This window comes from Entelurus aequoreus, linkage group LG04, assembly GCF_033978785.1.
Source record: "Entelurus aequoreus isolate RoL-2023_Sb linkage group LG04, RoL_Eaeq_v1.1, whole genome shotgun sequence".
NCBI lineage: Eukaryota > Metazoa > Chordata > Actinopteri > Syngnathiformes > Syngnathidae > Entelurus > Entelurus aequoreus.
Genome location: NC_084734.1, coordinates 33,670,280 through 33,742,368, shown reverse-complemented (window position 1 = coordinate 33,742,368; position 72,089 = coordinate 33,670,280). Strand labels below are relative to the sequence as shown.

Below are 72,089 nucleotides of genomic sequence, written 5' to 3'. Positions count from 1 at the left end.
TCTGAAGCTGAGGATCTGCACCAGGACCGAGGGCACCAGCACAAAGAACAGGGTCATGCCCGACCACAGGAAGTCTTGGCTGCGGTAGTAGTGCGCGGAGAGCCACACGTCGCTCCCCACGTCCCAGAAGAAGACCAGAAGGGCCAGGACGATCCACAGGCAGTCCAGCCAGAGGCGCTGCTCCTCCTGCGGTGGCCGCGCCGCGTCCCTCCGCCTGGAGCGCAGGTAGTGCAGGCAGGCGCTCCGGCAGCCCCAGTAGCACGACGAGGTGTTGCAGCAGTGGCAGATGTGGAAGGAGCTGCTGTTGTCGCGGCCCTCTTCCCCGGTGCCCACCACCTCGTCCAGGTTGCGCAGCTGGGCGAAGCCGGTGACGACCCCTCGGCCGTCGGACTTGGCCGCCATCATCTCCGCGGACGTTGCCCCCTCCGCCCGGCGACCACTCGTGACGACACTTCCCGGACACCTGCGCTGGCCATCTACGCGCGCGGTGGCTGCGCGTCGCCGCTGCTCACCCCGGGCTCGGAGGGCGCGCCGCCGCCGCAGAAGCAGCCGCAAGCCCCGCGGACGCAGCGCATCTTCCCGGCGTCCCTCGGTCCCTCGGTCATCTAATCTGCTGACTTTAAACACTTTCAATCCATCCAGCTGTAATCGAACAATCTATTTTAGGATTTTGTTGTTGTTATTTAGCATGTGCGTTAATCTCATCCCCGCCGCTTCGACCCTCCCCGTATCCCTCCTCCTCCTGCAGCTGCAAGCCTGCACCGCGTCCCTCCACTGGCCCTCACCGACGTAATTCATCCCTACCTCTGCCCCCTCCCATCCTAGCTCATTTACGAACACACACACACACACACACACACACACACACACACACACACACACACACACACACACACACACACATTCTTGTATTTGTTACCTCCTTGAGACCTCCGAAAAAAGCCTACCTCTTCAGTATGGAAGTTGAATTGTCTCACATCAACTTATATATATATATCAATATGATATTAATACATATGCATATATTAATAAATATACAAATACAAATACAAATGTGATATACAAATAAATGAATAATTTGTATAAATAATATTTGTAAATATATTTTTGAGATTTGAAAATATATACAAATAAAATGTATAAATATAAAAATGTGACATACAAATAAATCAAGAATTTGTATAAATAAACGTGTATTTGTAAATATATTTTTGAGATTTTAATATAAATATGTTTGATTTTGTATTTGTATTGAATTTGCATATGTGGATCGCTTTTTTGCTTTTGTGTCAATGAGACATTCCTCCCACAAACCAGATGCACAAATAAATGCGATTTACACACTCCCCTGGACAACCAGCAGAGGGCACTGCATAACAATCGGAATTTCACTTGGCAAAATTATGACAAAGGTCATAATTTTACTCAAAAAATGTCACTGTTTTACAAGAACAACAAAAAAATTGGCAATATTGTGATACAAGTCAGAAGTTTATATGACAAATGTCACCATTTTGCATTAAAAAGTAACAATTTTACATTAAAAAGTAATAATTTTACGAGAAAATATTGCAATATTACAGAAGCAGAAAGAATATGAGAAATTGTTCCCAATTTTATAAGAAAACAATCAACACATTGTGAGGAAAAGACTGCTTTTAGTTTTTTGTTTTTTTTATATATTTTTTTTTTGTAATTGGTTTTTAATCTTCATTATTTACTTCAAGTTATTACAGTATGTCTCTAGATACATATTTATTTTATTTGTTTTATTAATTTTGGCCAAAGGGGACACTTGTTATTTCATATGTTAACCAGAGGGGGAGCACTTTTAAAACCGACACACAGTCTATTTGAAAAATCCCTCCTTTTTGAGACCACCCTAATTTTGATAGATTTCACCACCAGGGGTGCAAATGAGACACTCTCTATTATATGGTTTTCCGTATTGGGACCATGATTTCGGTCCTAACTTGTTCACCGGTCCTCATACGGTAGGTACTTTTCCTTGTTGGTGTCTCAAGAAGGGTAGAAATACAAGAACACAGGCGCACACACACACACACACACACACACACACACACACACACACACACACACACACACACACACACACACACACACACACACACACACACACACACTCGCTCTCAACTTGGTTGCCATCTAGTGTCTCGTTTCATGTCCGATGCAGCATTCAGAGCAGGTTTTGGACACTTTATCCCCCAAGAGTTACAAAAAAGCACATACTTACACTTTTAGGGGTACTCATTTTCACTTTGGAGTGGTATTGTAAATATAGTGTGTCAACACAAAAGGCACATAAGTTACCATGTCGTCCAATATGATAATAGTGTATCTTAAATCGATATAGTTATTACATGAATCCCTCATTGTTGCTGTTATTGGTTTGGGACCTGAAGATGGTAAATAAATGTCCACAAAGTATAGGAATTATTCATTATAAATCGAATATTTTCATAGAATCGTAAACAACATGTTTATAAACTACAAAACCCAAAACCAGTGAAGTTGGCACGTTGTGTATATGGTAAATAAAAACAGAATACAACGATTTGCAAATCCTTTTCAAGCTATATTCGATTGAATAGACTGCAAAGACAAGGTACTTAACGTTCAAACTGGAAAACTTGTTTCAAAAAAGCTGGCACAAGTGGCAAAAATGACTGAGAAAGTTGAGGAATGCTCATCAAACACTTCATTTTGAAAATCCCACAGGTGAACAGGCTAAATGGGAACAGGTGGGGGCCATGATTGGGTATAAAAGCAGCTTCCATGAAATGCTCAGTCATTCACAAACAAGGATGGGGCGAGGGTCACCACTTGGTGAACAAATGTGTGAGCAAATTGTTTAAGAACAATATTTCTCAACGAGTTATTGCAAGGAATTTAGGAATTTCACCATCTACGGTCCGCTATATCATCAAAAGGTTCAGAGAATCTGGAGAAATCATTGCATGTAAACGACCTTGGATCCCTCAAGCGGTACTGCATCAAAAAGCGACATCAGTGTGTAAAGGATTTTACCACAAGGGTTCAAGAACACTTCAGAAAACCACTGTCAGTAACTACAGTTGGTCGCTACATCTGTAAGTGCAAGTTAAAACTTTACTATGCAAAGCCAAAGCCATTTATAAACAACACCCAGAAATGCTTCGCTGGGCCCGAGCTCATCTAAGATGGACTGATGCAAAGTGTAAAAGTGTTTTGTGGTCTGACGAATCCATATTTCAATATTTTTTTCCGAAACTGTGGACGTCGTGTCCTTTGGCACAAAGAGGAAAAGAACCTTCTGGACTGTTCTAGGCTCAAAGTTCAAAAGCCAGCATCTGTGATGGTATGGGGGTGTATTAGTGCCCAAGACATGGGTAAATTACACATCTGTGAAGGCACCATTAATGCTGAAAGGTACATACAGGTTTTGGAGCAACATATGTTGCCATCCAAGCAACGTTATCATGGACGCCCCTGCTTATTTCAGCAAGACAATGCCAAGCCACGTGTTACAACAGCGTGGCTTCATAGTAAAAAAGTATGGGTACTAGACTGGCCTGCCTGTAGTCCAGACCTGTCTCCCATGGAAAATGTGTGGCGCATTATGAAGCCTAAAATACCACAACGGAGACCCCCGGACTGTTGAACAACGTAAGCTGTACATCAAGCAAGAATGGGAAAGATTTCCACTTGAAAAACTTCAAAAATTGGTCTTCTCAGTTCCCAAACGTTTACTGAGTGTTGTTAAAAGGAAAGGCCATGTAACACAGTGGTAAAAATGCCCATGTGCCAACTTTTTTGCAATGTGTTGCTGCCATTAAATTCTAAGTTAGTTATTATTTGCACAAAAAAAAAGTTCTTCTCAGTTCGAACATTAAATATATTGTCTTTGCAGTCTATTCAACTGAATATAAGTTGAAAAGGATTTGCAAATATTTGTATTCTGTTTTTATTTACGAATTACACAAAGTGCCAACTTCACTGGTTTTGGGTTTTGTAAATCTAAATGCAGTTTTTCACATTATGAGAACACTATAGAAATTAAATCGCATGCACACAAAGTCACCATAACACTCTTTTAATACAATATAGTAATTCTGCTTGAGGCTGAGCCAATCAGTGGCCACAATACTGAAAAGCATGCCAAATCATGTGACAATTTTTTTAAAAATAAATCAGCAATAGATTGAAGTCCCAAACATTGAAGTGCGATGTAATGAGGGACGACCGTATAGTGAGAGTATCGAACAACAGTGGAAAACTGTTTTGTATAGTACAATAGACATGACTGGTGCTGGGACCTTTGGCCCACTGCTTACTTACAGATCATAATGTAAATGTATAGGGTTCTTGTTCTGATAATTGAAACTCATTGCAGAATGTCTTAAGATTAGTCAAACGTGGCACCTCCATTTAAGAGAGCTCCAACTTAAGAGCATTTTGAGATAAGATGTCACGGCGCAAGCGAATGCCGCTGCGCTTTCCTCAATAAGCCCACCGGCGCTCATCTCCTGCAATCAACGCACCTGTTGCTAATGAGAGGACCTGCCTTCATAAGCCTGCACAACTTGCTATCCCGTGCCAGTACGTAGCTACCTGTCCTGTACAGCAGTGGTCCCCAACCACCGGGCCGCGCAAGAAATAATTATTTTTTTTTGCTGTACAGTAAGCCGATCTACTCTATGCAAACCTGCTCTCTCTGTGTTTTCTCCCCCGCCGTGTTTATCTCGTTATCTCCTTGTCGTTCCAACAGCAGACCTCCGTTCCCGCGTGACGAGATGTGTGTCTCATCTCCCCTTGTTCCCTCAGCTTCCCTGACTACCTCTTTGATCTCAACCTCCCGCCTGGACAAGGACCTTTGACGCCTCGCTATATAGCCGAACAGAGGGGCTACCCCAAATAGTCCACTTAAAGGATTCGGTTCCATCTTTTCGCCAATTCCTAAAGACAAAGTATTAGACATTTGTCCAATAACTGTACATGGATGGACAAAGCCAAAACATATGTATAAAGTTAGCTGGAGACTGTTGACCCCGATCACATACTACCGATATTCCATCATACATCTTATCCAGCCAGACCTTGGTATAATACAGGCCTGGGCAATTATTTTGACTCGGGGGCAAAATTTAGAGAAAAAAATGTGTCTAGGGGCCGGTATATCTATTTTTAGGAACACTAATACAAAACCTCACAATAATGTCTGATTGAATGCTAAAAACTTTATGACAGACCGCCTTAAAAAACGGAACGAAATTTAACATTTTTTTACTGAATGAGACACCCAGAATGTAAATGAAAATAAAAAATGTGGGATTTACAATATTAACTATGAACGATAAAACACTGAATATTGACAACATATGAACATCACACCCCCTCTTGATCGACATATTTTACAATCAAGCGAAACGCAACAAAGATGCAACAAACACAGCGAAATATGAACGCAAACGATAAAAAAACAACACCTACAATCTAATATATCTGATATATCACTAAGCTTTAGAACTTTGTTGTAAAAATCGCCTTCCGTGTCTGTCCCTGACACCCGCATTTCAGGCTGGTTGCTCTGGAAACACTTTGTGGAAACAAACCACGGCCACACTGCTTGGTGCCTCGTCTAAGCTGCTGTGACTTAGATTACCATAGTAACTAATTAGATTACCATAGTAACTAGTATATCATGCAAAAGCGCAGATTTCAACCATTTAAATACTTTGTATAGTTCAAGACTTACGGTAATTTGAAAACATCATTGCACATCATAATGGCAGCTACAGTTTCCATCTTAAAGATCTAAAAACATTATTTGGGAATGTCCGGCGGGCCAGATTGAAAAACTTAACCCTCGGGCCTTAATTTGCCCAGGTCTGCTAAAATAGGTACGATGTATTAGCTTGCATTGAATAAAGCTGTGTCTACCACAAATATAGAAGACTTATGAACTCTACTTAAGATCTCTGTCCAGCTCTCCTCAGATAGGGTCACTTCTAAGTCACCCTCCCAAAGTTACTTACGGTAACTAAATGCAGAGACTCAGGGAGTAAAAGAACATTTTGGTTTTAAATACGTGTAACTGATCCTTTTCAAGTCGGAAGTGGTGTCAAAAAAGCATCTAAAACTGTCAGTCGGTAAGTTTGAAAACTGGGAAAAGTATTACGAACAAAACCGCGGACCTAGATATCTAGAAAAGTGTTGAAAGGGAGTTTAAATGTATTACAAAGTTGCTGGAAGGAGGCAAAAGGTTGTCATTGTATAAATCTAAATAGTACACTGAATAGTATTTTGCCAAGTTAGGGAGATTCAGAAAAAGATGTTAAAAAAAGGTGTCATCGTCATAGTTGGGAGCATAAACATTTACGAGGGCTTCTGGGGTGTTGGAAATCTGGCCAGTGACGATAACATACCTCCCATTGGGATCAGAAATACCATTTGAGTGAACGAAACAAACAGATTTATGTAGCAAAATTGCAACTCCCCTCGATTTGCCCAAAAATTAAAAGTGGTAAGTCTGTCATATCCATCTTCTCGTCAGTCTCAGGTGATCAGAAGGTTTAAGATGAGTCTCCTGCAAGAAGATTACTTGGGCGCCCAGATGACAGGGATTATGTAATATTTTACTTTGTTTAATAGGATTATTAAGCCCTTTGCAATTAAAAATGGTAAACCCGATGCCACACCCGCCGGACATCGCTGTTAGATTAGGCTGGGTCATGGCAAAATGATACAAACATCAAATATACAGTATACGACAATGTAAGGCTGTGGTAAAACTACAAAAAAATTAAGGTTGACTGATGCAAAGAAAAGAAAAACAAAACAGTGGCCCCCCATCCCAAAGCCCAAAAACAACAATCGCGCGCGCCTCTTCTACACTGACAAACAACACAGTATGCGCCAAAATGTGACATCCAGTAAGCAAATAAAGTGCACTAAGGTATATGTTTGAGTAAGATGAAAAGAGGCCGTATAATTACAGCTTACGACCAAAACCTAGAAGAAGACCGGTATACAACCGGTAAATTAGTCAATAAAATAATACAAAAAATTCTTAGCAGTCATTTTGACCGAACTCAGGAACTATCATCTGAATAAGGTAGGACATAAACGATAAGAAAGGCAAGATATCTCACGCTACAGGTATTTGTAGACCTCTAGCTCCAAAATGTCGGCGGTCAGCGAGCATGCTAACATGCCTCCAAGATCGAATCTGGGGCAACTCCCATTTTAATGTTTTTAACCACAAAGTCCACTGCCTTTGTAGGATCATCAAATCTGTGCTCCAGGCCGTTGGATAAACTTCATGTTGGGAGATTAATAGATTTTCTTTTTAAAGAGCATGTCACATGTCAAAATTGTGTTGTTTTGGGGGGAAGCACCAAATAAATTGATTTAAATTCAGAGGGCAGAGTTGATTAGAGATACAAGTGTTTTGATTTAAGAGCTCTGTCATAGAACCGATTAAGCATGTAAGTTAAGGTATAGTTGTACTGCATTACATATGATAATAAATGAACCCAGCTCGCTCAAATATCGTTATGTTAAAAATCTTAATAGTTCTTGTTACAAAAAAATCTGACGATCACTTGAGAACTTCTTGATGCAGGCATATATGACGAACAACAGTTTTACCCCCGAAACTTTAAATATGTTGGATCAGATATGTTTTAAATCAATAGGGTACTTGTTAGGATATTGAAAAATAATTGCAGAAAGTTTAGTGGACAACAACGTAATATAATTTGAGCTTTGACCTCAGTTAGCTCAGTTGAAAAGAGTAATGACTTGACAAGAGACACTACAGTCTGGCCCTTCAACCTTGTTTCCTCAATTGGCTCGTTTAACAATAAAACATATTATATATGATATTTAACCCCCAAAACATCAAATAATTGGGAAATTATTGAGAAAAAACAATAAAATACTTGTTATTGCATTGATGTTCAGCGATAACGGTAAAAAGTTTGAAGATTACTCTAGGACTGCTAAACCTTCATAAGGGACTAGAGGTCAGACCTTTGACCCCATGACCCCTTCAAACATCCTGTAAGTAAAATCTACAGGTTTTTTATTATAATTACGGATGACAATCGCATCAAACTGGACAAACCCACCACATTAATTATCATTTGGTACTTGTTATCACGAAACAGTGGAAAGCCTCGACAACGGACATGAGACTAGCACTCTGACCTTTGACCCCCTGCTTTTTGCAGACGTCTTGGATGCAGTGCCATTAAAATACAAAAAAGTTGTTGTTAGAATAATGGGCAATGATCGCGCTAAGTTTGACAATCACTTGAACTTCAAAGCCTTGATGATGATGGATATGTGTCTAGCAGAGTGACCTTTGACCCCAGCTAACACACATATTGTGGGTAAATAATGTGGAAATATGGGTGAATAGTAAAATGAAACAAAGACAAAAAATTGACAATTGTATGATCTATTTTGGTCCTAAATGCATTCAATGTGTCTTCCTCTCTCTGCTCATCATGTCTTTGTTTGTTCTTTAAACACAATTAAAAACCACCAGAACTCACAGAAAAGTGAAGGCAAGCAACAGGTGCGCCTGAAAACTAGCTGCAAGCCTTTCAAATGTTCTGGAATCAACGTCAAAAACAGAGGTGCCCAAACTTTTTGACTCGGGGGCCGCATAGGGTTAAAAAAATTTGGCCGGGGGCCAGGCTGTGTATATATATATATATATATCCATCCATCCATCCATTTTCTACCGCTTATTCCCTTCGGGGTCGCGGGGGGCGTCCGGGTACTCCGGCTTCCTCCCACCTCCAAAAGACATGCACCTGGGGATAGTTTGATTGGCAACACTAAATTGACCCTAGTGTGTAAATGTGAGTGTGAATGTTGTCCGTCTATCTGTGTTGGCCCTGCGATGAGGTGGCGACTTGTCCAGGGTTTACCCCGCCTTCCGCCCGATTGTAGCTGAGATAGGCTCCAGCGCCCCCCGCGACCCCGAAGGGAATAAGCGGTAGAAAATGGATGGATATATATATATATATATATATATATATATATATATATATATATATATATATATATATATATATATATATATATATATATATATATATATATATATATATATATAAATAAATGATAAATGGGTTATACTTGTATAGCGCTTTTCTACCTTCAAGGTACTCAAAGCGCTTTGACAGTATTTCCACATTCACCCATTCACACACACATTCACACACTGATGGCGGGAGCTGCCATGCAAGGCGCTAACCAGCAGCCATCAGGAGCAAGGGTGAAGTGTCTTGCCCAAGGACACAACGGACGTGACTAGGATGGTAGAAGGTGGGGATATATATACATATATATATATATATATATATATATATATATATATATATATATACATATATATATATATATATATATATATATATATATATATATATATATATATATATATATATATATATATATATATATATATATATATATATATATATATATATATATATGTATATATACCAATCAATCAATCAATCAATGTTTATTTATATAGCCCTAAATCACAAGTGTCTCAAAGGGCTGCACAAGCCACAACGACATCATCGGTATACATATATACATTGTCTTTATAATCCGTTTTGTCATTTAACATCAATTAACATTGATGTTCATCAACATTTAACATTGTCACATTATCGATGGGAAAATTCATTTTTAAACAATATGATTTGCCTGAGCGGCTAGGAGACACCAAGAGTAACAAGCGGTAGAAAATGGATTAGAAAGGAAAGATAAAAATTTTTTACAAATAAAATAAAATAGAAAATAAAAAAAATAAAAAAACTTTTTTTTTAACTTGGGACTTCCTGTGGGCCGGATTTTGGATGCTTGGGGGCCGGATCCGGCCCGCGGGCCGTAGTTTGGTGACCCCTGGTCAAAAACGTTGGATGTTGCATGTTGCAACATCTTATAGTGAAGGTTTTGGACAATTTGCTTTAAAAGTATTTTTTCAGAGAAAATCACCATGGCAAAGCATCTTTAGCGTCCAGGGAAGAGGTGGCTTTCACTGTCAATCAAGCTCAGGAATCCTCAATGATGTGAGGGGGGACACATTATTGTGAAGCCCAGACAGGCTGCAGGGGTGCAACACACACACACACTGACCAGAATGATGCATGCATCAAGGATCCAGGTGGGCCTCCTTCTATCTGGCTGCCCTTTTTCTTTAACCTTCATTTTTGTCCCCTTCCCGCTTTCTTTCTCACTGATCTCGGTTTTTTATAGATTTTCCTTAGCTATGCAGTTATGCTCAAGAGTAACATCTCTCTCTCTCTCTCTCCTCTCTCTCCCTTCTCTTCTTCAACTTCAACAGCAATAACAACCAAGAATTTTTCTGGTCAGTACCACAACACAGCGGACTCTGATGCTCTTTTTGGTTCCAGTGGACTACACATCATCCAACTTAATGTGAACAGCCTCTCTGGAGCCAAACTCGACCAAATCAGAGAAATGTTCCTCAACACGAAGGTAAAAATGTTGTGTTTCTCTGAAACCAAATTTGATCAAAGTATTTCTGACTCAGAGATAGAAATAGAAAACTTTTCGGTTATCAGAAAGGATCGGAATAAACACGGTCGGGGCGTTTGTATGTATATTCACCAAGATATAAAATACATAACTCGCACTGATCTTAACCACAATGACCTGGAATCTGTGTGGGCGGAAATTAAATTTAAAAACGCTAAGCCGGTACTAATAGGGACTGTTTATAGACCCCCTAATCAGAGTGATTCCTATGGGGCTTTGGAAGAATGCTTGGCAGGGACAGACAACGTGGAGAAAATTATAACTGGGGATCTGAACACAGATATTCAACGCAAAGATGCGCCTGTCTTCAGATTCTTCAGAAAGTTTTGTAATCTGCACGGTCTTTCCCAGCTAATAGCGCTACCTACAAGGGTGTGTGATTCCACCCAATCAACCATAGATCTCATTCTCACTTCAGATCGGCCTAAAATAAAAAATAGTGGGGTCATGATCTGTGGTCTTAGCGACCACTATCTAACCTTCTGCACCCGCAAAAGAGCTAAACCCAAAACCAATGGCCACATAACAGCCCAATCCAGATCCCTCAAAAAATACTCCAATGACAATTTCAATTTAAAATTAGATGAGTGGGACTGGTCCCCTGCGCTCGCGAGCAACCTGGTCGATGTTGCTTGGGATCGCTTCAAAACGGCGTTCCTAAAGATACTAAATGACATGGCTCCCGTGAAAACAGTCAGGATCAAAGCCCGCTTGGAACCATGGATGAATCCGGACCTATTAGCTGCCATTAAAGACAGAGACAGAAAATACTCTGAATACCAAAAATGTAAAACAGAAGTAGATAAACAACCCAATAACATCAACCTCAAATTACTCCGTTCAACTCTCAAAAAGCAATGCAATAAATTAAGAAATAAGTCAACCAACCTGACTAAATCCTTAAAAAAAAATTACATTAACTACAAAATAGAGGAAAACACAAATAAGCCACGTGAGCTCTGGAAAATTCTCAACAACCAGCTTCCTGGTTGCAACCAGAAACTTAAAACAAGACTCACCAACATCAGCATCAAGGAGGGTGACTCCCTCATTACAGACAAAATGGAGGTAGCTAGCAGACTTAACATCTTTTTCACCAGCATAGCCGCAACTCTTGTCAACAAGCTGTCCCACCACTCTGGTCGCTTTGGTGTAGAACACATTAAAGCCTTCTACAGAAAGCTAGGAGTATCAAACGATGATTTCAAATTAGAAATGGTCACAGCTGATGAGGTGTTTAAAAAATTGAGCGCGCTCCACCCTAACAAGGCCACCGGCCTTGATAATATTCCCTCCAGATTCCTCAGGGACTCTGCCTCCATCATTGCCCCGATCATCACGCACATAATAAACCTATCAATTACACAAGGCCAAGTACCAAAAGATTTCAAGATAGCAAGAGTAACTCCCCTCTTTAAAAAAGGAAGCAAATTGGAACCTGGCAACTACCGACCTGTTTCTATTCTCAGCTCCATTTCGAAAGTAATGGAGAAAATAGTTTATGAACAGGTCGATAGTTACCTTGCCACTAATAAACTCATGTACAAATTCCAATCCGGCTTCAGAACTAACCACTCCACTGACACATGTCTTCTCTATCTGACCGACCACATCAAACATGAGGTGGACGCGGGCAAATACTGTGGCATGGTCATGCTGGACCTTCAGAAGGCCTTCGACACCGTTAACCACGCTATACTGTTGGATAAGCTCAGAGCAATCGGATTTAACAAAATCTCATGGAGCTGGATGCAATCTTACTTGGAGGGGAGGGAGCAGGTGGTAGAGGTGAACGGCACCGTGTCCCCCCCCCCCCCCCCCTTCTCGGTGAGCTGTGGAGTCCCCCAAGGCAGTATATTGGGACCTTTACTGTTCCTAATATACATACATGACATGTCATCGGCATGCGACTGTGAATTGTTTTTGTTTGCGGATGACTCTGCCCTGCTGGTATCCGGCAAGGACAAGTCACAGGTGGAGAAAATCCTCAGTGCTGAGCTGTGTAGAACTTGCACCTGGCTCGCTGACAACAAGCTATCCATACACTTGGGTAAAACAGAATCCATCCTGTTTGGGACCCACATCAACCTTAAGAAAGTCAATGACTTCACCATAAAAGTGGGTGACATTGTTATCACCAGGAAAGATGAGGTCACCTACCTAGGTTCCATTCTAGAGGCTAACCTTTCCTGTGATAAAATGGCAACCAAGGTAATCAGAAAGGTTAACCAACGAACGAGATTTCTCTACAGAATCTCCTCTCTGGTCAACAAAAGCACCTTGAGGATTCTGGCGGGAACTCTCGTTCAACCCTTTTTCGATTACGCATGCACCTCCTGGTACCCTAGCACCTCCAAAACCCTCAAATCTAGACTCCAAACATCTCAGAACAAGCTAGTCAGGTTACTTCTAGACCTCCACCCCAGATCCCACCTCACTCCTACCCACTTCTCTAAAGTGGGCTGGCTCAAGGTGGAGGACAGAGTTAAACAACTTGCACTGAGCCTAGTCTATAAAATCCACTACACCTCCCTGATACCGAAGTACATGTCAAACTACTTCCTTAACGTAAATGACCGCCATAACCACAACACCAGGGGGAGCTCCACTAACCATGTTAAACCCAGATTCCGAACTAACAAATGTCTTAACTCATTCTCTTTCTATGCCACATCAATGTGGAATGCGCTCCCAACAGGTATAAAAGAAAGGGCATCTCTATCCTCCTTCAAAACCGCATTAAAAGTTCACCTCCAGGCAGCTACAACCCTAAACTAACACCCTCCCCGGATTGCTAATAATCAAATGTAAACAATCAAATGCAGATACTTTTTCTTATGCCTTCTGATCTCTCTCTCTCTCGCTCTCTTTCTCTCTCTCTCTCTCTCTATATGTCCACCACTTGCTGTCTATATCCTACCCCCCACCCCCTCCACACCCCTGATTGTAAATAATGTAAATAATTCAATGTGATTATCTTGTGTGATGACTGTATTATGATGATAGTATATATGATAGTATATATCTGTATCATGAATCAATTTAAGCGGACCCCGACTTAAACAAGTTGAAGAACTTATTCGGGTGTTACCATTTAGTGGTCAATTGTACGGAATATGTACTTCACTGTGCAACCTACTAATAAAAGTCTCAATCAATCAATCACGGCTCTGAGTAACAGAGTAGCAATGCTACCACGTAGTGTACATGTTTGGTATCACCATGGCGAGATTTTTAATAAAATGTATTTAAAAATAAACAAATATATTAATTGTACGTAAATGGAAACCCCTACAAGCCGACGTTGATTTTTTTTTTTTTTAAATTTGAACAAATGTAGATTGTATTATTGACACAAACTTGAGTTCCGCATCTTCAGTTCCTCCTAACATAGTTTTCCAGTCGGTGTATTTTTGAAGACGCACTTGGCTCGTTCGAGCAAACAAACAAAACCGGCCAGGTAATGAATTGCACTATGAATGGCTGAATCATTAAAATGAGCGTTTAGGCACACTGTAGACATTTAATTTATTTACATTCAAACGAGAGATAATTCGTTCTACTTGTTATACCGTTCCGTCATTGCTCGCTCACTCGCTAGATAGTAGTTAGCCACCAGACTTCCTGTATTTAGCCACCGCTGGTTAACATCGCCAGTTTAATTATTTTAACGGTCATTTATGGGTTTTATGCCTCCTGGAACACCTTTTGAATCAAAATAGCGTGTTTGGATAAGCGTGACTACCACAATTAACACTGTTTCTGTAAGGATTTGTGGTGAGTGTGCTTTACTGTACCCTGCCAGGTGTCATTATGGAGTTTGCGGAGCTGATCAAGACGCCCAGAGTGGATGGCGTGGTCCTTCATAGGCCTTTTATGCCCACCGTGGAGGGCACTTTATGCCTGACGGGACATCACCTCATTCTGTCCTCCAGGCAGGACAATGCAGAGGAGCTGTGGTTACTTCATGCCAATATTGACTCCATAGAGAAAAGGTAGATATTTATTTGATTATCCCTAGTTAACTACACATAGGGGTCAAAATATGAGAAACAACTCTGAGCACACACTTGTAATAGTCCAGGTGTGTCAAACTAATTTTAGATCGGGGGCCACATGGAGAAAAATCTACTCTCCAAGTGGGCCGGACTGGTAAAATCACAGCACAATAACTTAAAAATAAAGACAACTTCAGATTGTTTTCTTTGTTTAAAAATAGAACAAGCACATTATGAAAATGTACAAATCATAATGGTTTTTTTTACACTTAAATGTTGCGGCTAATATGGCTTATACTTGTATAGCGCTTTTCTACCTTCGAGGTACTCAAAGCGCTTTGACACTATTTCCACATTCACCCATTCACACACACTAATGACGGGAGCTGCCATGCAAGGCGCTAACCACAACTATCAGTAGCAAGGGTGAAGTGTCTTGCTCAAGGACACAACGGACGTGACTCTAGGTTGGTAGAAAAGTACCAATGATTGTCACACACACACTACGTGTGGTGAAGTTATTCTCTGCATTTGACCCATCACCCTTGATCACCCCCTGGGAGGTGAGGGGAGCAGTGGGCAGCAGGTGTGGGCGCTGCCCGGGAATCATTTTTGGTGATTTAACCCCCAATTCCAACCCTTAATGCTGAGTGGGAGGGAGGTAATGGGTCCCATTTTTATAGTCTTTGGTATGACTCGGCTAGGGTGTGAACTCACAACCTACCGATATCAGGGCGGACACTCTAACCACTAAGCCACTGAGTAGGAGAAGAACCTGGGGATTGAACCAGGAACCCTCAGGTTGCTGGCACGGCCACTATCCCAACTGCGCCACGCCGTCCCCAGTATTTAGTTTATTAGTATTAGTATTAGTAATAGTATTCTATCTTTATTTGTCGTTATTTTTATTTTCTGAATAAATGATGTGATAATGTTCATCAGTCAACTCATTGGTGTTAATTTTCAATCTATCAAGATAAAAAAATGATATCAAAATCAAATTACAGTATGTTATTTATGTAGTTTGATCATTTTCCTCGACTGATGTACTAACATCATGTGGTTTATTTTGTACGTATGTAGCATCATCTACAAAAATACAAAGAATTGCTATTGCAACATCCAGTGGACACATTTAAAACAGCTGTTTCTTTCATTCAAAAATTTCAGGTTAATTTTTATACTTAGCAAACTCATCCTGCGGGTCGAATAAAACCTGTTTGCGGGCCTAGTCCGGCCCTCGGGCCATACGTTTGACACCCTTGTAATAGTCCATGGACCCGGACCGATATGGACAGCATGAGAGGAAACCACACTTTAGGGCTACAAACTGTATGATCATTTCAATATGGGATAACCGTTCCAGAAGAGCAGCTTATTGTATGTATTTTGCATGTTAATCTAATTTTAAAGTGCAGGTTGTTTTGCCACATTTGGTGAGGCATGTTTTAAAGCACTGCTTGCATCGTGGCGCTCCCGTATTTAAAGCATCACATTGATCGACAGTTTTGAAGCCCTAATTGCGCTTCACGCACTCTCTTTATCAACCAGTAGAATTTACTTTATTTGTTTTCCTCTCCTCACTGTTTCTTCTTGTGCGCTCTGTGAGTGTGTGCACGCTGACACACTCAACATGCTCCTCAGCTCAGCAATGTTACCGCAGAACGGCAGCATGCGGATGAAAAAAAGTACAGGTATTTTTCAAAGGCAGTATAGTACCCAGGGTTTCCCCTAAACTGCCAAGATACCAGTGGCGGTGGGGGCGTAGTTGTGGGTGTGGTCACCATGACGTCATTGAGTAATTTGCTATGATGATATGATTTTCTTTAAAAAGGCAAAAAAAAAATGTATATATACACAATTTTTTTAATCAATTTGACTTATTTTCAATTGTTGCTGCTTTTTGTACTATGTACTTTGTTGAGATTTTAAAATGTTTCCAGACTTTTAATCACTTATGGGTTTTTTATATTAAAACAACTAGCAAAAAATCTATGAACTTCTTACTGTGTTATTATAGAATGTACTCATGTTTAGAGACTACTTCTGTCGTTTGATGTCGCTGACGAAAGAGGCTCGCTGCAGCGAGCATGACGTCACACTTGCTTGGCGTTGTTACTCTAGTTGGACTCTCGTTTCATAAAACCCACCACTGTCCTCTAAATATTTGCACATTTTGTAGATGGCTGTCCACGGGTACATCTGCAATATATGTAAAAATTACGTCCACATTGCAGACATGCTGACAACGCCACAATGGCGTGCTTTTTGTTTACATCTGGTTTCGGTAGCGTGGTTTTGTGTGATCAAAGTCTTTTTTTGGTGTTCAAGTTTGTGATACATCACTTGTCAATAGTGCGCAAATAATAGGCCATATATATATATATATATATATATATATATATATACACATAAATATATATACACATCAATATATATACACACATAAATACACACATAAATATATATATATATACACATAAATATATATACTGTATATATATATTTATATTCACACACATATATATATATATATGTAAGTATGTATGTGTATATATATATACACATACGTACGTACGTATGTATGTATGTATATATATATATGTATATATTAAGTAGGGCTGCAACTAACAACAATTTGATAATCGATTAATCTGTCGATTATTACTTCGATTAATCGATTACTAATTGGATAAAAGAGACAAACTACATTTATATCCTTTCCAGTATTTTATTGAAAAAAAACAGCATACTGGGACCATACTGGCACCATACTTATTTTGATTATTGTTTCTCAGCTGTTTGTAAATGTTGCAGTTTATAAATAAAGGGTTATTAAAAAAAAAAAGAAAGAAAAAAAAGTAGCCTGTGCGCATGCGCAGAGGCATAGATTCAACGAATCGATGACTAAATTAATCGCCAACTATTTTTATAATCGATTTTAATCGATTTAATCGATTAGTTGTTGCAGCCCTAATATTATGGTTGTTCCATAAACAGGTACTAATAAAGTACCGCGATAATAATTGATTGAAATCGGTACTATACTGCCTTTGAAAAGTACTGGTACCGTTCTTTCATCTAAGTGCCGCTGTGTGATGCGGCGAGGCGCGTGATGTTGAGTGTGTCAAAATGCACACAAACAGTGCATACAAGCAATAACATCGTGATGGGGAAGAATGGCAAAAAACGACAATTTATTGGTTAATAAAGAGGGTGCGTGAAACACAATATGGTAATATTTGGCCTTCAAAACAAACAGTAAAGGTGACACTTTAAACAAGGAAGCGCTGCGCTTCAAGTGTTGCTTTAAAACGCACCTCGACAAATGTGGCGATTAGTATTACCACCTTTGCTTCAAACTTAGGTAAACATTTAAATAATAAGCATTTAGACCTGCACAAGGAGTTATAAACATTGATTGATTGATTGATTATAAAGAGTGACAGGTAATAATGTAGTTGTTGCACCTGTCCCGCTGTTCGCTCCGGTACAGACCGTAGTAGAGGAGCGCAGGGGAGACGTTCCCTTCAGTTCACTTTACCCCGCAATGGGTCTGCTAATATCCGCTTTCCGGTCAGAATTCTAGGCTGCCGATTTGTGACAATCAGGTTACTTTATTATTAGTTTTGCAGGACACAACCAGACCCATTCATCACTTTACCACGCATTGCGCGCGCTCCTCTCTCTCTCTCTGTACTCGCCCACTCACTCACTGATGTCACTCAAACAACACGTTCACATTCTGACAAACACACATACTGTACGCTACTCTCATGAGTTGACAGCTCCTCTGTTGTGAACATGTACAGTATATACAAAATATGTAGATATCAAACATGTATATACGTAGACGCGCACACGGCTCCTTGGATTGAGGCCAAATATTAGCGGAGTTAAGACCGCCCAGCTAACATCAAGTAGTGCAATTAAAATGGCTGAATTTAGTAACTAATTGCTACAATTTGTGTTTTATCTTTAACAGATGTGTGTTTTACCTGCTATATGGCTCATCTGGGTGCATTTATCCATAGTTTTGTTTTTAGTACTTACTAATTATTGTATTTTTCGTAAAGCAGATACCAGGATTGGCAACCATAAAACATGAAGCATTTAATATAATGTAAATAAATCATTTTTATTATATTCTAATCTAATCCTTCTAATCTAATCCTTGATTATGGCAGACCATATGTAATATGGAACATTTAAATTGTTCTTTGAGTGCAACAAGAAAAACACAATGTGTTTAATGCCCTTTAAATTATATTTTAACCTTCTAAAATTGTTATTTGAGGGGAATAGGAAACATATTTATTGTATTGCAAAATTTTCTGTTAAAATAAAGCCAAAATTGACACTTTTTCATAGCTCCCTTTATTTGGAAAAGTATCAAAGTATTGATATACATTTATATATATATATATATATATATATATATTACACACCAATTTAAAAATCATAATTTCCTGAGATGGTACCAACATGTGGAATTTCTGCACTGGACTGGACTGTAATAAGCATTGCAATAAATAATCTTGTTTTGTTATCATTCAGGTTTATTGGCTCCCTGGGCAGGATCATTGTAAAGTGTAAAGACCTAAGAGTGATCCAGCTGGACATTCCTGGTTTGGAGGAGTGCCTCAACATCGTCAGTTCAACTGAGGTAAAAGGTTAGACTTAGAAAAAAGGTATTGTAGTGTTTTAAATATGCTTTATTGCCCATTTAGGCTCTGTCCACGCTGGATTCTGTGTCCCTGATGTACCCTTTCTTCTACCGGCCCATGTTTGAGGTCGTAGACGATGGATGGTATTGTTTTAGACCACAAGATGCCTTTAAAGACCTTGAGTCTATGGTATGAAATAACTATTAAACCTTACAGCCATAAGTAAGGCTAAATGTTGAGATGACCAATACGTATTTTAATTTCTAAATATATTGATTAAATATTGTTATATATTGTATAAAATTTAATAATATAGTGGCAACGTTGCTAATTTGGCAATATTGATCTCTTCTGCTTTGTCCACGTATTCTCATGTGTTAATGCGCTGGCCACAACAAATAAATTGATCTAAGGGAAACGCGGACTAAAAATGTATTAACAGCCTAACATTTACTTTCTTCTATCAGACGGATGAATGGAGGCTGAGTGAAGTCAACAATGACTTTAGTGTGTGCCCATCCTACCCTCCCCTTGTTGCCGTGCCCAAGGGTATCGATGATGACGCCCTGAGGAAAATAGCAACGTTTCGTTACGCCGGCCGCTTCCCCGTGCTCAGCTATTACCACAAGAAGAATGGCATGGTGAGCGCATCGAGTGGTGACTCGGCTTCTCTAGCAACACAGTGTGACATCTCTTTTGTGTTGTCAGGTGATGATGCGAGCATCTCAGCCTCTAACGGGCACTAACGGGCGGCGGTGCAAGGAAGATGAGAAGCTTATCAATGCCACCCTGAGGCCTGGGAAACGTGGCTACGTTATAGACACCCGTGCCATCAACTTGGCCCAGCAGGCCAAAGCTAAAGGTGGAGGCTTTGAGTCTGAGGCAAATTACCCCCAGTGGAGGAGGATCCATAAGGCCATTGAGAGGTAAAGAGATGTCCTTATAAGGCAGAGGTCCAGAGGGGCATACTACATTCATTCATTTATTTATTTCCATTAAAGTAACCTGACTCTCCCAAACCATATACAGCAGTGGTCCCCAACCTTTTTGTAACTGTGGACCGGTCAACGCTTGAAAATGTGTCCCACGGACCGGGGGGGAGGTTATGTTCTTTTTTTTTTTTTTTCATAAAAATATACAATCATGTGTGCTTACGGACTGTATCCTTGCAGACTGTATTGATCTATATTGATATATAATGTAGGAACCAGAAATATTAATAACAGAAAGAAACAAACCTTTTGTGCGAATGAATGTGAATGGGGAGGGAGGTTTTGTGGGTTGGTGCACTAATTGTAAGTGTATCTTGTGTTTTTTCTGTTGATTTAATAAAAAATTAAAATAAAAAAAACTAAAAATTATTTATTTTAATTTTTTTTCTTGTGTGGCCCAGTACCAATCGATCCACGGACCGGTAACGGGCCGCGGCCCGGTGATTGGGCACCACTGATATACAGTATATACAGTAAATCCTACTAGCTGTAGTCGACAAAATTTAAATCGGTTGGGGACATTTCTGCGCTGTTGACCCGTCTCCGCTCGGGATGGTTTCCTGCTGGCCCCACTATGGACTGGACTCTCACTATTGTGTTAGATCCACTATGGACTGGACTTTCACAATATTATGTCAGACCCACTCGACATCCATTGCTTTCGGTCTCCCCTAGAGGGGGGGTTACCCACATATGCGGTCCTCTCCAAGGTTTCTCATAGTCATTCACACCGACGTCCCACTGGGGTGAGTTTTCCTTGCCCTTATGTGGGCTCTGTACCGAGGATGTCGTTGTGGCTTGTGCAGCCCTTTGAGACACTTGTGATTAAGGGCTATATAAATAAACATTGATTGATTGAAATAGGTCTCACATAACCACAACAGATTATATTGTGAAACTGATCAACTATAGGGAAAAGTAATCATTTCATTTTTATACATTGGAACTTGCTTAAGGTAGGAGTGCTTATGTCGACAACCCATCTAAAAAAAGTGCCAATTTAGGTCAACGTACATCAAGTGTCAAAACTGGGGCCATTTGTAGCCTGGGAAAGGTATTTCATCAGGACCATATGAAAATCCATATGCATCCGCACTGTATGGCTAATTTAATCAAATAAGAGCCCCTACATGTCTTCTCCAACACAACTCATATATATCATGGAGACGTGTTAAAGCAATAATTAAGAAGCGTATAACAAGAAATTTACAATTAGATTAATCAATCAATCAAAGTTTATTTATACAGACCTTAATCACAGGTGCTCAAAGGGTTGCAATTAATAAGAGTCTACATGGAGGAAAATACAATAACTGCTGCTGTGTCACCACATGACGCATAAGAGGATAGGCGGATCGATCCATAAATTGGTAGTATCGACGACACGAAGGGCAGTGTTAAAATATGATCGATACTGTAGTGATTAGGTTAGTATTTTTATTTTCTCAAAATCATTTTTTGGTTGTTTTTGTTTTAACTCTGGGAATTATTCCCTGGACAAAGGAAGACGTTGAGGGCAAAAACCAGTTAATTTAAAAGGGAAATAGATAGTAGTCACTTATGGATGTTGGTTATCAGAATTGGCAGCATAAAACCCTGATTGGAACAGCCCTAATGATTGCAAATGTAATGAATTATCATTGTTGTCAAACAGATCCAACGTGCTGCAGGAGAGCCTCATCAAGATAGTGGAGGCGTGCAACGACCAGTCCCACAACATGGACCGCTGGCTCAGTAAGCTGGAGGCGTCCAGCTGGCTGGCCCACATCAAGGAGATCCTGACCACGGCCTGCTTGGCGGCCCAGTGCATCGATAGGTCAGAGTTGATTGTGGATGACCCCTTTTGAAAGGTTTCTTTGTATTAATAATAATAATAATTATAATAAATTTTACTTATAAGGCGCCTTTCTGGGCACTCAAGGACACCGTACAAAATCAAAACAATAAAATCAAATTGGATAAAAACAACAACAACAAAGATAGAGGAGATAAGATGATTACAATGAATAAGCAGTCAGGAATAGGTGTGTTTTGAGTCTTGATTTGAAGAGGGATATTGAGTCCAAGTTACGAAGGTCTGGTGGTGAAGAGTTCCAAAGATGTGGGGCAGAGCGACTGAAAGCTCGGGCACCCATGGTGGACAGTTTAAATAAGGGGACAGTGAGATGGATGGATGAAGAAGATCTTAGAGAACGTGAGCGCGTGGCAACATGGAGCAGGTCAGAGAGATATGACGGAGAGAGGTTATGGATGGCTTTGAAAGTGAGGAGAATTATTTTAAAGTGGATACGATGTTTGATGGGTAGCCAGTGGAGTTGCTGCAGAACAGGGGTGATGTGCTGGATTGAAGGGGTTCTGGTGATTATCCGGGCTGCAGAGTTCTGGAGAAGCTGAAGTTTGTGAAGTGACTTGTGAGGGAGACCAAAAAGGAGAGAGTTGCGGTAGTCCAGGCAAGAGGTGACCAGGCTATGGACTAGTATGGCAGCAGTATGTGGGGTAAGGGATGGGCGAAGACGATTAATGTTTCGTATATGAAAGTTATCAGACCGGGTAATGTTGTTTATGTGGGCTTGAAAGGAGAGTGTGCTGTCGAGGATGACACCCAGACTCTTGACTTGGGAGGAGGGTGAGACCGAGGAATTGCCGAGAGTAGATATATTTATTGGTGCCCTTGAGGAAATTCATTTTCACTGCTGTACATTTAAACAATAGACATTACACATCACAAAACATCCATCCATCCATCCATCCATCCATCCATCCATCCATCTTCTTCCGCTTATCCGAGGTCGGGTCGCGGGGGCAGCAGCTTAAGCAGGGAAGCCCAGACTTCCCTCTCCCCAGCCACTTCGTCCAGCTCCATCCCAGTCGCTTCACACTCAGCTGCGAACCGATCCAGCGAGAGCTGAAGATCCTGGCCAGATGAAGCCATCAGGACCACATCATCTGCAAAAAGCAGAGACCTAATCCTGCAGCCACCAAACCAGATCCCCTCAACGCCTTGACTGCGCCTAGAAATTCTGTCCATAAAAGTTATGAACAGAATCGGTGACAAAGGGCAGCCTTGGCGGAGTCCAACTCTCACTGGAAACGTGTCCGACTTACTGCCGGCAATGCGGACCAAACTCTGGCACTGATCATACAGGGAGCGGACCGCCACAATCAGACAGTCCGATACCCCATACTCTCTGAGCACTCCCCACAGGACTTCCCGAGGGACACGGTCGAATGCCTTCTCCAAGTCCACAAAACACATGTAGACTGGTTGGGCAAACTCCCATGCACCCTCAAGGACCCTGCCAAGAGTATAGAGCTGGTCCACAGTTCCACGACCAGGACGAAAACCACACTGTTCCTCCAGAATCCGAGGTTCGACTATCCGGCGTAGCCTCCTCTCCAGCACACCTGAATAGGTGTGCTGGAAGGCTGAGGAGTGTGATCCAACGATAGTTAGAACACACCCTCCGGTTCCCCTTCTTAAAGAGAGGAACCACCACCCCGGTCTGCCAATCCAGAGGTACCGCCCCCGATGTCCACGCGATGCTGCAGAGTCTTGTCAACCAAGACAGTCCCACAGCATCCAGAGCCTTAAGGAACTCTGGGCGGATCTCATCCACCCCCGGGGCCTTGCCACCGAGGAGCTTTTTAACTACCTCAGCAACCTCAGCCCCAGAAATAGGAGAGCCCACCACAGATTCCCCAGGCACTACTTCCTCATAGGAAGACGTGTTGGTGGGATTGAGGAGGTCTTCGAAGTATTCCCTCCACCGATCCACAACATCCGCAGTCGAGGTCAGCAGAACACCATCCTCACCATACACGGTGTTGATAGTGCACTGCTTCCCCTTCCTGAGGCGGCGGATGGTGGTCCAGAATCGCTTCGAAGCCGTCCGGAAGTCGTTTTCCATGGCTTCCCCGAACTCCTCCCATGTCCGAGTTACGCGCCAAACTGCAGCTCAGAGTACCCACCCTTTTTGGATTCACTTGAGGGAGTACTTGAGAGTGCTCCCCCGGGTGATTCCCTCGTTCTACTGGGGGACTTCAATGCTCATGTTGGCAGCGACAGTGAAACCTGGAGAGGCGTGATTGGGAAGAATGGCTGCCCGGATCTGAACCCGAGCGGTGTTTTGTTATTGGACTTTTGTGCCCGTCACAGATTGTCCATAACAAACACCATGTTCAAACATAAGGGTGTCCATATGTGCACTTGGCACCAGGACACCCTAGGCTGCAGTTCCATGATCGACTTTGTAGTTGTGTCGTGGGATTTGCGGCCTCATGTTTTGGACAAGAAGAGAGGGGCGGAGCTTTCTACCGATCACCACCTGGTGGTGAGTTGGCTGCGATGGTGGGGGAGGATGCCGGACAGACCTGGCAGGCCCAAACGCATTGTGAGGGTTTGCTGGGAACGTCTGGCAGAGTCTCCTGTCAGAGAGAGTTTCAATTCCCACCTCCGGAAGAACTTTGAACATGTCACGAGGGAGGTGCTGGACATTGAGTCCGAATGGACCATGTTCCGCACCTCTATTGTCGAGGCGGCTGATTGGAGCTGTGGCCGCAAGGTAGTTGGTGCCTGTCGTGGCGGTAATCCTAGAACCCGTTGGTGGACACCGGCGGTGAGGGATGCCGTCAAGCTGAAGAAGGAGTCCTATCGGGTTCTTTTGGCTCATGGGACTCCTGAGGCAGAGGACAGGTACCGACAGGCCAAGCGGTGCGTGGCTTCGGCGGTCGCGGAGGCAAAAACTCATCACAAAACAAAAATAACAAAAATACATCATAAATGACAAACACATTTATGGGCTTGTCAAGACAGGTCGGCCGGGCCTGCTGTTAAGGGCGGCTATAGCTGCAGGGATCAGGCTTTTCCTGAGGCGGGCCCTCCGGAATTCGATGGTTCTGTACCTGCGCCCTGATGGTAGTGGGATGATGTATTGGTGTAGTGGGTGAGTGATATCCTGGACTATTGTGTTTGCCAGTCGAGTGATGGACCTGTGGTTTAAATCTGAAATGTTGGGTGTGGGTAGGCCGATGATTTTAGCTGCTATGTTTGTAATGCGTGTGAGTTTGGTCCGGTTGGTTACAGAAAGCATGGTGAAAAAACATGTGGAACAGTACAGAAGTACAATGCTTTGGTAAAGTAATAACAGGAGATGAGGTGCAACGTATAGTCCTTTAAGTTTTCGGATGGCTGACAGTCTTTGTTGACTTCTTTTTTGAATGTCCGTGGTGTGCTGATCAAAAGTGAGTTTATTGTCCAAGGTTACGCCCAGGTATTTAAAAGTGTCAACTGTTTTAACTGTTTGTGTGTTTATGATGATGGGGTTCTGAGGTGAGGGGGGGTTGAACCGTATTTCTTCTGTTTTATTGGCATTGATTTCCAGATAACTGGCTGTGCATGACTCTATGAAATGTTTGACTGTGTTATGATAGTCCAGGATGGATTGACTGTTGGAGAGGAGTGCAAGAATGGTTGTGTCATCTGAGTATTTTAAGTATGTGACGGACAAGCTGTTGGTTTTGGCGAGAATGGTTTTCGACAAGTAAGATTTTGGTTTTATTACTATTAAGTTGAAGGAAATTGGATGGGAACCACTGCTTGAGTTCACTAAGGCAGTCTGTAAGGGAGGAAGGAGGAAGAGAGGCAGTTGGTTTGGTTGAGATGTAGAGCTGGGTGTCATCCGCATAACAGTAAAAAATGTATTTTAAATTTACAGAAAATATTGCCAAGGGGAAGAATGCAAATGATAAAAAGCAGGGGACCAAGAACATACCCCTGGGTGACACCAGAGAAAACAGGAGACGGAGGGGATTTGAGTGAACAGAGTTGAACAAACTGAGTGCGGTTGGAGAGATGTGATCTATTCTAAACCAGTGAAGGGGTGTGCTTGTGATGCCAATACTGTGCAATCCGTGGAGGAGGACAGTGTGTGAAATAGTGTCAAAGGCTGCAGTGAGATCTAAGAGGATTAGGATACTGAGAAGACCACAATCAGCTGCCAGAGGAGATCGTTTGTGATTTTTACCAGTGCTGTTTCAGTGCTGTGCAGGGGGCTGAAACCAAACTGGAATTGTTCATATAGGTTATTTAACTGTAGGTGGGAGTGAAGCTGGGAGGAGACAGTTTTTTCAAGGATTTTTGAGATGAATGGCAGATTTGAAATTGGACGAAGATTATTAAAATGATTTGGATCTGAGCCTGGTTTTTTCAAAATTGGTGTTATGGCTGCTGTTTTGAAAGCAGAGGGAACAATTCCAGTAGTGAAAGAAGAATGGATAATTTTGGTGATGAGGTGGATCAGTGAGGCATAATGCATGTTGTGTCTCAGGGAGGGAGCGTCTGTACTTGTCCACGGAACAGAAGGCACAGACTCTACGCTGCAGGTCACCTCCTTGGCTCAGATCATTCTGGATCCAGCCTGCCGGACGATCAGAGGCTTCCAAGGCCTGGTGGAGCGTGAGTGGCTCCAGGTAAGCTCAGTAAACCTGGCATTTTAAATAATACAAAATTATAATTGTTTTATCTCTCTTCATCTTTCAAGGCGGGTCACCCGTTCCAGCAGCGTTGTGCCCAGTCGGCCTATTCGAGTGGCAAACTTCGCCAGGAGGCTCCCGTCTTCCTCCTCTTCTTGGACTGCGTGTGGCAGATCCTGCGGCAGTTTCCGTGCTCCTTCGAGTTTGGCGAGAGCTTCCTGGTGCTGCTTTTTGAGCATGCCTACGCTTCGCAGTTTGGTACTTTTCTGGGCAACAGTGCTGCGGAGAGGTAAATCAGCAACCACAATATTCGGTGCAGTCTAAAGAGGTCAATTACAAGTAGGGGTGCAATGATACACAAAATTCTCTGTTCGGTTCAGTATGTATTTTAGTGTCACGGTTTGATATATTTTCAATACCAAAAAAGAGACATTTCCAAGCCTTTTTGTACTTGTAGTTCATTGAAATTATCAACATTTGTTTAAACTTAAAAGTACAGTTTTTTTTATTAAATTCAATGTATCTGGTGCAGCTGTACCTGCCCCATTTTCTGCTGTGCATACTTATCACCATATAAAACCAAAACAGCAGCTTGTAAAAAATAAAAATAATGAAATTTACAAAATGAATCTGATAAATCACCCATCTTCTGTGATGCATTCTTAGCAGCTGTCTCTAATTGGGCTTTTGTCTTGTTGTACAAAACAGGAACTATGGTTTCAGTAAAATAGGTTTGTGAAGGGATCTTGTAACGAGCCTCAAGTGTCCGCAGCAAACTCTACATTTTCCACAACAGAAAAGGGTTGCATGTCAACAGCCATAAAAGTAGCAATTGCCCGATTAATTTCTTTTGCCCTCTTTGAATCATGTGCTAATGCAGTGGTCACCAACTTTTTCAAGCCCAAAATCCCTGGTCTCAGCCAAAAACCAAAGAAAGCTCTACCCCTGCGTCAACTATATATCCATCCATCCATTTTCTACCGCTTGTCTCTTTCGGGGTCGCGGGGGGTGCTGGAGCCTATCTCAGCTGCATCCGGGCGGTAGGCGGGGTACACCCTGGACAAGTCGCCACTTCAACACAGGGCCAACACAGCATTCACGCTCACATTCCCACACTAGGGCCAATTTGGTTTTGCCAATCAACCTATCCCCATGTGCATCGCTCTGGAGGTGGGAGGAAGCCGGAGTACCCGGAGGGATCCCACACAGTCATATATATATATATATATATATATATATATAATTTTAAAGACAAAGCTATGGTTTTTACGTCAGCATCGGAAGTAGTAAAATCAGCTGTTCACTTGGCAGGTTTTTCCTGTGTGGTAAAAGAGGGGATAAATGGGGAAGTCCTTCTTTAGCTGCCTTCTTATTTTATAATATATTACTGCCTTTGCACATGTCAATACTTAGTTTTGTATGCACAATAAATCAACACAAATTCCGTACTTGGACACAATGTTCACGGAGTCTCGTATAGCTTCCCGTCGCAGGTGAGCGATGATGGTCATTTACTAGTGGTTGAGGGAAGAGTTGTTTGATGTTGGATGTTAGAAAAAGGCAGATTTGTTGCAACAGTCATACATTCAGTCATTGTTGCAGCTCGATTATTTATGAGCACATCATGCAATGCGCGTTTGCAAGACAAGCAGGTGTAGCGTGCCGCGGGGGTGTGGCCGGGGTGTCGAGAGCGGCTGGATGAGAATCTGAAAGCAGAGGCTTGTGGGCGTGTTCAGGAGTTAAAATACGTGCCTGTTTGCGGGTCTGTTAGTCATTCTCCGAGTGGGGGTGTCACTGATGTCATATTAATACTTTTTTTCTAATATTTTCTAGGGCTGCAACTAACGATTAATTTGATAATCGATTAATTTGTCGATTATTACTTCGATTAATCGATTAATAATCAGATACAAGAGACAAACTACATTTCTATCCTTTCCAGTATTTTATTGAAAAAAAACAGCATACTGGTGCCATGTTCTTTCAACTTGCCAAATAAAACAAGGAAAATGTTACAAAAATGCACACTTTCGACACCCCTGCTATGGATAATAAAAAATGTAATCTGATAAATATATCGATAAAAAGCAGAGCCTGACGACACATGCGCGTTTATCACAACTCTCTCGCTCTCTCTGTCTCTCCCCCTCCCTCACGAATGCTGCTGCGCGCACAATTTGTTTTGATTTTAGCTAACGGGCTACGATAGACTGACCATACGTCCTCTTTTCACTGGACATGTCCTCTTTTGCGGAGCTGTCAGGGCGGAATTTCTTAAATGCCTCAAATGTCCGGCATTTTGAGTATTGTTTACACAACGTGCAGTACGCTATTTAATATGTTTGTGTGGAAACTCGTTCGGTACACCCCCGTACCGAAACGGTTCGATACAAATACACGAACCGTTACACCCCTATTATTTTGATTATTGTTTCTCAGCTGTTTGTATATGTTGCAGTTTATAAATAAAGGTTAAAAAAAATCAAATTAAAATAAAAACGTAGCCTCAGCGCATGCGCATTGCATAGATCCAATGAATCGATGACTAAATTAATTGCCAACTATTTTTATAATCGATTTTAATCGATTAGTTGTTGCAGCCCTAATATTTTCATGATTGACCGTTAGGGCCTGAAAGATCGAGTTGAGTTGTAGTAGCTGCGTTGTTTTGGTCTGAATGAAAGTGGGAAGCGCAACTTAGGCTGCATAGTTGGGCGTACATCCACTGAGCTTTCAGCACAGAACGCACCGTCAGAAATTGATTAACCAAACAGAAACCATTGTATCGAACAGTTCAATACGAATACATGTATTGTTGCACCCCTAATTACAGTAGATACAGTATGTCATCAATTTTTCCTTTTACAATGACGATATTACTCACATTTGTCATGTAATAATTTTGCAATGTTTATAATGGAGGTTGTAGTTTGTAGTGACTGTTTTTAACATTTTTCAATCGCTTAAATAATAGTACGGCTTAGGGTAAGATGCAGCGCAGCTCTACACTTCTGAAAACCACTACCATAATTATAAACAGTTTTATGAAATTGAATACATTATCAAACAGTAATTTTTAATCCAACTCTTGCACCATGTTATGCATCACCATGGTAGTGTTTACCAAAAATAATTGACTCTACAGTTTATTTTGTTATCAGGTTACTTTTATAATATCATGTTTGTGTTGCGTCTCGTGTTTTGTAATTAATGAAAGACTAACTGCAGGCTAGCCGAGCACAACCCTAAAGTCAAAACATCTACAACATTTCCACTTTGGCAACTCCATGCTGCACTAACGTTACCAACCCACCTCCTCCCTACAGGTCAAAACTGTCGGTGGCTGAGAAGACGGTCTCCCTGTGGTCATGGGTGAATCGGCCCCAGGAGCTTGAGCGCCTTACCAACCCACTCTATGAGGCCAACAGCCTTGTCATCTGGCCCTCGGTGGCCCCTCAGAGTCTACTGCTGTGGGAGGGTAAGACACATACACGTCGCACCTCTCGCACACCAAATAAACAAACTGAAACTGAGCTATATAATTAAGAGTGTCCTGATAAAACTTTTTTACTTCCAGTACTAGACCGATATTGCAGCCTTGAGTTTTGAGTATAGGTCAATATCAATAAGCACGAATCATACATACTTTGATTACTTATTTTGTTGTGAGGAATGTTAACAAAGGCTTGATAAAGTAATTCTACTCAAATAAAAAACAATAGTGTTGTGGATATGTGCTGGATCTTTGCGATGCTGGATAGAAGTGTTGGAGCGAGGTCTGCAATTGACTGCTTGTATTTTAATGTTTATACTGTATTGATTTGAGATACAAGCCGATATAATCAGATTTTTGTTGCTAATATCCGACAGATATCAATACCTAGTTATCATCTTAGAACACATGCAGACTTGGATAAGTGCAGGGGGCTATTTGAGAATTTCAGTTGGCGTAAGGCAGGGGTTGGGAACCTTTTTGGCTGAGAGAGCCATGAAAGCCAAATATTTTAAAATGTATTTCCGTGAGAGCCATATAATATTTTTTAATACTGAATACAACTAAATGCATGCATTTTTAAGTAAGACCAACATTTTTAGAGTATAATAAGTCTCTTATTCTTTTTGATAACACTGTTATTCTGAAGCTAACCAATAATAAATAAAATACTTCTTACCATTAATACGACTTCTTGAACAGGTGCGGTACAAAACGGATTAATGGATTAAAATGCATGAGAATGTTTTATATTTGGAATGTTATTTTTAACACTGTGATTACCAGCGGAATTATTCATTCCTTATCGTGTTAAGCAATGTCAGCTAAGATTTATCTGAGAGCCAGATGCAGTCATCAAAAGAGCCACATCTGGCTCGAGAGCCATAGGTTCCCTACCCCTGGCGTAAGGCTACCATCCATTTTGGCCACGTGTGTACAATTACAAACCATATCAGGTGGCTTTTAGTCAATTAAAACACAGACAAACCAACTCAAATCTGAAATACGAGTGTGCTTTGGCCTATATTTTAGATACGTTACCAGAAGGGGGCAGTATTGTCATGTTGGAACCACAGCCGCCTCAGCGAGTGTATGGACAACTCAATTTCAGAGTTGTATTGTACTGTAAATGGGTTATACTTGTATAGCGCTTTTCTACCTTCAAGGTAATCAAAGTGCTTTGACATTATTTCCACTTTCACCCATGTACACACACATTCATACACTGAGCTGTCATGCAAGGCTCTAAACATGACCCATCAGGAGCAAGGGTGTCTTGCTCAAGGACACAATGGAAGTGACAAGAATGGCGAAAGCCGGGGATCCCACCAGGAACCCTCAGGTTTGCTGGCACGGCCGCTCTACCAACCAAGCCAAATATTTATTTATATTGGGGGAAAAAAGGAAAACAAAACAACAAAAATTAATAATACAAGAAAATAATAGTAAAATAAATAACAACTTAGTGATTTTTCAAACTAGTTTACAGTTGCATGTTTACAGTTTCACATTCCAACATGTCCGAAAAGGATTAGAAAGAAGCAGCGCTTATTTAATCATATCCCTTTCTTGTCTGGAAAAATTTCTAACACAATTGTTCACTTCTTTTTTATCTCAAACACAACAACAATGAATGAATAAATAAATGTCAATACAGTTCACATAGATAGGTATAGGTTGCGTGTCATTCATTAATTAGGTTCAACATTTTTACCAGTAATTTCCCAAACCGCCCAAATGCACCTGAGATAGGTTCCAGCACCCCCCCGCGACCCTGAAAGGGGCAAACGGTAGGAAATGGATGGATCACATGAATACATTGTTTTACTTTTTTTCTTAATCCATTCCATTATTTAATTCCACATACTGATATACTAAAGTTCTTAAGTGTTACGCTTGCATACAAATGTTTTAATTTACATTTTTCTCTGAGATTATATTTTTCCTCTGTTGTTGAGCAGAATTTGTGTACATTCTTGAGTAGCAAATAGTTTGCTTTGTACATGATTTTAGCTGTGTGCAAATACACCAAGTCTTTGAATTTTAATATTTTTGATTCAATGAAGGGTCTCCATATCCAACGTTATGGCTTATTCTAACTGACCTTTTTTGTAATACAGTTGATTAATAAAGTGTACATATGTAGTTGTTTCCCTATATCTCTGCACAATAACTCAGATATGTTGTTAACACCAGGGAGCAGTAGAGACTATGGAGTGATTTTTGGTCCACAACATATTTAGATTTATTATTAAAATATTTTTTCTCCATGTTGTGCTGTATATTTTTTATTTCATTTTATTATCTCTTATTACACCCCAAATTTTGATTTATTTTATTGTTTCAGTATCTACACTGTCTATTTGTGTTTTGACTTTCTCTTTTGCTGTTACCGAATAGCATTATTTTAGTTTTACTGAGTTGGTCCCAAACATGGCGCTCTGTAGTCACGTGAAGGGCTTTTGACCAATCTTTTGAGAGATTGTCTGGCCATACTCTCTCTGATGGGCCAAAAGCCCCCCACGTGACAACGGGGCGCCATGTTTGAGACCAACTCTGAAAAACTGAGTTGTCCATATGCTTTTTATACAGGGCTCTGGTTTAACGCTCTGCTATTATTCCATATTATTCAAGGTCCCGAAACAGTAGAAAAACATTCGCAGCAATGAGCAATTACATTCTTACTTTGCTAGTTTCCCTTTACTTAGACAAAACAGATGCACGAAATCTATTTTAGACGGGCAGTGTCCATACGAACATACTTAAAAGACAGTAATCATGTGTGAACATAGATTAGTCAGTGCAAAAAAAGAACAGTGAAAATGTTGTGTAATGTAATAATATGCAGTACTTGTTTGTGTTCACTCTTCTACTCCTACACCTAAACGGCTGCACACACCCACTGTAACTTTATGGTGTTTTGATGAATAGCCACAAAATTACACAATTTTATGGGACTGTCACGGTTATTTTGATAGATTTTGTAATCAAGATTAAGTACACGATTATTCATTAAATTGAAAACATTAATATTTATTGTACCACCAAAACTCAACTTTAAATATAGTTTAAAAAAAACAACCTGGATACAAATTAGTAACGAATAAACCCCTGCAAGTAAAATAATAATAATAATTGCAATGACAATACAATTAAATAACAATAGCAATTAAAAAAAATCAGTTATTCCGTTTTAATTGTTTTTAATTCAGTCTTTTACCTTTTATATGTCTTTTACCACTATAGAGTGTCCTTTTGTGTCAAATAACATTTTATGAAATGTTTCTTAATTAAATGCAAAAATTCTCACATTTATTGGTGCAATACATCTTTAGACAAATTTGACCAGTATTTTAGGTTAATAAGTGCTTTAAGTACATTATTCTTATAGAATGTACATTTGTGAAATCTTTATTTTGTTAGGGCAGTCAGACTGGATGGGGCTCACCGCGCTGTTATTGTGAAGAGAGGAAGAGTGTTGTGCTGTTGTTCTCAACTTGACGAGTAAAGATGTGACTCACCTGAGGCTGTTAAAAAAAAAAAGACAGCGACCCTCTAGCTGTGAACACTGTTTGTACATTGATTTTACTTTGATGATGTCGTTCACAAGCAGGTGTAGGGATTGTTCTTGATAGCTTTAGCTTCGTAGTTTACTTACTGTTTCAAGTGACAGTCTCAACATTGCTTAGTTCAGGACGGGTCGGTTGAGTGCGTTGGCGATAAATGAGCACTAACAGACACATTATTTTTCCAAACAAAAATGTATTCTTCCCACAATGACAACATTTCACTTACATTTGTGTCAATTTCCCTGATATTATTTTGTATTTATCAGCGGATTTGGTTTTATTGTCCAATTATGTGACTACGCCCGCAGTTACGCGGAAATCAAATGCCTTACTTTTTTGTTAAGTTTAGTGATTATTGATTCGGCATATTAGCATTGGGTCAAAAAGTAGCAACCATGGTCCAACTTCTAGTAAACATGCTCTTTTTTCACTCATTTGCTCCTCATCTGTTTCACCGTAAAAAATTGTATTAAATTTCCAGCCCTTCTGTCAAGTAAATGTGTGTAAAGTTTGAGCAAAATTGGTTGGAAAACATGTCCACCATCAAACAAAACGTCTATGCTGCTTTTAGGATATTTATGTTCATGCAAATGCATGCTAGCATGTCTTGACAACACCCCAGAGGGCGCCATGAATTTTATAAGAAAATTAAGCTACTGACCAATACAATTACCCTTGTGGAAGAAACACCAAACAGGAAAATACTAAATATGGCAAGTCAACCTAAGCATGCTGCGTCACAGACTACCAGTAACATGAAGAGTACACTCTGTGACCTTTGCCAAGCCCTCGTTTTTCCTTTCAGTACCTTTTTAGGGCCCCAGTGGGAAAAATTATTGATTTTTCCAATGAATCACGATTAGAACGTGGACTATTCTAAATAGCTGGACGAATAGAATAGAATATATCTTTATTGTCGTTGTACATTGTACAACGAAATTGTAACCAAAACTAATTTAGTGCAAATTCATAACACAGAAAACACTAAGAACATAGATAAATAGATAAAAATACATAAAATACATAAAAATAGCAAACACACAGCTCACATGCACAGTCATTATTGTCGTCTTGTGTTCAGCGACACTATTGATCTCGGGTAAAAAGTGTTCTTAAGTCTGTTTGTCCGGCATTTTATTGTCCTGTATCTCCTGCCCGAGGGCAGCAGTTCAAAAAGTTTATGTCCAGGGTGGGATGGGTCCCTTATGATGTATTGGGCCTTTTGGAGGCACCTGGCACTGTACAGTTCATCTAGGGAGGGGAGAGAGCAGCCAGTGATCTTCAAGGCAGTTTTTATGACCCTCTGAGGGGCATTTCTCTCTGCTGCCGTGCAGCTGGCATACCATACACACATGCAGTATATCAGCACACTCTCTATTGAGCAGCAATAGAAGGACACAAGCAATGTATAAATATCCATTATTTACATATTGTAAATAAATGTTGTACGCGCTCACTTCCAAAAAACGGAAATCAATCAATCAATCAATCAATGTTTATTTATATAGCCCTAAATCACAAGTGTCTCAAAGGGCTGCACAAGCCACAACGACATCCTCGGCACAGAGCCCACATACGGATGACACTGCACACGTAGCCAAAGGAGGAGCCTTGTAGACATATTATTATTATTATTATTATTATTATTAATTCACATACAGTTACAATATATTATAATGTACAATTTATTAACAATATACCATAAAATACTATTATACAAAACCCCAAACCAGTGAAGATGGCACGCTGTGTAAATCGTAAATAAAAACAGAATGTAATGATTTGCAAATCCTTTTCAACTTATATTCAATTGCATAGACTGCAAAGACAAGATATTTAATGTTCGAACTGACAAACTTAAAGGCCTACTGAAATTAAATGTTCTTATTTAAACGGGGATAGCGGATCCATTATATGTGTCATACTTGATCATTTCGCGATATTTCCATATTTTTGCTGAAAGGATTTAGTAGAGAACGTCGACGATAAAGTTCGCAACTTTTGGTCGCTGATTAAAAAAAAGCATTGCCTGTACCGGAAGTAGCGTGACGTCGCAGGTTGAAGGGCTCCTCACATTTCCCCATTGTTTACACCAGCAGCGAGAGCGATTCGGACCGAGAAAGCGACGATTCCCCCATTAATTTGAGCGAGGATGAAAGATTTGTGGATGAGGAACGGGAGAGTGCAGTGCAGAACGTATCTTTTTTCGCTCCGACCGTAACTTAGGTACAAGGGCTCATTGGATTCCACACTTTCTCCTTTTTCTATTGTGTATCACGGATTCGTATTTTAAACCACCTCGGATACTATATCCTCTTGAAAATGAGAGTCGAGAACGCGAAATGGACATTCACAGTGACTTTTATCTCCACGACAATACGGCGAAGCACTTTAGCTACGGAGCTAACGTGATAGCATCGTGCTTAAATGCAGATAGAAACAAAAGAAATAAGCCCCTGACTGGAAGAATAGACAGAAGATCAACAATACTACCAAACTCTGGACCTGTAACCACACGGTTAATGCTGTACTGCCTGGCAAAGCCTAGCAATGCTGTTGCTAACAACGCCATTGAAGCTAACTTAGCTACGGGACCTTGACAGAGCTATGCTAAAAACATTAGCTATCCACCTACGCCAGCCCTCATCTGCTCATCAACACTCGTGCTCACCTGCGTTCCAGCGATCGACGGCGCGACGAAGGACTTCCCCCGATCGTCGATGCGGTCGGCGGCTAGCGTCGGATAGTGCGTCTGCTATCCAACTCAAAGTCCTCCTGGTTGTGTTGCTGCAGCCAGCCGGTAATACACCGATCCCACCTACAGCTTTCTTCTTTGCAGTCTCCATTGTTCATTAAACAAATTGCAAAAGATTCACCAACACAGATGTCCAGAATACTGTAGAATTTTGCGATGAAAACAGAGCTGTTTGTATTGGGATACAATGTGTCCCAATACTTCCGCTTCAACCATTGACGTCACGCGCAAACGTCATCATACATAGACGTTTTCAACCGGAAGTTTCCCGGGAAATTTAAAATTGCACTTTATAAGTTAACCCGGCCATATTGGCATGTGTTGCAATGTTAAGATGTCATCATTGATATATAAACTATCAGACTGCGTGGTCGGTAGTAGTGGGTTTCAGTAGGCCTTTAATTTTTTTTTTTGCAAATAATCATTAACATAAAATTTAATGGCAGCAACACATTGCAAAAAAGTTGGCACAGGGGCTTTTTTACCACTGTGTTACATGGCCTTTCCTTTTAACAACAACTGAGGAGACCAATTTTTGAAGTTTTTTTAGGTGGAATTCTTTCCCATTCTTGCTTGATGTACAGCTTAAGTTGTTCAACAGCTCCGTTGTGGTATTTTACGCTTAATAATGCGCCACACATTTTCAATGGGAGACAGGTCTTGACTACAGGCTGGCCTGTAGTACCCGCACTCTTTTACTACGAAACCATGCTGTTGTAACACACGCAGAATGTGGATTGGCATTGTCTTGCTGAAATAAGCAGGGGCGTCCATGAAAATTGTTGCTTGGATGGCAACATGTTGCTCTAAAACCTGTATGTACCTTTCAGCATTAATGGTGCCTTCACAGATGTGTAAGTTACCCTTGCCTCGGACACTAATACACCCCTATACCATCACAGATGCTGGCTTTTGAACTTTGCGCCTTTAACAGTCCGGATGGTTCTTTTCCTCTCTGGTCCGGAGGACACGACGTGCAGTTTCCAAAAACAATTTGAAATGTGGACTCGTCAGACCTCAGAACACTTTTCCACTGTGCATCAGTCCATCTTAGATGAGCTTGGGCCCAGCGAAGCCGGCTGTGTTTCTGGGTGTTGATAAATGGCTTTGGCTTTGCATAGTAGAGTTTTAACTTGCACATACAGATGTAGCAACAAACTGTAGTTACTGACAGTGGTTTTCTGAAGTGTTCCTGAGTCCATGTGGTGAGATCCTTTACACACTTATGTCGCTTTTTGATGCAGTACAGCTTGAGGGATCAAAGGTCATGGCCATTCAATGTTACGTGCAGTGATTTCTCCAGATTCTCTGAACCTTTTGATGATATTACAAACCGTAGATGGTGAAATCCCTAAATTTCTTGCAATAGCTTGTTGAGAAATGTTCTTCTTAAAGTATTCAACAATTTGCTCACGCATTTGTTCACAAAGTTGTGAGCCTCGCCCCATCCTTGTTTGTGAATGACTGAGCATTTCATGGAAGCTGCTTTTATACCCAATCATGTCACCAACCTGCTCCCAATTAGCCTGTTCACCTGTGGAAGGTTCCAAGTAAGTGTTTGATAAGTATTCCTGAACTTTCTCAGTCTTTTTTGCCACTTGTGCCAGCTTTTTTGAAACATGTTGCAGCCATCAAATTCCAAATGAGTTAATATTTTCAATATGTGTTATTGTTTTTATTTACGATTTACACAACGTGCCAATACGATGATAACAAAATATGTATACCGGTAAATAATAGAATTATAATCCAATCTTAGCCCGTGAATGGTAATCGTAATCAAATCATGAGGTGCCCAAAGATTCCCACCTCTACTTTTCACATGGCGCGTCACTGATTCCTTTAGCTTGCGTGCTTGCCGAATAGCTTGCACGGCGGGTGACACCCGAGCCCTTTCAGTCGTCAGGAGTCATATGCGTGCTGATCTGAGATGTGTGGCACACTTTTATGATGATGTCCCAAGGCGTGCTGTCATTTGTTTCTTGCGCAACACAAAGTTTAGATGAATTTATTGTCATTTGTGCTCATTCAATAAAGTAGGACGCGGTCTGCCTGTAAAAACACAAAAAGGAATGTTGTGTACCTGCATTCCGCCATAAAGTTGCGATAAAAGCAACAGTGATTTTGAGTTGCATCGCACTTCCTGTTTACTTTAAGTGGAGCAATTAATAAAGAAATGCTGCTCTTGCTGCCCTTCCTTCACCAATACACTCGACCCCACACAACGCCTGGTTAGCCCGAATTGACCGACTGCGCAGATTGGACTTGTCGGGTGCATACTGCTGACATTTCTGGGTGTTATTGATGATGCAACCACATCATAAACACTCAAACTGCTGCTATCTTGACATTTATTAAGACAACTGCAAAATATAAGATATTTGCAGACAGACACAGTTGAATGATTATTAACCAACTAGTATTGTGTGACTTTATACTTTGAAATGTATGTGACCCTTGCTGCCCAATCCAAGGCTCTCTATGCTACTTTCATATTAGGGCTGTCAAATGATTAAGATATTGAATCGCAACTAATAACATTTGTCAATAGTTAGCTCATAACGAATCCAGGAATCGCAGATTGATAAAAGTTTATTTTAATCTTTAATAAGTGAACCTTAGACAGATCAAGTTTTTAATACTATCAACATGGGGCTGGAAAATGTGTTTCCTTTATGCAAATGTTTAATAAACATGATTAAACAGCTCAGCATAAAATGTATCCAAATACACTCTAACAGACACACGCACACACACACTATCACTCACACAAACAAAAATACTCTCTCACGTATGCTTAACATTTCTTAGTCCACAATATTGATTGGTTGCAGAGTTGTCACCCATTTTATAATTTCTATTATTTTGCATCCCTTATTTAGCTCAACAAAGAAACCATAATACAATGTATGTTGCTCGACCGCAAAACATCCGAGTTATTGGCAAGTAATTATACAGATGCTCATAATGCCATCCATGCATCCATTTTCTACCGCTTGTCGTTTTCGGGTACGTGGGGTGGCTGGAGCCTATCCCAGCTACACTCGGGCGGAAGGCAGGCTACAAGACAAGACGCCACCTAATCGTAGGGCAAAAAGTCAGACAGACAAGCTTTCCTATTGATAAACATTTCAGAAACCATAAGCTACACCGTGTTCAGATGTAAATGCGGCATAATAATAACAGTGGTTTCAAGCTAAAGGCATCTTCCCATGCATTGCCTTCTATTTTTGGTCAACCGCGCAGGAAGCCACGGACGCTGCTTGTGTATGACAAATGCCTCTTCCACCCTGACTTAACTAGTGTTTTCTTTAATTACAGGAGTCTTTCTCCGCTGGAACCGCTCGTCCAAGTGTTTGGACGAGGCCTACGAGGAGATGGTGCACATCATCGAGTACAACAAGGAGCTGCAGAACCGAGTCAACCTCCTACGCAGGCAGCTGGCCCAGCTGGAAACCGAAGATCCTCTGCTGCAAACACCATAGAACCAGCACAAAGGAGGCGAAAAAGGTAGAAGACAGATCTGCAGACTGGTTTGATTGATTTCAAATACGAGGGATTGAATTGTTTTTTTATGTTTACATCACATAGTTGCACATGCCTGAAGCTTTTGCCCTCAAAATACACTGTGGACACACATATTATTAGACACTTCTTAATCAACTTTTCTCCACTGTAGGTAGGTGTACAAATACTTTTGCCCATATGACATACACATCTTTTGTCTTGTATCCCACCGAATGTATACGCAGCTAAAGCGCCGCACAGGTAACTATGGCAACAAATAAGAGCGCCGTAAGGCAGCACGTGGCTTCCCTGCACGTTGCTGTGGCACCATGAGCGTAGGTGGAACTGACCAGTCGTACTGGTTATTAGAATATTTATCACAAGCACTACTTCGCTTTGCAGTAAGTTGAAACCGGGAAGCGTTATGCACCTTGCAAGTAATATCCAATACATGAGCTGTCATCCTCTGCTCAGTTTCTGTATTACTTTTGACAAGGTGTTTATTATTAGAGATACAAGATACATAGCTTTTGTATTGGATCACATTGTTTACTTTAAAGTGTATGGTGAGCGTACAATACTAATGCATTAGTGCATTAATTAATTAATTTGTGCATTAGTGCATACATTTTCAGAAAACACAAAAAACTTCACTAAAATGTAACATGACATTCATTGATCATTTCACTCAAAAAGGATGTAACAAAGTATGGCTATTGGCATAGTATTAACACTGTGTGTAAATTATGTAACTTAAGAGAAATAAATGATTCCGGCAATTTTTTTAACATGCCTTTGTGACTTAAAGGGGAACTGTATTTTTTTATTTATTTTGCGTAACATCTACAATCATTAGGAAAGACATGAAGACGCATGTAAAAAAAATGTATGCACTCAAAATAGTGAATAGTAAAAGTCCGCTTTTATTTACTCCATTTACATTTCGTGGCTTGAATATTTACTAAGTATTAGTGATATTGTTATTATAAGCCCGAACGCAGACAAACTATTTAAAGCGGCGCCGTGATCACAAGCTTGTGTGCCAATGTTGATCGACTGATGAGCTGCTTCCTCGTTTCCCTGCTCGTCAAACTTTATTTTAGATCATTAATACCTTGATAGTAGTAGGACAAGGACGTATTCCGACAAGTTGGTACACTTTGACAGCCAATTTAGACCTGGTAAAAGACGCTTGGTTCCACCCCCCTTTTCTCACTAGGTTTATGAGTCATTCTTTTGTATCTAAATGGGAATATATGAACATCCTAGCAGTCGGCATCCTAATGACAGCAGGCCTTGTAGAGTAAGTGCTGATTTAATATGTTTGTTCACTCCCATACAGTCTGTAGTGAGCAGTATTCAGTGATGTAGTTAAAAAAAAAAGTGAACATCGTGATGGGTTTGTTAAATGAATGTGCCGCATATGCTAAAAATAAGAAAAATACGTAAATATTAAATTACATTACATATGTACTTACAGCATGTATATAAAGCCTCAATGGAGGTGCTTGGATGTTTTTAAAGGCTTTATAGGCAGAATAGCGCAGCGCTCATAGACTCCATTGTAAGCGGACTTTTGATTGCATTTATTTGCTATTTTGAATGCATTAAAAAAAAAACATCCGTCGTCATGTCTTTCATAATGATTGTGAACGATAGACAAAATTCCCTCAAAATGTGCCGTTCCCCTTTCAGCAAGATATGGCAACAATTTATTTTGAAGGTGTCTACATAAGTCACAAAAGCCTGTCATACACCATAATCATGAGCAATAATGTTGCTTCAAAGTGGCATTAATGTTAATGACACATCACATGTCATGGCTATGACAAAGCTTGTATGACTCTTATGTAGACACCTTTAAAATAAAGTGTTACCTTACCTTAAGTTAAAAAAAATTGCCAAAATCTTTCTTTATTTCATAGGCCATAATGTTAACGGGGTCAAATCATGAGCATGTAGGCGATTTTACCTTAGGTGGCCAGCGTAATGAGGAGATGATTTAGGCCAAAAAAAAAAAACAATTGCCATGGTTACAAAGCCCACCAAAAAGTCTTAATAGCATTTTATTATCATATTAAAACAATGCACTTTGTTTTTGTTGCAACATACTATACTGTTTCTCAATCAAAAGTAATCTGTGTGTTAAGAAACTGAAGTTATTTCACGTTAGCATGAATACAGTGCAGCTCATCCCTTGTTTTTTTGCAGAATGTGTACAGTAACTGATCATTTCATTTAGCCTTAAATAGACTTTTGTTGCTTATGGCTGTCTGTAGCTATGCCAACAACAAAAAACACTTTAATATTGTTGTCTCACTTATTCCAACCACTACTTTAAACTGCTTTATATTGTACATTTGAAGAGATCCTGCATGCACAAAATGTTTACATTATGTCAAATGTCTAGTTGAATTATATTATTATACAGTGTAATTATGCATCATGTCCTCTAATAAAACTCTGTGATGTGATTGCAACAGTGGAGAAATATTATTGTACTTTAGTGTCGAAATATCTTTCCACATGACAGTAGCAGGGGTCACAATTCACCAAGGACCACGGCCCGAAATATTGTGCTATGTGTGTTGATGATGTGTCAGTGGAATAAATAGGCGAGCATCAGCTGCCTCCAAGCACCATGTGACTGCTGCTTTTTACATTGGATCATACTTTCCTACACATATGAATGAAACTTGTTGCTCATACAATGAAGGACGGCGGTTTTAGTATTGTTTTGTTTTTGGTAAATAAAATAAGTGTGTCAGCTTACTGATTAACTTTGTGCTTTGACAAGGTTTTTTCCTTCCCCTGCTATGATCGAAATGGGTGTGTCGGCTCGTCCACTCATATCCTTGTGCAACAGCTTAATCCTGCCCCTTGTACTCCCTTCTGGTGACCTCTAGCAATTGCAAACAAAGCATCAATGTCAAAACTTTTTGGAATTGAAATGACTGATTATTGTTCTTTAAATCAGATCAATTACACTATTTGAAACAACGTCCTTCTGTTGTTCGAGATGGCGTTGCCTCCCAAAAATATTGCTACACGACACTGTTGCAAAAATCAAATAAACAAAATACATATGATGCAGATATAAAGTTGTATAATCATTAGATAAATGATCAACAATTTATGGATAATTAATTGGTTGCGAAGTCATTTTGCTTAAAGGTGGCCATGTTTTTCAACCGATCTCGCTCAAAATTTACACACGTGCTTGTCAAACCCTTAAAGGTGTGTACCAGATTTTGTGGTGGTTTGCCTAAACTCCATAAAGTTTCAGTGGGTCCGATCAGGTGGTGTATTTGTCAGAAAAGTAATAACAAAGGCAACACAGTAAAATGTAATGGTGTTTTGACAAATGTTTAACCTTTCGCTTACACAAACTTTTTTTAAAAGGCTAAAACTATTAATTTAGAAATCATTTTTTACATTCGTAATCCTTATATATATATATATATATATATATATATATATATATATATATATATATATATATATATATATATATATATATATATATATATATATATATATATATATATATATATATATATATATATATATAAATATGTATGTATGTGTGGGAAAAATCACAAGACTATTTCATCTCTACAGGCCTGTTTCATTAAGGGGTTTCCCTCAATCATCAGGACATTTTAATCTATTAAAATCTCCTGATGATTGAGGGAAACCCCTCATGAAACAGGCCTGTAGAGATTAAATAGTCTTGTGATTTTTCCCACACATACATATTACGCTCTACCACGGTATCAAGCACAATTTTTTTTTGGATAATCTAATTAAGACATATGTATATATATATATATATATATATATATATATATATATATATATATATATATATATATATATATATATATATATATGTATATATATATATATGTATATATATATATATATATATATATGTATATATATATATGTATGCATGTATATATATATACTTATATATATATACTTATATATACTGTATATATACTTATATATATATATACTTATATATATACTTATACATATATACATATACTTATATATATATATACTTATATATATATATATATACTGTATATATACTTATATATATATACATATATATATATACTTATATATATATACTTATACATATATATATATACTTATATATATATATATATGTATAAGTATATATATATATATATATAAGTATATGTATATATATATATATATATATATAAGTATATATATATATATATATATATATATATATATATATATATATATATATATATATATATATATATATGTATATGTCGTTGTGGCTTGTACAGCCCTTTGAGACACTTGTGATTTAGGGCTATATAAATAAACATTGATTGATACATATATATATATATATATATATATATATATATATATATATATATATATATATATATATATATATATATATATATATATATATATTTATTTATTTTTTTATTTTGTTATATTTAATTGTTTTCTTAATTCATTCCTTACTTGGTTTCCTTGTGTCCAGTGTTGACCTACTTTAAAATCCCCGTGGCCATGTGGTGTAGATTGTAAATGGTAAACAAGTGAAACCTCACTCTTGGCCTCTTCTGCGATACGGAACGCCAGTGGAACGGACATACATGACGTCAAGCGGGCGTGGCCTGACGAGGCAGCGCCGCACCTCCGCACATCGACCAATCAAAAGCCAGACCGGCTCCTACAGTCTGCAGATGGTAGCTGATATATAGCAGCGCGAAGCAGCTGATGCAACACTGGCTGGAGATAACGCCGCAACAAGCATCACACCAAAGCATCACGTCACAGAAAACCAAACAGGACTGCGCCTCGTTGAGTGGACTCGCCGGTAAGAAGGTCACCAAACCCCCTAATTTTTCCTCCAACGTGAACTAATCGCTGTTTAACTTCTTCTACAGGAAGTGTGCATGCTAGTTCGCCACGCGCAGGCTTTCCCGCTTTGTTTTTAAAAGTTTTAAATTATTTTGCCTATTCATTTCCTGTCTCTTGATATTTGACTAGTCAAACTAGAGTTATCGTTCATGGCGGAGTGTGTTTAGACAATTAGGACTAGTGACTTTGCAATTTGCATATAGCAGCGCGTACTCCACTTCTTCACACTTCCGGGTGTCTTAGCTCTACATTTATCAGCGACCAACCCCCACTCCCTTCGTGTGCATAACATCCACGCGTGATGTGAGGTCTATATTAGCGATGTGGAGCCACTTGAGTACGGTCGGTGTTACACAACCCTTACTGTTGGCACAACAAATTGGACCACATGGCCCGAGAGGAGAGGCTCGGATAACCAAAGGGGTGATGGTAGCGTGTGCTTCCCGAGACGCCGCCTCCTAACGGTCGTGTGTGCAAACGTCACCCCTTTCATTTGTCAATGTGACTTACTTAAAAACAAACGTTTGATTTGACACGCCCCTCCTAAAAAAAAAAAAAGCAACATTTTCTCTCTGCGGAATAAATTAAATACGCCCTCCCTCGCGGATTGGCTGCTCGTCAAGGCAGGGTATTAATACACTCGTCCTTCTTGTGGGTAAGGTGGCTGCTAACACTCGGTAAATACAAAGGAACGGTTTAATAAGGTGCTTATGTTGTGTTTGAAATAAATACATATCTTAAGTGTAATGTTTACGTTTAAGAGTGCGTACGTGTACACACTGCCTCTTTGTCGTTCTGTGCCGGTGTCATATTTACATGGGCGAGGATTGCACTCTTGAGGCCATGAAGTGAGCAGAAATAGGGAATTTAAGAGAGGGGTTTTACTCATGCCAACAAAACACAGGCTCAAACCATCCAGGTATGTCAATGAAGTTTATGTGGTGCGGTTGGAAGAGTGGCCGTGCCAGCAACCCGAGGGTTCCTGGTTCGATTCCCCAGCTTCTGCCAACCTAGTGACGTCAGTTGTGTCCTTGAGCAAGACACTTCACGTCTTGCATGGGAGCTCCCGCCATCAGTGGGTGAATGTGGAAATAGTGTCAAAGCGCTTTGAGGTACCTTGAAGGTAGAAAAGCGCTATACAAGTATAACCCATTTACCATTTTAAGCCTTCAACCGTGGTCATAGTGTGGCCACTGGGGCTATTTTTGCTGGCAGTACAGTGATTGGTTTTATATGTATTTATTTTTTGTTTTTATTCAGTCATTGGTGGAGCTAAGGATATTTGAATATTGTTTTTAATATTGTTGGGCAGCACTTTGGAAACATTTTTGTTGTTTAAATGTGCTATATAAATAAAGTGGATTGGATAGATTAAGTTTTAAACAAAGAAAAAATGAATCCCCCTATTCTATTAAAAAATGAGGGGAATAAAGCACAATGCAAAGAGAAAATACTTGAATGTTGATAGTTACTAAGAAGTAATTTATAACACAAGGTAGCAGGTTTCAAATTTACATGCACTCCTAAATAGCCAGCGTCCTCTGAAGGGGCCATTTGTCTTTAACATAGCAAGGCGTTTTCTGAAAACGTGTAACTCTGACAAAACAGACCAAAACGGATGATGCTCAGTGGCCTCAGAGGTAAGTTGTGAGTTCAAAGCCCGGCCGAGTCATACCAAAGACTATAAAAAAAAAAATGGGACCCATTACCTCCCTGCTTGGCACTCAGCATCAAGGGTTGGAATTGGGGGTTAAATCACCAAAATGATTACAGAGCGGGGTGTTCCAGGGGGTGGAACAAAGGGATGGGTCAAATGCAGAGGCTAATTTCACCACACCTAGTGTGTGTGTGACAATCATTGGTACATTAACTTTAACACTCGGTAAATTTCCCCCAGGGATCAATCAAGTACTTTCTATTCTAAATACGAGGAAACTTAAGTGTAATGTTTATGTTTACGTTTAAGAGTGCGTACGTGTCTACACTGCTTCTTTGTCGTTCTGTGCCTGTGTCATATTTACATGGGCAAGGATTGCACTCTTGAGGCCAGGAAATATGCAGAAATAGGGAATTTAAGAGAGGGTTTTTACTTATGCCGACGAAACACTGGCTCAAACCAGCCAGGTATGTCAATATTTATTTCAAGCCTTCAGGCGTGTTCAAGGTGTGGCTTTTTTTGCTGGTAGCACAGGGCAGGGATTAAAGTTTTAAACAAAGAACAAATGAATCCCCTTATTCTTTAAAAAAATGAGGGTAATAAAGCACAATGTAAACAGAAAATACTTGAATGTTGATAGTTACTAATAAGTAATTATAAGCCCTGTGATGAGGTGGCGACCAGCCCCCCCCCCCCTGACCCGGAAAGGGACAAGCGGTAGAAAATGAATGGGATGGATCACAAAGTAGCAGGCTTCAAATGTACATGTCTTCCTAAATAGCCAGTGTCCTCTGAAGTGGGCATTTATCTGACTATAATGTGCAATAATGTTGGACTGTGCAATATATCCTAAATGGCCTCTCGATAAGTGCAATAATACTGGACTGTGAAACAGAATAATGTGCAATAACCTGTCACCTTACACATCTGACACTATATATATGTATATATATAAGAGAGAGAGGGAGATATATTTTATATCTTCTTTTTTACTATTTATATTACTATACTATACTTAGGGGATCTGCTCCAATTTCGTTGTTCTTTGAACCCTTTTCACTGTAATAATGACAATAAAAACTATTCTATTCTATCTTTAACATAACAAGGCTTTTTCTGAAAATGTGTAACTCTGACAAAACAGACCAAAACAAATGTCCCAGGATGATACAACCGTTTTCAATTGCAAAATTACATGGAATAGCTTTAAAAAAAAAAAAAGTGCCCCCCTCCACAGGTTAAACTACTCATCTAACAAGTAATTGTGGCTTTTTCCTAGGTACCAATCATGCCAGTCATCAGAACCCTCAACAAGGTAGCCAAGCAGGCCGTGCTCAGTAGCTCGACGTGCAGCTGCCAGCCCTTGGTGGTGGCAGTGCGCAACATCAGCTTCTCGCCTCGCCAGGTGACGTCCGACGCCAGCTTCCACTCTGTGTCCTTCTCTGAGACAAACCATCCGAAGGTGCTCATCACAGGTGAGTCGTGCCGATTTTCTTTCTGTCACTTTAAAAGGAATATAAATGGAACTCTTTTTACAAAATGTGCTGGGACTGCTAACATGGTTGGCAACACAGCCTAAGTAAGATGCCAGTAGGGGGGAAATACTTTGACCTTTCCCTTCCCAAAGCGTCCTCCTTGGTTACTTGAAGCTCCATGGAAACGTGCAGCATTATCATTGTGTTCTGTCAATTGCAGGTGGCCTTGGACAGCTTGGCGTGGGGCTGGCCAAACTGTTACGGTAAGAACTCACATTCTTGTCCTTATTAGGCAAAGTTAACTGCCGGTTAAAAATTGTGTGTCACAACAATCACTTGTTGATTCACAGGAAGCGATTTGGAAAGAACAGTGTCATTCTGTCTGATATCAGGAAGCCGTCGAGCAACGTTTTCCACAGCGGTGCGTATAGGCTCATCTCACTCCCCACCTGCTTAAACACTATTGATGCGTCACCATAACAATAACATACAGCATCAGGTTTGTTAATAGATTACTACAGTGATTCTCAAACTTTTTTTGTCATCCCCCACTTTGGACAAGGGGGAGTTTTCAAGCCCCACCTGCCCCCATCGCCCCAACAGAACGCTAATGCCAAGCTTAACATTTTCAAATTTATTGAACATCAAGTTGTATACATTCAAACTCAATAACATAAAATAACATCAAGTTCAATAATAAATAAAATAACTGTGCAGCTGTGGTATAACTTGCATCAAGTTCAATATCAAATAAAATAACTTGCATCAAGTTCAATAATAAATAAAACAAAAGTGTTATAACTTGCATCAAGTTCAATAATAAATCAAAAAAAGTGTTATAACTTGCATTAAGTTCAATAATAAATCAAAAAAAGTGTTATAACTTGCATCAAGTTCAATAATAAATCAAATAGTGTTATAACTTGCATCAAGTTCAATAATAAATCAAATAAAAGTGTTATAACTTGCATCAAGTTCAATATCAAATAAAATAACTTGCATCAAGTTCAATCATAAATAAAACAAGTGTTATAACTTGCATCAAGTTCAATAATAAATCAAATAGTGTTATAACTTGCATCAAGTTCAATAATAAATAAAATAAAAGTGTTATAACTTGCATTAAGTTCAATAATAAATCAAAAAAAGTGTTATAACTTGCATCAAGTTCAATAATAAATTAAATAGTGTTATAACTTGCATCAAGTTCAATAATAAATAAAATAAAAGTGTTATAACTTGCATCAAGTTCAATAATAAATCAAATAAAAGTGTTATAACTTGCATCAAGTTCAATAATAAATCAAAAAAAGTGTTATAACTTGCATCAAGTTCAATAATAAATCAAAAAAAGTGTTATAACTTGCATCAAGTTCAATAATAAATCAAATAAAAGTGTTATAACTTGCATCAAGTTCAATAATAAATCAAATAACTTGCATCAAGTTCAATCATAAATAAAACAAGTGTTATAACTTGCATCAAGTTCAATAATAAATCAAAAAAAGTGTTATAACTTGCATCAAGTTCAATAATAAAGAAATAAAAGCGCCACTTTGCAATCTTTGCAAAAAAAAAAAGGAGGAGCTATATGCATTTGGCAAGACAGGACAAGTGAACATGAGTTTTACAGTACTCCAGCATTAGTGGCTGCAATGAGCCTGTTTTGCACTGCACAGCTTTTCAAATCGGGGTTGCAGGCTTGACACTGCCACTGTTAAAACCTCATTGAGTTTGGGGCTGAGCTGCCTTGACGCGAGTGCTTCCCGGTGAATGACACAGTGTGTCCAATGCGCATTTGGCGCAACCCTCTTTATTAGAGCCTGCAGCCCGTTTCTTGACTTTGCCATGGTCTGTGCGCCATCAGAGCAAAAGCCCACACAGTTTTCCCATTTAAGGTTGTGTTCTTTGAGGAAACTGTCCATTATCTTGAACAGCTCATCAGCAGTGGCTCTATTTTTTATGTATTTGCAAAACAGCAAATCCTCGCACAGTGACTCGCCATTCACAAAGCTTCCGCTTAGCCCCGCCCCCATTAGTTACTGTTGCTATGTCTGTCAAACTTTCGCTCCTACCTAGAAATGTAAAGCCTACAGGAAAAATAAGTAATTTACATTTATTTATATAGCGGATTTCACAGACAGAATCACAAAGGGATTTACAGTGTGTATAGAAAATGTCTAAGAAAAATCTAAGAATATAATTTAAAAAAAAAAAATTAAAGTTAAATTTCCTCCCGTTCCTCGCGCCCCACCTGTCATGTCTCTATTCCCCACCAGTGGGGCGCGCCCCACACTTTGAGAAACGCTGGATTACTAGGCTAATGTGTCACTGATATATCATGACCAATAAGAACAACAAAATGGAACGCAAAAAATCCAGGTGCACTTTTTTGTGTTCTGTCCAAATGAGCAACCAGTGATAATATACTTAAAGGGGAACCGCACTTTTTTGGACATTTGCCAGTCGTTCACAATTCTTACGTGAGGTAACCACGTATGCGGTTTTCTTTTTTATGCGTTCTATACTTGTTAAGAAACATAAATGAAAGTCAGCCAACAACAACACTACCAATCATGACAACAAACATAATAAAACAATCATTTACTGTATAATGTCTGCTGTCACTAGAATGCCGAATGATTGGATGTTCAAATCTTGCTGTTTAGATGAAGAATTAATCATAATCCTTGCAAAGGGTTAACGGTTTTATTTTTTTATGCGTTCTATAGTTGTTAAGAAACATAAATGGAAGTCAGCTAACAACAACACTACCAATCATGACAACAAACATAATAAAACAATCATTTACTGTATAATGTCTGCTGTCACTAGAATGCCGACTGGTGGGATGTTCAAATCTTGCCGTTTGGATGAAGAATTAATCATAACCCTTGCGAAGGGTTAACATTTTTATTTTGTATGCTTTCTGTACTTGTTAAGAAACATAAATGAAAGTCAGCTAACAACAACAACACTACCAATTATGACAACAAACATAATAAAACAATAATTTACTGTATGTCTGCTGTCACTAGAATTCCGACTGATGGGGATGTTCAAATCTTGCTGTTTAGATGAAGAATTAATCATAATCCTTGCGAAGGGTTAGAACGCCGGTGCCATAAACTGGCGTCTTTTTGTGTTTTTCTCGCCATCTCTGGGTCTAAGTTGAATGTCACGGCTGACCAACTTCTCTGTTTATGTGCACAACCTTTATCTATCCACGTGAGAGGCATGATTTATTATCTACAATTAACTTTTACCAGCTAATAGACGATCATGAGCGACAGTTCATGATCGTGTCAACACTGCAGCTGCACAAGCTAGTTAGATCACGGCGTGGATAAAAATAGTTTGTCTGCGTAAACGCTTATGATAACAATATTGCTAATACTTGGTTGATATTCAGGTCACGAGATGTAAATGGAGAAGTGATGGCACTTTTTGGGTGCATTTTTAAAATGATTTGGAGGTCAAATGGTTTACTCCCATTAGCACAATTGTTAACCACCTAAAACGAGCCAATTATTACATATTAGAATGCAGGGTAAAAAAATATACGTTCTTATCTTTCATAAACAGTGTTGGTCATCTTACCTTTAAAAAAAAGTAATTTGTTATAGTTACAAATTACTTCTCCCAAAAAGTAATTGAGTTAGTCACTGTTATTTTATTGTAAGAGTAACTAGTTACTCAGCAAAGTAAAGTTAAAGTACCAATGATTGTCACACACACACCAGGTGTGGTGAAATTTGTCCTCTGCATTTGACCCATCCCCTTGTTCACCCCCTGGGAGGTGAGGGGAGCAGTGGGCAGCAGCGGTGCCGCGCCCGGGAATCATTTTTGGTGATTTAACCCCCAATTCCAACCCTTGATGCTGAGTGCCAAGCAGGGAGGTAATGGGTCCAATTTTTATAGTCTTTGATATGACTCGGCCGGGGTTTGAACTCACAACCTACCGATCTCAGAGTGGACACTCTAACCACTAAGCCACTGAGTAGGTAACTGAAGTTATTTTTCATAATTTTTTCCTACGCTGTTACGTTCGACAAAAAATTTACCGTCAAAGATATTTATATTAACTGATTGAAGAATAAAAACACTATATACAATATTTTAGAACATTTGGCATTCTTCTGAACTCAATAGATTGCAGTGTGCCATATGATATGCATAGCAATAAAAATGTATTTTTAAAAAATCCAGAAAGTAAGGTAATTAAATATTGAATTTAGGTAAAAAGACACAAAAGAGCACTTAGCCTTTGTGTAATGCAATAAAAAAAAATACAAGTAAAATAAATAATATAAAGTATAATTTATCCACATTTGCTCAATCATCACATTTGTCTTAACTTGATGGTCTAATTCTTAAAATTAAATGTAACTTTATGTAGGACTTTACACAAAATAGTCAATATTTACAAAACTGAAAACTTGTAGTCCTATGAATAATACAAAAACATTCTTCTCAGACTAGTTTACCGAAGATGATCATCAAGTCAGCTGCATCATGTCTCAGTTTATGTAAATAAATAAATGATAAATGGGTTATACTTGTATAGCGCTTTTCTACCTTCAAGGTACTCAAAGCGCTTTGACAGTATTTCCACATTCACCCATTCACACACACATTCACTCACTGATGACGGGAGCTGCCATGCAAGGCGCTAACCAGCACCCATCAGGAGCAAGGGTGAAGTGTCTTGCCCAAGGACACAACGGACGTGACTAGGATGGTAGAAGGTGGGGATTGAACCCCAGTAACCAGCAACCCTCCGATTGCTGGCACGGCCACTCTACCAACTTCGCCACGCCGTCCCTGTATTGTCCACTTAATTACACAGAGAAACTTTAAAAGTTTCTTTATGCTACGCCTCTGGATAAGCAGGCATGTATGTGTGTCGTGAAACAGAGTTACGATGTATGCCTTCATCATAATTTGTTTGAGTGCTGTAGAAGCAGCAAATACACATAGCTAACTTACAGTCTGTAAATTTCACAATGCCTTGCTGGCTGATGGAGTCAAAAATAAAAGGTGCCCTCTTTACTGTACTGTTCACATCCACACGTTTTTGTTTTGGCGTTGCTGGAGAATTTAAATTTCCTAAACAAGGAAGGAAAAGTATCTGATTGGCTTTACATTGTTGCTAACCCCCAATCCTCACCCTCTCTCATATAAAACATTTTTTGATTTAGATATACTCCGAAGTTGTCCCACCCATCGACAAAATTAAATGGAATATGATTGGACTTCGTGTATGTCAACATTTTCGTTGACCCTGGTTTACTGAGGGCTGGGGGGGGTTTGTGTGCCCCCGGGCTCACAAAGCCTGACAGCGATGAGGGAAGCTGATACTAGTTTATTGTGTCCTTTTTTCAGCGTATGTATCTGCTACTGCCAATAATCTTATCATCTCCACCCTTGCTCTCTGCATGCAGAGAATGTGTGCCGAAACTAGACACTTTGTGCTTCATTAAACCAAACAGTAGTAACGCGCCACTTCACATTCTCAGTAACGGCAACAGCGTTGCAAAGATGGCAAAAGCAATTCATTAGATTACTCGTTATTGGAAAAAAATAACGCCAGTAGTATTAGTATAAATACCCCCAAAAAGTGCAGTTCCCCTTTAGTTGGAGTGCTCAAAAAAAATAGATTCGCATCCGAATCGTGATTTTTACATAACCAATTGTAAATGTATTCATAATTTAAAAAAGAGACGTTTATTGGCCACCTCCCTGCTTCGTCGCTGTGTGTACATGTCATACTTTAGCAATCAAATGGAGGTTTTGTAATCTGCAGGCATGTGAAATGTCCGCAAAAAACATACATTTTTTGCGTCAAAGTATCACTTCTGCATTTTTGAAATGAAATAACAATAAAAATACGATGCAAACAAATTTTGTTGAATGCTCTCCTCAACCGCAGGTACTTGCAGGTCACTTTGCTGGTAATCATATTTACATGATTACAGTTCGAACACTGTCAGTTCCAAACCAGTTGTTGTTCTAGAGTATTTATTAGTATTCAGCGAGAAGGTATATTTTTATAATGACCGATTGTAAACAGAGGTCACAACACCGGAAGTCAATTACCTGAGGGGGCAGGACTGCAGAATAGAGTTGCCAAATGGGGAAAGTTTTCTGAGTTCTTTGCATTCATGTTATAAAATTTTACATTACATGTTCAATAATAATAATGTTAGTAAATTATCTACAAACCCCGTTTTCATGAGTTGGGAAATTGTGTTAGATGTCAATATAATTGGAATACAATGATTTGCAAATCCTTTTCAACCCATATTCAATTGAATGCACTACAAAGACAAGATATTTGATGTTCAAACTCATAAACTTTTATTTATTTTTTGCAAATAATAATTAACTTAGAATTTCATGGCTGCAACACATGCCAAAGTAGTTGGGAAAGGGCATGTTCACCACTGTGTTACATCACCTTTTCTTTTAACAACACACAATAAACGATTGGGAACTGAGAAAACTAATTGTTGAAGCTTTGAAAGTGGAATTCTTTCCCATTCTTGTTTTATGTAGAGCTTCAGTCGTTCAACAGTCCGGGGTCTCCGCTGTCGTATTTTACGCTTCATAATGCGCCACACATTTTCGATGGGAGACAGGTCTGGACTGCAGGCGGGCCAGGAAAGTACCCGCACTCTTTTTTTACGAAGCCACACTGTTGTAACACGTGCTGAATGTGCCTTGGCATTGTCTTGCTGAAATAAGCAGGGGCGTCCATGAAAAAGACAGCGCTTAGATGGCAGCATATGTTGTTCCAAAACCTGTATGTACTTTTCAGCATTGATGGTGCCTTCACAGATGTGTAAGTTACCCATGTCTTGGGCACTAATGCACCCCCATACTATCACAGATGCTGGCTTTTGAACTTTGCGTCGATAACAGTCTGGATGGTTCGCTTCCCCTTTGGTCCGGATGACACAATGTTGAATATTTCCAAAAACAATTTGAAATGTGAACTCGTCAGACCACAGAACACTTTTCCACTTTGCATCAGTCCATCTTAGATGATCTCGGGCCCAGAGAAGCCGGCAGCGTTTCTGGATGTTGTTGATAAATGGCTTTCGCTTTGCATAGTAGAGCAACTTGCACTTACAGATGTAGCGACCAACTGTATTTAGTGACAGTGGTTTTCTGAAGTGTTCCTGAGCCCATGTGGTGATATCCTTTAGGGATTGATGTCGGTTTTTGATACGGTGCCGTCTGAGGGATCGAAGGTCACGGTCATTCAATGTTGGTTTCCATGCCGCTTACGTGGAGTGATTTCTCCAGATTCTCTGAACCTTTTGATGATATGCACCGTAGATGTTGAAATCCCTAAATTTCTTGCAATTGCACTTTGAGAAACGTTGTTCTTAAACTGTTTGACTATTTGCTCACGCAGTTGTGGACAAAGGGGTGTACCTCGCCCCATCCTTTCTTGTGAAAGACTGAGCATTTTTTGGGAAGCTGTTTTTATACTCAATCATGGCACCCACCTGTTCCCAATTTGCCTGTTCACCTGTGGGATGTTCCAAATAAGTGTTTGATGAGCATTCCTCAACTTTATCAGTATTTATTGCCACCTTTCCCAACTTCTTTGTCACGTGTTGCTGGCATCAAATTCTAAAGTTAATGATTTGCAAAAAAAATTGTTTTATCAGTTTGAACATCAAATATGTTGTCTTTGTAGCATATTCAACTGAATATGGGTTGAAAATGATTTGCAAATCATTGTATTCCGTTTATATTTACATCTAACACAATTTCCCAACTCATATGGAAACGGGGTTTGTACTAAAACAAAACATTCTGTGGTACATTAATTACATGGGAAATGCAAATGTCAAAAAGACAGCCATAAGAGGTTGGTATAGATTGGAATAAATCTAAAAGTAAAATATAGTGTAGAAATGCACCCAAATGCAGGTAATGTAGTCTTGACTTTCAAAATGTTCTTTCGGGGTTTGCGTGGCAGCACTTTGTGCTGATAGAAATATTCCTCTTTTTCTCAAAGGGTGCTCGCATCCCTGAACCTGTAACCTGTTTTGAAAAGGTTTTTATTATAATTGCTATAACAATACACATCGGGAATCGTGTTGAATCGAGAATTGATTCCCAATCGAATTGGCACTGCAAGAATCAGATTGAATCGTGAGGTGCCCAAAGATTTCCACGTCTAATATTTAATGTTTAAAATGATAATAATTTCAAAAAAGAATATTTGCAATCAAAATATTGATAATGTTTTTGTATACTTATTATAAAATATTATTATACAAAAAATGTTTTCACATTTTTCGAAAATGCTGTATTATTTTTATATAAAACGTAAATTCAATATTTCATAATAGCAGTCATTTTATTTTATATTTTATTTGGTCAAATATTACATATTACTTTTCTACTTATTTTATTAACATTTATGTTTTTGTGTTTTGCGGCTTCCTCCCACCTTCAAAGACATGCACCTGGTGATAGGCTAATTGGCAACAATAAATTGTCGCTAGTGTGGGAATGTGTGTGATTGGTTATCAATCTGTGTTGGCCCTGTGATGAGGTGGCGACTTGTCCAGGGTGTACCCCGCCTTCCACCCGAGTACAGCGTGGATAGGCTCCAGCCCCCTCGTGACCCCGAGAGGGACAAGCAGTAGAAAATGGATCGATAGATAGTTACTTTAAGTTTTTAAGACAAAATGCTGACAAAACAGCATTAATCAATAAAAATGTGTTTTGTCCTGTTTCCATCAGGCCCGTTTATCTACTCTGACATTCTGGACTACAAGAACCTGCGTGAAATCGTGGTGAACAACCGCATCACCTGGCTGGTGCACTACAGCGCGCTCCTCAGTGCCGTCGGCGAGGCCAATGTGGCCCTAGCGAGATCCGTCAACATCACCGGTGAGTGGAATCCCGCCTAATCACATACTGCGAAATGTTTCCCCTGACGTCTCGAGACCTCTTCTGGTCGCTAGGGCTTCACAACATCCTGGACATCGCCGCCGAGCACGGCCTTCGGCTCTTCGTCCCCAGCACCATCGGCGCCTTTGGGCCCACTTCTCCTCGTGACCCCGCGCCTGACCTTTGCGTCCAGAGGCCACGCACCATCTATGGCGTCTCCAAAGTCCATGCTGAGCTCATGGGGGAGGTAGGTCTCCATTTTGGTGCATTTGTCTCGTTGCTGTCTTTGTCTTAAAATGAAAACAAATTGTTTTTACACAGTACTACCACCACCGCTACGGACTCGACTTCCGCTGTCTTCGCTACCCAGGAATCATCTCAGCTGACTCCATGCCCGGTGGCGGCACAACAGGTCAGCGATTAACAGAGATATCAGTTTTAATAGATGTCTATTCCAGGACCCTTCCTGTCTTACGCTTATGTAACCACTTTTATTTTTAGGCTTGCACACTCCATTTCTTTAAAACATTTGCCCTTTCGAACCGTTTTTCCTCAGACTACGCTGTTCAGATTTTCCACGATGCCATCAAGACTGGGAAGTTTGAATGCTTCCTAAGGCCCGACACGCGTCTGCCCATGATGTACATCGACGACTGCTTGCGTGCTACGCTGGAGGTGATGGAGGCACCAGTCGACACCCTGAGCATGAGGACGTACAACATCAATGCCATGAGCTTCACACCCGAGGAGCTGGTGCAGGAGCTCCGCAAGCACGTACCCGAGCTGGAGGTCACGTACAACGTGGACCCCGTCCGCCAAGCCATTGGTAAATTACCACTGCATATCTTAACATTGTGTCCATTAATAGAATGACTCCAAAGACATGCACCTGGGGATAGGTTGATTGGCAACACTCAATTGGCCCTAGTGTGTGAATGTTGTCTGTCTATCTGTGTTGGCCCTGTGATGAGGTGGCGACTTGTCCAGGGTGTACCCCGCCTTCCGCCCGATTGTAGCTGAGATAGGCTCCAGCACCCCCCGCGACCCCGAAGGGAATAAGCGGTAGAAAATGGATGGATGGATGTCTGGTTGGAAAGTCACTTGTAGTGCACTCCAGTCCTATAGATGGCAGTAATACTATTTTGAACTGGTTACAATCACCTAGCCCAGGCCTCGGCAATTAATTTGACTCGGTGGCCAAATTTAGAGAAAAAAATGTGTCTGGGGGCCAGTAGATTTATTTTTAGGAACACTAATACAAAACCTCACAATAATGTCTTATTGAATGCTAAAAACGTTATGACAGACCGCCTTAAAAAACGGAACAGAATTTTTTATTTTTTTTTACTGAATGAGACACCCAGAATGTACATAAAATAAAGAATGTGGGATTTACAATATTAACCATGAATGATAAAACACTGATTATTGACAACATATGAACATCACACCCCCTCTCGATCAACATATTTTACAATCAAGCGAAACGCAACAAAGATGCAACAAACACAGCGAAATATGAACGCGAAGTAAAAAAAATCCACCTACAATCTGATATATCACTAAGCTTTAGAACTTTGTTATAAAAATCTCTTTTCGCATCTGTCCCTGACACCTGCATTTCAGGCTGGCCACTCTGGAAACAAATCACGCCCACGCCGCTTCGTGCCTCGTCTGAGCTGCTGTGTGACTTAGATTACCATAGTAACTAATTGGAAGACCATAGTAACTAATTAGATTACCATAGTAACTACTTAGATTACAATAGTAACTAGTATATCATGCAAAAGCACAGATTCCAACCATTTAAATACTTTGTATAGTTCAAGACCTACAGTAATCTGAAATCCTCACTGCATATCATAATGGCAGCTACAGTTTCCTTCTTAAAGATCTAAAAAAATATTTGGGGATGTTCGATGGACCAGATTGAAAAGCTTAATGGGCCGCATGCAGCCCTCGGGCCTTAATTTGCTCAGGTCTGACCTAGCCAATTAATCCGATTGTAATATGATTTTTGAAAATGACTGTATCCATGCACAAATTCGGTGTTATCTATCACATGGCTTGTACTCCACTCTTAAGTTTTAGGTTTTGTGAAAATACATAAGAGTAGTATTTTCCTTCTTCCGCTGACAAATATCGATTGGCTAGGCAAATGAAACTCGTGAAGACCTAAATCGCTAAAATTTACATTTTCACAGCTCGTTAAATTGTCGTACAAAATACTACAAATTAAGGAAATTATAAAAAGTACCACTCACAATGTTAAAAAAAGTTCCCGTAAAGTATTATGGACCAACTACTTGTAAGCTGAATTATTTATTTATTTATTTGCACAATATAAACAGTACAAAAGGTAACATTGTAAAAAAAAAAAAACAGAGACAAGAAATAAGTGCAGGTGAGAAAAGAAACCCAAAAAGGCTTATGCAAGGTTCTCACCTAAATCAGTAAATTAACAAACAAAATTAACAACAGTATATAAAAAAAATAAGATAACAGATAGTAACCTTGTGTGGATTGAGTCTAGGTGTGGGTGAATAAAAACATTAAAACTGCTTTCTGAAAAAAATCCTAATTTGGAGTAAAACCAAAACATCAGACTCAAGATTTTGAAAAAAATCTGTAAAGCATAAAAATAGTAGTAATACATATTCTTAAACTGCAGCTTTATCTTAATACAAACTTGTATAGTTTGTTGTTGTTGCTCATGATGCACAAAATGTCGTGGAAATCGTTTTTATGTAATGCTTCCACTTTAACCAATAGAAAATCCTGAAGTTTTCCTAAAAACGATAAATGCTATTTGTTAGTTGGCAAAAACTACATAAAAAAAAAAAATCTGTAAATAATCAGTATCAACTTCGCAATTTTTTTGTCTCGACTCGACAAGAGTCAGACTAATTTAAACATGCGTTTTTATTCGAATCCAAACTTTTAACTTGTTGTTCTCTGCTCATGCCACATCCCCTTTTTATAAAGTACTGTATAGTAATTTGTTTAATCATTAATTTTTAACGTAATCCTGTGAATTGAAAAATGCAATGAAAACAGAGCAGTCGGTGGAAGAAGCTATATTGTGCTCAGGAAAGAGTGCAGACCTCCTTCAGTCTAGTCTGTGTAAGCATGCGGCGTGGCAGGGCCATGAGCTAGCTACTAGACATGCGCGGATAGGCAATTATTTCATCCGCAACCGCATCACAAAAGTCGTCATCCACTTGAACCAACATTTTATCAAAACCACACCTGCCCATTATATATCTAATATAGACGATGCAAGGCATTAGTGAGGTTAGAAAGCTTTTGCCTGTTAAAGAAAGGTGACTGATCCAATGCAGCAGAGACATTCAATGCGTGCCACGCATTATCTCTTGGCCACGCATTAGTGGCTAAGAGAAATTAATGCGTGATAATATTATTTATCATTATTATAATATTATTGTCATTTCCATTAAGAAAGTGTTGACTATTGTTGCCAATGCCCTCAGATCAGGAGTGCGTTCCTCACACTTTGTGTGCGCAGTTGCAGCAAGCAGAACGATGCTTTTAAGAAGTTAAAAAAATGTTTCAGAAAGACTAGGCCTATATTTTCGCTAGGTAAAAAAAATGTTCTGAATTTATTTCAATGAATTAACTTGTTAACGTTATAATGCTCAAATAGGGACGAGGGCGGGGTGCACAGTGAAACAGTAAACAATTTTGCGACAAAGATGAACCTTTATTGATTGATCTGCAGCCATGACAAAATATCAGACAATCTCCATTGTCAACGATAGGCAGGAAAATAAAGATAAACACATAGCCTATGTTGTAGGCTTAGGCATACGTTTTTAAGTTGAAATAAAAAAATTAATAAAAAATGTGCCTCATAAGCCTTAGGCTGTCAATCACGCGCACAAACTTAAATTATACAATAACATATGTATGTCATCCCTATTGAAACAAAAATAAATTAAATAAATAATAATAATAAATTACCTGCAACTTATTGACCCAGGCAAATAGCTGAAGGGGGGAAATCAAACCCATCAGACTGCACTCAGACTGTTTCAAAGAGTGCTGCTCGTATTTCGTATGTGGGTAACAACATTTAACTATGTATATATATTTCCGAATTGGTTCAACCGCCACCCGCCCGAATCTATTTAAAATCTATTTTTTTCGTCATGTCACCGCCCGAACCGCGGTTTATCCGCATCTCTACTAGCTACATCTGCTACCGAAGTGACGATCCTGAAAAAATGCAAGCAAAGTGCAGTTTAAATAATATATGACATTTTGAATATGGTCCAGGCGACACTCGTTTGTGTCTTTAATCTTTATTTGGTTAATGGCACAATGCACATTATTAGACATACAAATTTAAAAGTTCACTTACATAGAGAAAAAAAGCAGAACACTTTAGCCACAGTTGCTAGCATCACAATACCCACAACACTATGAAGAACGCCTGCAACAAAGCCAACTTTGGACATTTTATGCAAAAGATGAAGTCCTCAAAGCCGAGATTCAGTAGGCCCATGTGTGAATTCATACTACCGTAATCATTCAAGTCATGAGGACGCAAGCCACTTTTTCACTGCCATTTTTCACAGAGTACAGTGAACTGGGATAAACCTTTATTTATCCCACAAAGGGAAAATTATGTGGCTGCAGTGCAGTTTTAAAAATTCCACAAAAAATAAGTTTAAAAACAAAAAGGAAACATTAAAGAACACAAAGGGCATAAAATAAATGAGCACAGAGCTGTTGCAACCAGCTGCCACTTCAGTGGGGCCATATCTGCATACAGCAACAAAAGCCAAATGCAACGAAAAACCACAAATACGCAATAAATAATACATGTAACTGGCGATAACAAGTGTGCTTAAGTCTGTGCTTTTGGGCTTGCTATGCACTTTTAAATATTTTTATAAAGAACAAGAATATGTGCATATTAATTAGCATTAGTGTTACGATAATTAGTTTTTGGTGGTCCCATTGAGATAAAATTATTTTAAATACAGTAAAAGGTTTTGGAGAAGTCATTGGTAAAAAAAAAGTGTACGGATGCTGTAAAAAAAAAAAAAAAAGTAGACACACCTTTTATCCAAAACCGACCTTCAATGTGTTCTTTCTCGACCCTTCCTTGGACCTCCATACCTTATTGTTGAAATTGTTTTTAGCAGGGTTTATAATAGAATTTTATGTAGATTTACATAAAAAAAAACATTTCTGTGAAAATCATAATTTGTAACCGCACCAAAAACCTTTCTAGATTGCCAAATTCTGTTAAATATCTCGATCAATCCTGTATATGCTGGAATTGTGTAAAATTTACAGAAAATGGTCACTTAGCTACCGTATTTTTCGGAGTATAAGTCACACTGGCCAAAAATGCATACTAAAGAAGGGAAAAAACATATTAGTCGCATTTTTTGGGGAAATTTTTTTTTTATAAAACCCAACACCAAGAATAGACATTTGAAAGGCAATTTAAAATAAATAAAGAATAGTGAACAACAGGCTGAATAAGTGTACGTTATATGACGCATAAATAACCAACTGAGAACGTGCCTGGTATGTTAACGTAACATATTATGGTAAGAGTCATTCAAATAACTATAACATATAGAACATGCTATACGTTTACCAAACAATCTGTCACTCCTAATCGCTAAAGCCCATGAAATCTTATACGTGTAGTCTCTTACTTGAATGAGCTAAATAATATTATTTGATATATTACGGTAATGTGTTAATAATTTCACACATAAGTCGCTCCTGAGTAGAAGTCGCATCCCCGGCCAAACTATGAAAAAAACTGCGACTTATAGTCCGAAAAATACAGTATGTCTTTATCTGGGCTAACATAGAAAATGCAAAGAAGCTGAAAATATCCGGTAGTGGGAAATATCACTAACCTACAGACGAACTTAAACTAATGACGTGTTTCTCCTCTTTAGCCGACTCTTGGCCGATGAACTTCGATGACTCCAACGCCAGAAGGGACTGGACCTGGAAGCACGACTACGACCTGCCTGAGCTCGTCCAGACGATCCTCAACTACTTGAGCGCCGAAACGCGCATGGCCCGCGCTAACTAAGGTGCCGACAATGGTGGCTCCTTGTACATAATGTAAAGACTGACCAAAGAGGATGGAGAAACATGGCGTGTACATAGTCGTTTTTTCTCTCTGTAAATGCAAAGGGCTCGCCCGGCCGCCCAGCCTGCTGAATGTTGAGGGGCGAGACATCCTCCCCCTCCACGCACCCCAGTTTACAGTCCTAAAGACAACAATGCGTTTTTTAGGTGGAGAGCTGGTTTTGAAACCAGTTTGGCACCTTTCGTGCAGTACTTGGTATGGGAGAACCCAAGTCAAACCAGGTTTTACAAGTAAGTTTTTGCTGTATCACCAAGTATTGCCTCACTTCAAGTGTTCAAGGGCTAGTAAAAAAAGTGTGTACATCTATTTACACGTATAAAGCGTGTACCCTTTGATGCACTTTAGTTTGGTTTCTATCCTAATTACTGACAAGTAAACACGTGTTGTGTGGGGGGGATTTCTGACACAGGACATTCGTAACAAGATTCTTCTGTTTATTCCATGTAACGTTATTTATTCTTTCTATTGGTGTCTAGCAATTGCTTTTTCTCAGCGCCTATTTTTCTAGTTATTTTTGGTTCATCAACACTGGGATTACAAGGATAATATTATTCAAGTGTTGGGTTAGAATGGTAAATATATCCTGTTCTTTCGATTAGACAATTTGTGTTGACAATAAACCACTTTGTTTCCACATATTTGGCACTTCTGTTTTTGTTGCACCCATTCATGGCCATATTTACATTGTTTCTCCTAGGCCTGGGCTATGTTTAGATATATCCGAGTTTTCTATTTCAGACTATTTAAAGAAGGGGTGTCAAACTCAAATACAGAGTGGGCCAAAATTTAAAACTGACCCAAACAAGTTTCTCATTGAATATTGAACAAGCAGGGCTTATATAACTTTATAGTGACATGCAAAATCGAGTTTCAAATAATAATAATAATAATTAAAAAATATCAATGGCATATCAAATACAATTTAAATAAAAATTGAATGCCTCTTTTCTATTTGCAGCCTTCTGAGGTAAATATCAACATTAACTTTTTCCACAGGCTAATAAATTTGAAAATAAAATAACAATTAATAAACTACCCCCAGATGTCCACGCGATGCTGCAGAGTCTTGTCAACCAAGACAGCCCCACAGCATCCAGAGCCTTAAGGAACTCTGGGCGGATCTCATCCACCCCCGGGGCCTTGCCACCGAGGAGCTTTTTAACTACCTCAGCAACCTCAGCCCCAGAAATAGGAGAGCCCACCACAGACTCCCCAGGAACTGCTTCCTCATAGGAAGACATGTTGGTGGGATTATAAATGATAAATGGGTTATACTTGTATAGCGTTTTTCTACCTTCAAGGTACTCAAAGCGCTTTGACAGTATTTCCACATTCACCCATTCACACACTGATGGAGGGAGCTGCCATGCAAGCCGCTAACCAGCACCCATCAGGGGCAAGTTTTTGCCCCTGATGGGCTTCCGAGTTTTTGCCTCCGCGACCGCCGAAGCCGCACACCGCTTGGCCTGTCGGTACCTGTCCGCTGCCTCAGGAGTCCTATTAGCCAAAAGAACCCGATAGGACTCCTTCTTCAGCTTGACGGCATCCTTCACCGTCGGTGTCCACCAACGGGTTCTAGGATTACCGCCACGACAGGCACCAACTACCTTGCGGCCACAGCTCCAATCAGCCGGCTCGACAATAGAGGCGCGAAAAACATGGTCCATTCGGACTCAATGTCCAGCACCTCCCTCGTGACATGTTCAAAGTTCTTCCGGAGGTGGGAATTGAAACTCTCTCTGACAGGAGACTCTGCCAGACGTTCCCAGCAAACCCTCACAATGCGTTTGGGCCTGCCAGGTCTGTCCGGCATCCTCCCCCACCATCGCAGCCAACTCACCACCATGTGGTGATCGGTAGAAAGCTCCGCCCCTCTCTTCACCCAAGTGTCCAAAACATGAGGCCGCAAATCCCATGACACAACTACAAAGTCGATCATGGAACTGCGGCTTAGGGTGTCCTGGTGCCAAGTGCACATATGGACACCCTTATGTTTGAACATGGTGTTCGTTATGGACAATCTGTGACGGGTACAAAAGTCCAATAACAACACCGCTCGGGTTCAGATCCGGGCGGCCATTCTTCCCAATCACGCATCTCCAGGTTTCACTGTCGCCGCCAACATGAGCGTTGAAGTCCCCCAGTAGAACGAGGGAATCACCCAGGGGAGCACGCTCAAGTATTCCCCCGAGTGAATCCAAAAAGGGTGGGTACTCTGAGCTGCGGCTCAGCGCGTAAGCGCAAACCACAGTCAGGACCCGTTTCCCCACCCGAAGGCAGAGGGAAGCTACCCTCTCGTCCACCGGGTTGAACTCCAACATGCAGGCTCTGAGCCGGGGGGCAACAAGAATTGCCACCCCAGCCCGTCGCCTCTCACTGCCGGCAACGCCAGAGTGGAAGAGAGTCCAGCCCCTCTCGAGAGAACTGGTTCCAGAGCCCTTGCTGTGCGTCGAAGTGAGTCCGACTATGTTTAGCCGGAACTTCTCCACCTCACGCACTAGCTCAGGCTCCTTCCCCCCCAGCGAGGTGACGTTTCACGTCTCAAGAGCTAGCTTCTGTAGCCGAGGATCGGACCGCTAAGTGCCCTGCCCTCGGCTTCCGCCCAGCTCACATTGCACCCGACCTATATGACCCCTGCTATGGGTGGTGAGCCCATTGGAGGGTGGACCCACGTTGCCTCTTCGGGCTGTGCCCGGCCGGGCCCTATGGGGACAGGTCCGGCCACCAGGCGCTCGCCATCGTGCCCCACCTCCGGGCCTGGCTCCAGAGGGGGGCCCCGGTGACCCGCGTCCGGGCGAGGGAAATCTGGGTCCTTTGTTTTTATTTTTCATTGAGGTCTTCGAGCTGCTCTTTGTCTGATCCCTCACCTAGGACCAGTTTGTCTTGGGAGACCCTACCAGGGGGCATAAAGTCCCCGGACAACATAGCTCTTAGGATCATTGGGACACGCAAACTCCTCTACCACGGTAAGGTGGCAGCTCAGAGAGGAGGACATCGGGGGAAGTACCTCTGGATTGGCAGACCGGGGTGGTGGTTCATCTCTTTAAGAAGGGCAACCGGAGGGTGTGTTCTAACTATCGTGGGATCACACTCCTCAGCCTTCCCGGTAAGGTCTATTCAGGTGGGCTGGAGAGGAGGCTACGCCGGATAGTCGAACCTCGGATTCAGAAGGAACAGTGTGGTTTTCGTCCTGGTCGTGGAACTGTGGACCAGCTCTATACTCTCGGCAGGGTCCTTGAGGGTGCATGGGAGTTTGCCCAACCAGTCTACATGTGTTTTGTGGACTTGGAGAAGGCATTCGACCGTGTCCCTTGGGAAGTCCTGTGGGGAGTGCTCAGAGAGTATGGGGTATCGGACTGTCTGATTGTGGTGGTCCGCTCCCTGTATGATCAGTGCCAGAGTTTGGTCCGCATTGCCGGCAGTAAGTCGGACACTTTTCCAGTGAGGGTTGGACTCCGCCAAGGCTGCCCTTTGTCACCGATTCTGTTCATAACTTTTATGGACAGAATTTCTAGGCACAGTCAAGGCGTTGAGGGGATCTGGTTTGGTGGCTGCAGGATTAGGTCTCTGCTTTTTGCAGATGATGTGGTCCTGATGGCTTCATCTGGCCAGGATCTTCAGCTCTCACTGGATCAGTTCGCAGCTGAGTGTGAAGCGACTGGGATGAGAATCAGCACCTCCAAGTCCAAGTCCATGGGTCTCGCCCGGAAAAGGGTGGAGTGCCATCTCCGGGTTGGGGAGAAGATCTTGCCCCAAGTGGAGGAGTTCAAGTACCTCGGAGTCTTGTTCACGAGTGAGGGAAGAGTGGATCGTGAGATCGACAGGCGGATCCGTGCGGCGTCTTCAGTAATGCGGACGCTGTATCGATCCATGAAGAAGGAGCTGAGCCGGAAGGCAAAGCTCTCAATTTACCGGTCGATCTACGTTCCCATCCTCACCTATGGTCATGAGCTTTGGGTTATGACCGAAAGGACAAGATCACGGGTACAAGCGGCCGAAATGGGTTTCCTCCGCCGGGTGTCGGGGCTCTCCCTTAGAGATAGGGTGAGAAGCTCTGCCATCCGGGGGGAGCTCAAAGTAAAGCCGCTGCTCCTCCACATCGAGAGGAGCCAGATGAAGTGGTTCGGGCATCTGGTCAGGATGCCACCCAAACGCCTCCCTAGGGAGGTGTTTAGGGCACGTCCGACCGGTAGGAGGCCACGGGGAAGACCCAGGACACGTTGGGAAGACTATGTCTCCCGGCTGGCCTGGGAACGCCTCGGGATCCCCCGGGAGGAGCTGGACGAAGTGGCTGGGGAGAGGGAAGTCTGGGTTTCCCTGCTTAGGCTGCTGCCCCCGCGACCCGACCTCGGATAAGCGGAAGAAGATGGCTGGATGGATGGATGAATAAACCAACCATTCAGGACTTTAAACTGCTCAGTTTGCAACACACTGATCTAATCTGATGTGTTGCCATCTTTTCTTGGATGCTAGTTCATTAATGTCGGGGCTCAGGCTTTGAGCTGAGGCAACCTTCATTATCGAACCAAGGTGTTCATCAGTCATTATATCTCGTAGTCCACCCGGACCACAGTCTCGGGGGTGTGCTTTAAAGGCACTGCCTTTAACGTCCTCTACGAGCTGTCGTCATGTCCGCTTTTCATCCATTCTAACAACGTGCCGGCCCAGTCACAAGATATTAGTTTAGTTTAGTCTTTATTTGAAGGGACAATGCACAGAAACATTAAGCCCAAAAACAGATACGTTCTGTACCAGATTATAGCTAAATAGCTAATTTCCATCTGCAGTTTCTATATGTGCGGCTTCTGTACGCACACACACGTGAATGTAACGCATATTTGATCAATAGCGATACAGGTTACACTGAGGGTAATCGTATAAACAACTTTAACACTGTTAGAAATACATGCCACATTGTGAATCCCCACCAAACAAGAACGACAAACACATTTCGGGAGAACATCCGCACCGTAACACAACAGAACAAATACCCAGAACCCTTTGCAGCACTAACTCTTCCGGGACGCTACAAAATACCGCACCCCCGGCCAAACTATGAAAAAACTGTGATTTATAGTCCGAAAAATACGATAAATAGATAGTGAAGTTGATATCATATAGAAATACACACTATTCAGGGAACAAACCAATGATTGAAGCGACAAGCTTCAGCTTGCAATTGCTTGGATTCAAAATGACGTCAAGTCCGGCTCATATTAAAAATGTGTGGTGGTCAAGCCAGCATCTGTTCCCAATGGGTACTAGGCGCCATTAAGCCTTTCTCGAAGAAAAATGCCCTATGTTTGCGTTGTTTTCGGCTGTACGAACCGTTCAAATCGTGAAAAGGATGAACGTTTCTTCAGAGTTCCTCGAGAGGTAATCAAGACTGGAGGAAGAGTGCAGGATTTTATGGAAAAAAAAAAGATGACAAAAGTAGCACGGACTCTAGTCCAAGGGAGCAGAGCTGAATGGGGCGGTATGGCTCGGTTGGTAGAGTGGCCGTGCCAGCAACTTGAGTGTTTCAGGTTCGATCCCCACTTCCGCCATCCTAGTCACTGCTGTTGTGTCCTTGAGCGAGACACTTTACCCACCGGCTCCCAGTGCCACCCACACTGCTTTAAATGTAACTTAGATATTGGGTTTCACTATGTAAAAGTGCTTTGAGTCACTACAGAAAAGCACTATATAAATACAATTCACTTCAAGAATGCAATAGTTTGCAGTGACCACTTCGTTAAAAGGTTGTTTGATATAATTTTAATGTTTATTATTGCCCATTTAAGTGTTATCTTGATATTTGTTTTTCTTAAACACATTTTTGCTCCGAGTGTTCCGTAAAGCACCAACTCGGTGAGTCTAAATAAAAGAAATCTAATGTGAGCAGAACCTAAAAGAGTTAAGCTTTTACCAAAGACAAGAATCATCAATGACGCTTTCAGCACTTACACAATGTTGACATCTGTAGTTATATTTTGATAAAGACGGGGAAAAACACACATACTTGAAACGGAAAGAAACAGCAAGAATAGGCAACAAACATGTCTGTAGACACTTAAGGGAATTAATTAACTCATTATGTTTTGCATATAGTGAATGTTTATATTCACCTTGGAGAAAGCAAACGAAGTTTAATTAAATAGTGGTATTTCAGTTGAAGCACATAAATAGATAAGGCCCCTTAGTTTTATATTCGCTAGAGGATTGGATCACTTCTCGTAGGAAAAGAGGCTCTAATTGGGACTTCGGAATGCAAAAGTGATAGCCCTATCCTTGAAAAGAGACTGCATGTTCAGCCCAACGCCAGTATTTAAGTTATGACTAGAGCAGTTGCTTTTCAGACACTAACACACAAACTTCTCCTTTTATGGCCAGGATGCGCTCTCCTGACTTAGCACACACACAGAGACAGGAAGGAAGAATACAAAAACTTAAAGCTAAGTTACAGTTAAAGTTAAAGTACCAATGATTGTCACACACACACTAGGTGTGGTGAAATGTGTCCTCTGCATCCGACCCATCCCCTTGTTCACCCCCTGATGGTGAGGGGAGCAGTGAGCAGCAGCGGTGGCCGCGCCCGGGAATCATTTTGGTGATTTAACCCCCAATTCCAACCCTTGATGCTGAGTGCCTAGCAGGGAGGCAATGGGTCCCATTTTTATGACTCGGCCAGGGTTTGAACTCACGACCTACCGATCTCGGGGCCGACACTGAGCAGGTATATGGTTTGGCTTCTCCAAGTTAGGAGTGCCTCATTTTTTTTACCTGACCTCCTCTAGGAACTGCAGTCCTGTATAGTGATGCTCGCTTGTCATAAAGCAACTTTTGGTTCAGTAAAGCGTGTCCGACGTCTCTTTTGATCCAGCCGTAATGCTGTGTCGCCCCACGAGGACGACAAGACCAGAAATACACAACGCGATGTTAAAGGCCTACTGAAACCCACTACTACCGACCACGCAGTCTGATAGTTTATATATCAATGATGAAATCTTAACATTATAACACATGCCAATACGGCCGGGTTAACTTATAAAGTGACATTTTAAATTTGCCGCTAAACTTCCGGTTCGAAGCGCCTCTGAGGATGACGTATGCGCGTGACGTAGCCCGGCGAACACGGGTATGCCTTCCACATTGAAGCCAATACGAAAAAGCTCTGTTTTCATTTCATAATTCCACAGTATTCTGGACATCTGTGTTCGTGAATCTGTTGCAATCATGTTCATTGCATTATGGAGAAGGAAGCTGAGCAAGCAAAGAAGAAAGTTGTCGGTGCGAAATGGACGTATTTTTCGAACGTAGTCAGCAACAACAGTACACAGCCGGCGCTTCTTTGTTTACATTCCCGGAAGATGCAGTCAAGATGGAAGAACTCGGATAACAGAGACTCTAACCAGGAGGACTTTTGACTTCGATACACAGACGCCTGTAGAGAACTGGGACAACACAGACTCTTACCAGGATTACTTTGATTTGGATGACAAAGACGCAGACGTGCTACTGTGAGTATGCAGCTTTGGCTTCTAAACATTTGATCGCTTGACCGTGTATGCGCAACTTTTTTTTGCGTATGTACGTAACTTTTTTAAAATATATAAGCTTTATGAACCTTGGGTTAGGTGAACAGTCTTTTGGGCTGAGTGATTGTGTGTGTTGATCAGGTGTTTGAATTGCATTGGCGTGTTCTACGGAGCTAGGAGCTAGCATAAGAGCTAGGAGCTAGCATAACAAACACGCAGGTGTTTTTATGCAGGATTAATTTGTGGCATATTAAATATAAGCCTGGTTGTGTTGTGGCTAATAGAGTATATATATGTCTTGTGTTTATTTACTGTTGTAGTCATTCCCAGCTGAATATCAGGTACCGTGAGTATGCAGCCTTGGCTGCTAAACATTTGATAGCTTGACCGTATGTGCGCGTCACGTACGTAACTTTTTAAAAATATATAAGCTTTATGAACCTTGGGTTAGGTGAACGGTCTTTTGGGCTGAGTGATTGTGTGTGTTGATCAGGTGTTTGAATTGTATTGGCGTGTTCTATGGAGCTAGGAGCTAGCAGAGGAGCTAGGAGCTAGCGTAACAAACACGCAGGTGTTTTTATGCAGGATTAATTTGTGGCATATTAAATATAAGCCTGGTTGTGTTGTGGCTAATAGAGTATATATATGTCTTGTGTTTATTTACTGTTGTAGTCATTCCCAGCTGAATATCAGGTCACCCCCGGCTCTCACAGCATCTTCCCTATCTGAATAGCTTCAACTCCCCACTAGTCCTTCACTTGCACTTTACTCATCCACAAATCTTTCATCCTCGCTCAAATTAATGGGGAAATTGTCGCTTTCTCGGTCCGAATCTCTCTCACTTCATGCGGCCATCATTGTAAACAATAGGGAACTTTGCGTATATGTTCAACTGACTACGTCACGCTACTTCCGGTAGGGGCAAGCCTTTTTTTTATCAGATACCAAAAGTTGCAATCTTTATCGTCGTTGTTCTATACTAAATCCTTTCAGCAAAAATATGGCAATATCGCGAAATGATCAAGTATGACACATAGAATAGATCTGCTATCCCCGTTTAAATAAAAAAAATTCATTTCAGTAGGCCTTTAAATCATGATATGCAACCTTACCCGTGTATTTATCCGGGAGAGTCTGAAAACCAATTTCCTTGACCCACTCACACACAAAGAAGTTGTAGACCTCCATGCTTTTCCAAGTTTTCATCTGTTTTGTCGTGTAGTGTAGAATGGCGTCTGGAGCACACAATAGTTTGATATGTTTGGGAACTGCACCGATGTATAATCTTTTATCACTTGACAAATATATATTTTTATAAAGTATAGGGATCTCTTTCATTGCATAGTTAGATTTTTTTGCTCATACCTTCTTTTTGCAAGAAGATTTAAGCCTCTTGTGTACTCCG

General features: G+C 40.5%; 2 protein-coding genes across 3 annotated transcripts; both read left to right on the top strand.

Annotated features, from left to right (window-relative positions):
• Positions 1-13,963: 13,963 nt before the first annotated feature.
• Positions 13,964-42,774, top strand: LOC133648497 (myotubularin-related protein 9-like). The gene is made up of 11 exons (XM_062044659.1): positions 13,964-14,050; positions 14,396-14,585; positions 19,146-19,254; positions 19,319-19,444; positions 19,723-19,896; positions 19,964-20,181; positions 21,902-22,063; positions 26,574-26,715; positions 26,787-27,007; positions 30,045-30,196; positions 39,857-42,774. Exons 2-11 carry the CDS (start codon positions 14,404-14,406, stop codon positions 40,018-40,020), a joined length of 1,650 nt encoding a protein of 549 aa, XP_061900643.1. The 5' UTR covers positions 13,964-14,050; positions 14,396-14,403; the 3' UTR covers positions 40,021-42,774.
• Positions 42,775-44,787: 2,013 nt separating this feature from the next.
• Positions 44,788-63,803, top strand: LOC133648496 (L-threonine 3-dehydrogenase, mitochondrial-like). Of its 2 annotated transcripts, none has more exons than XM_062044658.1 (9): positions 44,788-44,924; positions 47,905-48,100; positions 48,321-48,363; positions 48,451-48,521; positions 56,870-57,019; positions 57,094-57,266; positions 57,341-57,431; positions 57,576-57,845; positions 62,968-63,803. In XM_062044658.1, the coding sequence occupies exons 2-9, from the start codon at positions 47,914-47,916 to the stop codon at positions 63,105-63,107; spliced, it is 1,125 nt and encodes a 374-aa protein (XP_061900642.1). In that variant the 5' UTR covers positions 44,788-44,924; positions 47,905-47,913; the 3' UTR covers positions 63,108-63,803. The 2 variants fall into 2 exon arrangements, with proteins under 2 accessions (XP_061900642.1, XP_061900641.1); XM_062044657.1 differs by having other exon boundaries at positions 44,806-44,932.
• The last annotated feature ends 8,286 nt before the right edge of the window (positions 63,804-72,089 follow it).

Excerpts from the sequence above, each read along its gene's own strand:
- LOC133648497 (XM_062044659.1), top strand. The coding sequence starts at position 14,404 with ATGGAGTTTGCGGAGCTGATCAAGACGCCCAGAGTGGATGGCGTGGTC. Across the intron at positions 20,182-21,901 it reads ATCCATAAGGCCATTGAGAG|ATCCAACGTGCTGCAGGAGA; the intron begins GTAAAGAGATGT and ends GTTGTCAAACAG. Across the intron at positions 22,064-26,573 it reads GCGGCCCAGTGCATCGATAG|GGAGGGAGCGTCTGTACTTG; the intron begins GTCAGAGTTGAT and ends GTTGTGTCTCAG.
- LOC133648496 (XM_062044657.1), top strand. The coding sequence starts at position 44,825 with ATGCAACACTGGCTGGAGATAACGCCGCAACAAGCATCACACCAAAGC. Across the intron at positions 48,101-48,320 it reads TCCGAAGGTGCTCATCACAG|GTGGCCTTGGACAGCTTGGC; the intron begins GTGAGTCGTGCC and ends TGTCAATTGCAG. Across the intron at positions 57,020-57,093 it reads GAGATCCGTCAACATCACCG|GGCTTCACAACATCCTGGAC; the intron begins GTGAGTGGAATC and ends TCTGGTCGCTAG.